This window comes from Drosophila subobscura, chromosome O (genome assembly GCF_008121235.1).
Source record: "Drosophila subobscura isolate 14011-0131.10 chromosome O, UCBerk_Dsub_1.0, whole genome shotgun sequence".
In the NCBI taxonomy this organism is placed as follows: Eukaryota; Metazoa; Arthropoda; class Insecta; order Diptera; family Drosophilidae; genus Drosophila; species Drosophila subobscura.
Window position 1 is genome coordinate 2,029,752 of NC_048533.1, and position 61,980 is coordinate 2,091,731.

Below are 61,980 nucleotides of genomic sequence, written 5' to 3' on the forward strand. Positions count from 1 at the left end.
ATGTATTCTTGATCAGCATCAATGGCCGAGTCGATTGAGCCATGTCTGTCTGTCCGTCCGTCCGTCTTTCTGTCTTTATGAGCGCCTGGATCTCAGAGACCATAAAAGCTAGAGCCACCAAATTTTGCATCCCGACTTCTATATCCTCCGCCCCCTCAAAAATGCGAAAACCTCCCAAACCTAAAATTTTGAAGATAAAAGAAAACTAAAAACGCCATTCCGTAGGGAATGACCATATCTATCAGATCGCCAATTGAGATCCGATTGGATCATTATTATAGCCACAATGAAGAAATTAATTAGCACTGGCTAAACCCACCCCGTCCCACAGCTTTTATTTGTTTTGTGCATATTCTCTCATTCACACTCTGCTTCGCGGAGTGTGCGGCCTCTGCCTCTGCCGCGAGTCTGCAGTGTGTGGGTCCAGCGAAGGGGGGCGAGCTAAAGGAGCGTGTTGGTTTTAGAAGTGTTGTAGATGTTGATGACAGATGAAGAAAAAATGTAAAATTTGACAAAACACCGCTAAGATGCAGATGTAGTACTGAGTGCCGGGTATAAAAGTTGTGACGCGTAAGAAGCGTCTCACACGTCCCTTCTCGTTTTTCAACCTTTTTTTTCAAAACTAACTTTTGAGAACAAATTTCGAAAAAAAATTTAAACAGAAACAAACAATAATTCTGTCCATCAGAAAAGTTGGTTTGTTTCAAAACGTAAATAGAAAGTTATATTTTGTCGACTAGTGTAATAATCTATAGATAATATTTTCTCCTCTTTCACCTTTCTGATGGCCTCAAGATCGTTAAAATGGACGATGGTCTCTTCTCTTCACTTCGGCGGCTTTTCTGTCTGCATTTTATAGTTTATTTTCGTTCTGTTTGGGGATCGGGACAAAGAACCAGCGGCAGGTTGATAATTTGAACAATGAATAAATTAGTTGTGGTAGTCGCTACTCTTGATAGCAACGCTAATAAATATCCAAGCTGAATTTTTCGCATCTTCAAAGAGTTCAAGGTAACGAACCAAAACGCGGGCAGCAAAATATATCCAGCAGCCAAAGGTGGGTCTAGCGTGCATATCCAATGAAGAAGATCCCTCGGCTAAACCTTAACCACACCTCAGGGTCTTCTGAGCCGGGCGATAGCTTTTGCATTCATCAGCGTGCCGGATATGATTTTTTTTTTCGACCTTTCCTGAGTTTTTAAAGAGAAAATGGCGCACAAAAATCATAATTTTTGCATTTCAGAGCTTAATATTTCCCAGGCGGTAAGCTAAAACCAGAAAGTGTTTGGGTATACTTTATAGGTGCATTCTTGAGCTTTGTAGAATGACGTTATTAAGTTATTTGAAAAAAGATAAGAGAGACCACTAATAAATACCCGGATTTTAAAAACCATTTCTAAGCCCCATATCCCCCAAAAAGTTATTCTGGATCGAAGCGACCAAATCGTGTCGAGTAGTGTCATATGAAATATATAATATACAAATTACATTTCTTTATAGTTCTCCAGTCTGTATTCAAGAAATTTTCGTTTTCTAATGTCATATAATCCAAATCGTTGGCAAACTTACCTAAGTTACGATATCGAAAAATAAAATTGCAAGGGTTATTTTTGCTATTGCACGGTTTTTTATAAAATACTATTTCTTGTATTTATATAACCGATGCTGACACACTATTAGCAATTGCATTCAGACGTTTCGTTAAAATGCAAAAATTTTGAAACAAAATATTTTTTATTTTACCTGGTACTCGAAGAGTAAATAGGGTATCTTTTATTTGGGCATTAAAGTTGAAGGAAGCAGAAGGAAACGTTTCCGACCCCATAAAGTATATTTATTCTTGATTAGCATCAATAGCCGAGTCGATATGGCCATGTGTGTCTGTCCTAAGGATCAGATTAGATCATTATTATAGCCAGAATGGGATTCATATTAATTTGCAGGGGCCAGCCCCTACTCCCTCGAGCAGCTTTCTTTATTTTTTGCACATTTTCTCATTCTACCCTCTGCTTTATGCAGTGTGCGGCTTTAGGGGAGGGGGCGAGCTAAAAGAGCGCTTAGGTACAGATGTACTACTCACACTTCCCTCCTCGTTTGGTCAGTAGTTGGGTAATCTCTATCTATACGACCATTTCCCAAATATATGGCAACGGTTTTAAATATAAAAGCCGGACATTACGTTTTAAAGAACAGAAATGAGTTTTGATTTGTTTTACAAAGTTGCAAACAATTTACAAGACAGGCAGGCAGATGACAGTTCAAATAAAATTAAAAAGGAAAAAAGAAAGAGCTTGTCACTGCATTGAGAATGCATTCGGGATTAACCAATGATGCATTGTACATTATTCTCAAATGTGCTCCAATTACTTTCAGTTTTCTTTTACTCAGTTTTTCCCTCCATCTCTTCATTGTCTCTGCCGGAATAACTGTACCCCATAATTCTTGAGCTGTGTATCAGCTGTTCTCACAGTCCATACCCGCTCTAGGTAGGCCAACTCTCGATATGAATCTGTGGATTTCGTTCAAGTTGTTAGATACACAAGCAACGAAACGATAAACTAAAACTTCGTGACCAATTGAGTTTTTAGTTTCTTCTGTCTCAAGAATTATCTTTCTTCATAGAGATAAGTAGTAAATAGTAAAAGAAAAAGTGTACATAAAAAACAACAAATAAAATTATTTTAAAAAAAAATTAAATGATACAATGAAATATGTTCATTAAAGTATTCCGGTATTTAAACTAACGTTCAATAAATTTAGAAAATAATATCGGAACATAAATACATGGAAACCTGTTTTTATTGACTTGATTTTCGACCTGGTGGACTTTTTGGCGGAACTCAACATAATCTTTACTAGTAATTGTTAATGACTGGCACAAGCAACACACATCAGTATTAACCGTTTTCATTATTTTTTTCCTTAAAAGTATTCAATTTCTTCGAGCTTGCATATACGGTTTCGCTTTTCGCGATTAGTTCACCAACCATCGTTGCTCACTTCTGAGAATTGTTTGCTACTGGATGTATAAAATTGTGAATACCACATTCGAAATTGTTTTATAGAAGAGTCTTCCTTAGCCAGTATCGGATTGCGGCGAAAAACTTTATGATTCCACATATTGATATCTCGTTCAAACTAAAATATCAATAATGTGTAAAAAAAAGATGATTGAATCTCTAATACTTGCCATTACACTCTCTGCACAAATTAAAACTTTTAATAGGGGGCCTAGCCAACGCGGCCCATAAAATCGATGAACCACTTTTTGAAGCAAAGGCTCAATCGGTGTTATCGTTTGCAAAACTTGGATTTGTCCAAAAGTCGATGAATTCATTTTTAGGTAAACGAATGATGGACCGATCTAAAATGATAGATGTTTTTAATTCTTCAATGCTTTTAAAACGATACTAACCTGTTTCACAAACACATTCATAAGAAAACAATGAACCTTTCTAATTATTTGTAAGGAGTGAGTGAGAGTTATTTCAGCAACGTGCTTCTCTTCTCCTGTACCCGGTAACCATCTGAAATACGAACAGGAAACCATGAATCTTATCAGTTTACACATACATATGTTATTTAAGACATTTTTACAATTTTCGAAAAGCAACAAGAAACGAGTAATGAAAAGTAAAGAGTAACGAAAACTAAGTAACACAGTCGGCGAATAGGCCTTATATTTCTATGCCCTTAGAAAATCTTTGAACGTTGACTGCAATGACATGCAGGTAATATGGACTTATAAACATATAATTAATGGTTCTTGCAAGGCATTATTCGTTCTACAATGTGTACGAGACAAAGGAATACAGTTTCTAGTGGGTTTAATAGAAAATGTAAAGCTTATGCGGCTCACAAGTCAGGGCCATCTAAGTCACCATTATTAAATTTTGCATATAAATTACACCAAACATTTTTATCTGACTTACTAAGGATGGAAGCTTTATTAAAAGTAATCTATAAGGCACCACAAACAAGAGCCGCATTCTAAATCCGACGAACAAGTGTAAGGGTTGAAACCCAAGGGGTTTCGGGTTTAATTGAACACCAATATCATCAACCAAGGTAATTCTCTGAAGAGAACAACCTCAGAGGGGGTAAGGAAGCAGCAAGACGTTGGATCGATGCATAGTCTTTTCTTTGCATTTTGAATCATTAAGGTGTAAGATATTGGCACAACACCATGACTGGAAGTTATTGAGATCGAATTGCAAGCGAGAGTGAAATGAAGTGTTCTTATACTGAACGCAGAGATTAACAGTATCCGCATACATTAGCACTCGAGATTTTGTTCATACAGAAGGCAGGTCATTAACAAAGATTGTAAAGAGTAGGGCACCTCATGGCTTCCCTGTGCTACTCCAGAAGTAACCGTAACAGGTACAAAGAAGTTTTTGAAGAGGACTCTTTGGGACCTAGAACGAAGGTAGCTAGAAATTCATATCAAAAGACTAGGCGGAAACCCTAGAAGGTCAAGCTTTTGTGCAAGTAGTGAGTGGTTTACAGAGTCGAATGCCTTACTGAATTCAGTGTAAATAACATCGGTCTGCAAGTTACATTGTAAGCCTTCAATGATAAAGGAGGTAAACTCCAAAAGATTAATGGTTTTTGATCGTCGCCTGATGAATGCGTGCTAAGTTGGAGATATGTGATTTGCAGAGAAGTTGCAAGTGCTGAGGTTACAATTTCTCCAACATTTTAGACTGCGTCAGACTTCCTATAGATAATCGTTTCACCTATAAAAACTCACAGCGCGCTTACATATAAGGAAGTGTCACATTTATGATCCACTTTTCATGAAACAGCGAAACTTTCAATCTTACATTGTGTTGCTCCTCCAATACCATGGTGAACATTTTTTCAAAAAGTTGTTTGAGTTTAACAACACAAATTCAAACTAAATATATCATGAGTTTAGTTAAACGTTGTTCTTCAAATATACTAAGTGTTTGTGAAATATCTATAGAGTGTTCGTGTTTTTTCCAAATGGCCGTAGTGGGGTGGAGCATTTTAATTAAAGTTCGGGGCATTAAATATTTTCACAAATTTTTCATAAAAGAAAATAAAATGGATTCATGCTGATTTAGAATCATACCTGTTACCATTTAAACAACTTCTGTTGGTATCTATATATTTTTTTGAGATCTGTCTTTTTTGCAGAAAATTATTAAATTTCCTCTCTGGGTACTTGGCAATCTTATTTCAGTTATCATTATTAGCAATTGTCATTACTAGCATTTGAATTGCTGACGTTTGTTTGGTTCGGTTGTGGCAGCCAGATGAGAACTTAACGCACCATGGCATGTGCCAATGTCTATACATGAAAACGGAAAGTTATTTTGGTGAACCGTTATACCCCCGATTTTTCAAAACTCGTAAAACCTTTTAAAAACGAGAAGGATCGTGTGAGACGCTTCGTACGCGTCACAAGTTATAAAAACTTTTATACTTTAATGGATGTATGTAGGTTAGGTTAGGTTGAGGCGGTTGTCGGAATTTTGCAATCTCGACACACTTAGGCCGGTTTCGGCCCGTTGTAATTCCGCTTGGATCTAATTCCTCTTCTCCTCCCGTTTGTCACGGTGTCAGCAGTGGATTAGATCCACTGCATCAGATTGGATTATATTATAGGTAGAATCCAGAATCCCTCCCAACCCCGCCCACCCCTCCCTCTTCGAACCGGAAAATAAAGCTTAGATGGTGCTAGTGTGCTGCTGCTGGTGTCGAAATCATGACCCGAAAATATCTGTAATAACATGATCACTCTACCTTGCATTCCATTTATGACATCCAAACAGGCCCAGAAGACTTTTACTGGGCGCTAAACTACCAGCAAGAAAACTTTCGCTGTGAATAGCGCTGAAGTGCGCCATATCAGCGCCGTTTTCTGGTATCTCCTGAATATGACAATTGATGTAAAATTCATTTCGGCCGTGGTAAGAGGTTTTTTTCTCTTGAATTTCCATAGTTACAGGAAGCTCCCAAGGATCCGTAGATTCAGCATGGTACCAAATAAATATAAAGTCATTCACTTCCTGCGAAATCCATTTCTTAACATTGGTACCGCGAGGAACTGTAAATCTCTAAATTATTCATTTACAAATTTAAATAAATATTAAAATACTTACTTGAAGTGCTGTATGGAATATTATTGCAGCTCCCATCTTCGCCCCGAAAACTCCATTGGTGAAATGGGCATTCAATGTTATCACCAACAACTCGTCCACCAACGCCTAAGTTAGCCCCTAAGTGGGGACAATATGCATCCAAAATAAACACTTTATGCTTTTGTGTGCGATAGACAACAAGTTTCTCTCCCAAGCATGCTACAAACTTTGCTTCCCCAGGTCGGACTTTCGATGATTCTAGAATGGCATACCATCCGTTTGGAAATGGTGGCGGCATTTCATTTGAACTGTTTTTTTTTGCTTTTCGTATGCGGTTTATTGCATCGCGCTTATTATTATTACGACAGAAATCTTCTCTTTTCGACACTTTGGAGTAACTTACATCGTCCAAATACTAAAACGGAAACAACATATAAGCGAATTTGGTTAACAATTTTCAGAAATTTAGTTTAAGGCTGAAATATCACTCAGCTTCGTATTATGTACTGCTACAAAATATATTGTACAATATCGTAATACGTACTTACATATACATATGTATTTGGTAAATTGTTATTCGCTCTTATTTCATTCATAATAACTACATGTCTTAGATTATGCGTATTTATTTTGGCTCAAAAGAATAGATTTTTTAATTTAAAAATTTTGAAAGCTTAGCTTAGTTGGTTAGCTTAGCTTAGCATGGTTGTTTTTAAATAAAACGAGAAGGAACGTTGTCAGACGTTCTGGAAAGCGCCACAATTTGTATACCCGGTTCTCAATCAGTACACGTATGTATGTATATGTATTTCTATTATACATATGTACATATGTACCCTTATGACTTTTTCGAATTTTAAATGTTACATTTTTTCTACATACATATGTACATCTTTCACACATTTTAGCAAGGACCTTAAATACTGATTATTATTCTTTTTTTTTCAAAAAGTCATCCATCCTAAGAAGCGCACAGAAAAATTAAATAGAAAATATATTTTGTTCCAAGGATAACTCTAAGAATCCACCAAAATGGATTGTCAAAGATAAGGATTATAGTTTGAGTTTTATTTTTCGGTCAAAAAATAAAACTCAGTGTGCGGCTCTGAGGAAGGGGCCGAGCTAAAAAAGCGTGTTGGCGTGTTGAGAATTGATGTAGATGACATATGTATAAATAATGTAAAAAATGTTAAATTAAAAAAAAAAACGAGAAGGGACGTGTGAGACGCTTCTTACGCGTCACAACTTTTATACCCGGCACTCAGTACTACATCTGTACATTAGCGGTTATTTGTCAAATTTTAAATTTTTTCTTCATCTGTCATCTACATCTACAACACTTCTCACACCAACACGCTCCTTTAGCTCGCCCCCCTTCCCTAGACCCACACACTGCAGACTCACGGCAGAGGCAGATCCAGCGGCAGAGGCAGAGCCAGCGGCAGAGGCAGAGCCAGCGGCAGAGGCAGAGCCAGCGGCAGACGGCCAGTGTTTTGCTATAAGCTGCAGGACGGGGTGGGTTTGGCCACTGAAAATTAATTTTTTCATCGTGGCTATAATAATGATCCAATCGGATCCCAATTTGGTGATCTGATAGATATGGTCATTCCCTACGGAATGGCGTTTTTGGTTTTCTGCTATCTTCAAAATTGTAGATTTGGGAGGTTTTCGCCCTTTTGCGGAGGCGGAAGGGGGCGTGGCTCATTTTTGAAATACACTTGTAACAGTGTGAGCACACAGAAGTATGGATGCAAAATTTGGTGGCTCTAGCTTTTATGGTCTCTGAGATCCAGGCGCTCAACAAGACGGACGGACAGACAGACATGGCTCAATCGACTCGGCTATTGATGCTGATCAAGAATATATATACTTTATGGGGTCGGAGACGTTTCCTTCTGTGCGTTACATACATTCACTTTGTGCACAAATACAATATACCCTATTTACTCTTCGAGTACCGGGTATAAAAACGCTTAGGTCCAGATGTCCTAATGAGTACCGGGTAAAAAAGTTGTAACACGTAAAAAGCGTCTCACATGTCCCTCCTCGTTGTTGTTGTTGTTCTTGTAAACAAGGGTTGGGTTACGGACAATTATAATTTCTTTAGATAATTTCTCTAAATTTGTACATATTTCTATGAGAAAAATCAAACCGCTGGCAAGGCACATGGAGTACTGCTGATCAAGCGTTGCATTGGGAATTATCTTTTGCCATCATTTGCTACAACTTATCCGCTTGATGCCTGGCCACATTTGTGTGTGCAAATAATAATAATAAACTTTCCACTGGTAGTCGTGTTACTAGGATTACAAGCCTCGAACAAATTAAATATTGCTTCCGAATAATATACAACAAAGCCAACGAAAATCCAGCAACAAAAATGATTATTTATAATTATACAAAATAGTTATGTTTGCGTAAAAAAAATAAAACTCAAAAGTAATGATTAAAGTTTGAGTTTTATTTTTTTGCTTCAAAAATAAAACTCAAAGTTAAATAATTAAAGTATTATGAGAAGTAGGAACAAATTGATACATCTCCTTTCGAAAGGAGTCAAAAAACAGATAAAACATGTTTTAAAAAAAAAATTTTTTGTTTTCTCGTAGAGGCATCCTGCCAGATACCACAAACATTTTATTTTATTCATTTTCATCGGTTTCTTAATTTTCTTCATCAAATTACTCCAACGAATAAGATGTAGCCCAAACTTCGATTTGAATTGTTAACATCCGTAGTAGCCCTAGAGGAGGCAGTTCACGTAGAACATTTTGACACCGTTTAATCGGCACCGGACATGGCCTAGGGGGTTGAGGGGCTGCCTGCCATATGCCCGGTCCTCAGTTCGGTTCCCAGTGTAGGCTGCGTACTCTTCAAAAAAAAAGTTTCAGTTCTGCCTCCTTCACTGCACTCCTTCACAACACTAACAATGCCAACAAATGACACAAAAATCACAAGAAATTACATCAAAATTTAAAGTAAAATGTAAATAATTCCTAACAAATTAATATTTTAAGGCAATTTCTACATTTTATTTGAAGGCTCAAGAAGTGATTAAACTGAAAGAAAAGTCTCTCGGCGAAGTTTCTTTCATCCCCCACCTGCACCATCACTCAAAAATTCAGTTTAATCACTTCTTGAGCCGTCAAATAAAATTTAGAAATTGCCTTAAAATATTAATTTGTTAGGAATTATTTACATTTTACTTTAAATTTTGATGTAATTTCTTGTGATTTTTATTTATTTTAATTTGTTGGCATTTTTTTTTGAAGGAGTGCAGTGAAGGAAGAACTGAAACTTTTTTTTGAAGAGTACGCAGCCTAACTGGGAACCGAAACTGGGAACAGCCTACTTTTGAGTTTTATTTTTTTTACGCAAACAACTATTTTGTATAATTATAAATAATCATTTTTATAAATAATTTTTATCTATAATTTGTATTATTAAATAATTATTATCAATCATTTTTATTATTAAATAATTTTAATCAATAATTATTATGCTAAAAACTTAAAAAAAATCATTATTGTATGATTTTTCAAATATGGCTTATAATTATTACGGTCCCTGCTTTTTAGAGTCAAAATTTCGTAAAAATATTGCACAAAAATTATATTTTATCCGTTTGTACGTTGATCTGCAATACCTGCATCATTAAGGCCCATGCGACACCAAGTCGAAGCCTATTGCGCACGCAGCCCTCTTCCCATCCAACTGAACGAGGGGCCCTGCCCCATGAGGCAGGAAAGGTATCATTTAGGTTAATTCGAGAAAATTATAGCTTAACGCCACTAAAAGCGCTAAACACGCAAAATTACAAACAAAACCGAGAAGGGACGTGTGAGACTCTTCTTACGCGACACAACTTTTATACTCGGTACTCAGTAATACAGCTGTAGCTTAGTGGTTTTTTTCCAAATTTTACATTTTTCCTTTTTTTCTACATATTCTAAAACAAGCTAAAAGCTAAATCGGGGTAGGCGTGGCCACTGAAAATTAATTTCTTCATTCTGCCTATATAATCCAATCTGATACCAATTCGGTGATCTGATAGAAGTGGGTTTTAGATTTTTCTTATCTTCAAAACTGTAAATACCTCAGACTTTCGCCCTTTGTGGGGGAGGAAGGGGGCTGTGCGAAATTTTGAAATACACTTGTAACAGTGTGAGCATACAGCCATCTGGATGAACAATTGGTGGCTCTAGCTTTTATAGTCTCTGAGATCCAGGCGCTCAACAAGACGGACGGACGGACAGACAGACATGGCTAGATAGACTCGGCTATTGATACTGATCAAGAATATAGGTACATATGTATATACTTTATGGGGTCGGAAACGTTTCCTTCTGTGCGTTACATATGTATGTACATCCACTTCTCCCCACAAATACAATGTACCCTATTTACTCTTTGAGTACCGGGTTTATTTGTTTCTAAATTAATTGAAATGTAACTAATTTACCATTTTGGCCCTTTGATATGAAAGCCTATTCACATAAACTAAAGTTCACTCTTGCTGGTTTCTTTTTTTGGAAATTTTTCCCATTTGTATACTATTATCTCCTATAAGAAAGATGATTATCGAGAACAGGTAATACAAAAAGTCTTTCTTACATATTAAACTTTATACAAACAGGTTAGAAAAATGGTTAAAATTCGGCCATCTTGTATAAATATACCCGGTACTCGAAGGGTACATTGTATTTGTGGGGAGAAGTGGATGCATGTAACGCACAGAAGGAAACGTTTCCGACCCCATAAAGTATATATGTATGTATATTCTTGATCAGCCATGTCTGTCTGTCCGTCCGTCAAAGACCATAACAGATAGAGCAACCAAGTTTTGCTTACACTGTTACAAGTGTATATATTTCAAAAATGAGCCCCATCCCCCTCCGCCGCCAAAAGTGCGAAAATCTTCCACAACCACCATTTTGAAGATAAGACAAAAGTAAAAATGACATTTCGTAGAAAATTACCATATCTGTCAGATCACCGAATCGGGAGCAGATTGGACTATTATTATAGACGGAATGAAGAAATTAATTTGCAGTGGCTAAACCCACCCCGCCCAGCAGCTTTTTCTATTTTTTGCACATTCTCTCTCACTCTGCTTCGTGTAGTGTGCGGCTCTTGGGGATGGGAAGAGTTAAAAAAGTGGTGTAAAATTTGAAAGAAATCACTAAGGTAGATGTACTCCTCAGTACCGGGTAAAAAAGTTGTGACGCGTAAAAAACGTCTCGCACGTCCCTCTCGTTTTAAATGTTTAAAACCTAGGAATTCTTTTCCCGATCGACATGTATGTACATGTAAATTTAAAAGAAAGTAAAAATCACATTTATCAGAAATTTGCATTAATACATGTATTGTAAACTTTCGAATAGGTTTCGCTTTGAATAGGTCGCCGCGAAAACCGCTTTCGCATTTTTTCCCAAACAAATCGCTTGGGTTTTTTCACACATCTCGAAAATTAATGGTTGCCCGAAAACGACCATAGCACCAGTTGTAGAGGTCGCCTAGAGGTGTTTCATAATGGCAAAATAGTTCTAAAAATCTGACAGCCTTTTCGACATTAGAGAAATGCCCATGTACATATGTACATATGTATGTACATTGTATCGTTCATCGGAACGGACAGGCGGACTGACGGACAGTTATGAAGTATCTCGACAACTTTCCCAGTCGTTTCTGTAATGTAACCCGGTAATTACTGGGTATTATAGTGTCTGCCTCGATACAAACTTTTCGACTTGTTTTGCTTTAACATGCACGAGTTTTTAATAATTTTATGTGAAAAATAAAATTACTTACCTTTATCCACACAAAGGGTACACAAAACAACCAATAAATCCATAGTGTTACTAATACAACCATGCACACATATAGTATAGTTTTTGGGTCCAAAAGTTTCACAAGATTTGTTATATGTGCTTTTATAAACATAGAATACACTGATAAGTGGTCCATTGCTTTCTAGAAATATAAGATACTAATCACATTATTTAAAAATAGCTATATAAATCAGTTAATTTTTATATGTTAAAATGGCTATTAAATCTTTTGTGATACGACTCAAGCTTAAGAAAACTATTGCAGCCTCCTATTTTATACCACTCAAATGTCTTTGATGGTATCTGTACTTCGAATAAATTTCAGTCTTTATTTGCAACTCTAATTCAAAAGATTTATAGAGGTACATACTATGTATGTACATATATCTCGAAAGAAGGCGCAGTACATGCATACAAAAACAAACAACTACAAGTCGTCTTCACAATACGAGTGCCTTTCCGGTGCTTCTGGGCTCATTCAAATTCAGCTGTGGGGATACTTGATAAATCAAAGTGCCTATAAAAGACAGCCTGACTTTTAATCTACAAAAAAATGTGCATATATGTATGTACACTATAATAATTACATATGTATATGCATGTGTAGTCTTTAATCTTATTAAAGATTTTGGATCCAAGTATCCTTCTACCCATTTTTTGTTGAAGCTTAAAGGGATGACACATTTAAACATTTAAAATATGGTAATTCATAAATTCGGATACATATATCTGCATCAATCTGGATGTATATTTAATCCGATAGAGAATAAACACACATCATTGTCGGAAAAAAATTTGTGTTTGGCCCTTATTCAAACTTTCCAATAACACAATATACCCATGTGCTCTACAAATATAAGGTAGACATACAAACTGTAACAAAATCCATTGAGGAATCTAACTACGACAAGTCGAATTTAATATACCCTTAGGTTAAAACGACCATTAAAACTTTATGTTCTTATCATGCGATTAAGCAGTTGACCCTGACCTGACCTGCCTTGACTTAGACCCTGACCATCAAAAATACACTTTACCAATCGAGAAATTCGTCCATCTTCGTAATGTAAATTAAAAATAGGGTGTCAAACGGCTGTTATGGCAACTCGTTTGAACGAGTACTGGGCAATGAATTCCCGAAAAATTTAGAGTTCGTCGTCTGTGTATGAAAAGACATTTTTTATGCATCTATGTAAGTTTTTAAATATTACGAAAAATGTTATCTCAGCTTGGACGGGGTAAGTGCAGATTCAAGGGGAGAAATGGAAAAATTATATTTTTTATAAATTACAAAGATCAATTGCACATCAAAGAACAATATAAAAACATTTTTATGAATTGTCTTCTTGTTTTGATTTTGAAAACAGAAAGAAATACATACATACATACATACATATGTATGTAGTATGTAAAAATCATTTTTTCAGAAATTTACTAGACCACTATATACTGCGCTGCAAAGATGTACATTTGTATTGAAACGTGTGACTAATTCCAATTATTATTAATGATTAATTACTAATTACTTAAAAATGGCTTCCCCATCTACTTTTAAAAAATAAGATAATACAGGACCTTCTAGAATAATAAGCAGGCAGGTAGCGCTGGTCAACACATTTTTTCCGCGTCGAACCAAGCACAAAAAACATTATTATTGAATTGTACAATCTTAATTTTCCTAGACGATAAGCTAAAACCACAAAGTGTTTGGGTACGTTTTATAGATGGATTCATTTGCTTTAAAGATTGACTAAGTTAATTACAACCTGATGTAAGATATTTGAGCTGTGTATAAAAATAAGCACTACCTCAAAAAAAAACCGGTAAGAAAAATACCAGATTTTAAAAATTCTTTAAAAAAGTTCTGACATAAAAAAAAAAACGAGAAGGGACGTGTGAGACGCTTCTTAAGCGTCACAACTTTGGTCTGGATCGTGGTCTGGATCGAAGCGGCAAAATCGTGTCGCGTAGTGTAATCGAAACAGGTTTTATGAATTTATTAAATAGTGTCTATGTTGTACCTGAAACTGAAGAAACAATATCTAGAAATTGAAAATATTATTGTGTTGCTTACTGAAAATGGCGATACGACATCAAACACTTCTGAAAAACTTGGCATTAGCCAATCGGTGGTGGTCAGATTGGAAAAGATACGAAATTTCCAAGGTCGCCCTAAGACGCTATTTAAAAGCTTCACATTGGTATTGATATCTACAACAGGTTTTATGAATTTATTAAATAGTGTCTATGTTGTACCTGAAACTAAAGAAACAATATCTAGAAATTGAAAATATTATTGTGTTGCTTACTGAAAATGGCGATACGACATCAAACACTTCTGAAAAAAACTTGGCAATCGGTGGTGGTCAGATTGGAAAAGATACGAAATTTCCAAGGTCGCCCTAAGACGCTATTTAAAAGCTTCACATTGGTATTGATATCTACAACAAAATCGGTTTAGCTGTTATGAGCGATGAAAGTCAGTGATTATGAGTATGTACTCACTCTTGCTCCCCACTGTAATTCTAGTATAAAAATCGAGAAACGCTTCCTAATCCGACAGTCTTACCGACCAGCAACAATTTCCAAAAAAAAAATCAAGTCGTTGCAGCCAGTGGTACAAACCCCCCCTGTTATATTAAACAAAAAAACCAGGTCTTTGAAAATATGTATTTAGATATACTGACATGTCTCACAACGTTCCTTCTCGTTTATTTTATACAAACGTATTTAACGGTGATATACGGAGGGCTGCTCAACTAATTTTGGCTTAACAGTTTATTCATGGATATCTTAGACGGCGCCTCATTAATGCACGTGTAACAAAAAAAAAAAGATAAACTTGAAGGGACGTGTGAGACGCTTCTTACGCGTCACAACTTTTATACCCGGCACTCAGTACTACATCTATACATTAGCGGTTATTTGTCAAATTTTACATTTTGCTGCGGGACCGGGTGGGTTTGGCCACTGAAAATTTCTCCATTGTGGCTATAATAATGATCCAATCGGATCCCAATTTGGTGATCTGATAGATATGGTCATTCCCTACGGAATGGCGTTTTTAGTTTTCTGTTATCTTCAAAATTGTAGATTTGGGAGGTTTTCGCCTTTTGCGGTGGCGGAAGGCGGGGCTCATTTTTGAAATACACTGGTTTCAGTGTGAGCATACAGCAGTCTGGTGCCAAAATTTGGTGGCTCTAGCTCTTATAGTCTCTGAGAACCAGCCGACAAACAAGACGGACAGACGGACAGACGGACGGACGGACAGACGGACAGACAGACATGGCTCAATCGACTCGGCTATTGATGCTGATCAAGAATATATATACTTTATGGGGTCGGAAACGTTTCCTTCTGTGCGTTACATACAACCGTTATCCGCACAAATACAATATACCCTATTTACTCTTCGAGTACCGGGTATAAAAAGATAAAAAATAACAGGACGAAGTATTTTTTCAATTTTTCTAGATTTTGTTAAGGTACCTAAAGAAATTTTAAATTGTCATTTTAAAGCATAATACTTCCCAGACGGGTCGATAAAGCTTAAAAGTGTTTAGGAGTTGCACTTATGAACTTTTCAGGACGGTAAAGATCTCTAAAGCTAGAGCCACTTTGTGAGCTTCTTAAATTGTGTAAAAAAAGAAGCGCTAACTTACAAAAAACATTTTCAATATACAATTTTTTATCTTGAGACAGAAAGCGCCATATACATATGACCATGACTAATATGACTAAAGTGGACAAAGTTCTCTCTGGGTACACTGTTTTGTATGTTGCTTATAAAAAGAAACCCGGTACAAATTCAAATTTTGTATGAAAGCAGGAGGAGTGGGTTATTTTAGTGGGGATAGGGAGCAGGAGGACAAAAATGCATGGAGAAATCACCGCATTATTGGATAAGTAATTCCTTATAAATTGAAAAAATGAGAACCGAGTATAAGATTAAAATTTTATAATATCCATATACATAATCTGTTTTCATTCGACAGCATTTATAAGTTTTAAACCGTCTTCATTTAATGCTAATTTCCCTTCTTTTTTCTTGTTTCAGTCGACAAAAGATATATATATTGTTCTTTCACTGCGGTGTACTGGGCTTACAAAAAAAATAAAATTTTGCCCACCAACAAAAAAAAAGTCTAAATTTTTAAGCGGAAAGCGAGCCAAAGTAATAGCTTTCGAGCAAAAAAGGTTTTCTTCTCCAGCTATAGCCAATAGTTACTAACTAGATCAGGAGCAGCTGAGGTCAGCTTAGCGTCGCCGCAGTAAAGCAAAGATAACATATGGTGCAAAGAGAGAATACGTTGAAAATGCACTAGAGGATATAATAGAAACAAAAAAGTATATTTACACTTGAGCAAAGTCACCTAGTTTTATATATTACTAGATTTGGCAAAATCAGAAGCAACAATTTTTTGCGTTTCAAGAGACCATTTTTTAGGATAGTCTTTAGGAAAGTCTTGCCAATGCATGAAAACTGAAGAAAATTTATTTTTGATCCTTTTTTATTGTTCCACTATACTAAAGTTTAATAGCTGTATTATTTTAAAGAGGTTAAAGCAGTTCACTAGTTCGATAACGATATAAAAATGTAACAATTGTAAATCGAACTGGTTGTTAGAGTTAAAAAAATAGCTCAAATAATATGAATATTGTTCGTAATTTTTTGTCCAACCGCCTTGTCGTCGGTTATGGGCGCAATACTTTGGGGAATAAAATAGTTAGTAGAGGTAGTCATGTGTAAGTATTGAATTATAATTGAATTCAAGTTTAATTGATGTTCTTATGTAATATTGTTTAGTGTATCATACCGAAATGCTCCACCAGAGCATTCAAAAGCGACGAAAATCGGAGCGGTAGTTGTTGGCGGAGCAATGTGGTGGTGGGTCATTTGGCACTTGTGGCATGAACCTGATCACATAACGGTATGTCGTCATTTGCATATATATATATATTTATGTACATATTACAAGATTTTTTATTTACAGGGAGAATTTGACTACCCTACGTCATCAAAGTGGACTAATTCGGAATTGGGTATTCCAAAAGATGATGCCTAATGAATTTGTTACGATCCAAAAACTCGTATTAAAAGTTACGCTTTAATAAGCTCTGTGAAATTTAGATAGCTTGGTGTTTACAATTTCAAGAATGTTCCATGACTCAACTTTACGGGTAGTTTATAATTCTTACCGGAAACCTGCAATGCAAAGAATAGAGCATCTTTGACTGAACTACCTCAAACGGTCGCAATGGCCTACTCTCGTGGGCAAGTGAGTCTTCTGTTGCCGCTACTGTAAGCAATTCGCAATTCAGCGATCTCTGGGAGCTGTCACTAGAGCTGGGCTCGGCACCCATACAATTAACGAGCGCAGCAGCAGCGCCTTGTCCTATACCCTTTAGATAGGGCCGTGCCGAGCCCTGCACTTGAGCTAGAGCAAAAAAACTTGCCACGAGACTGCAAAAGAATTAAATCGGTGGCATCTACAATGCCAGTGAGATATCACATCACTTGTTCACACAAAATTTGGTGACTAGCTCTTATAGTCTCGGAGACTCGTCTAACAGGAATATACAATGTAAATATGTATAGACTTTATAGGGTCGGAAATTGTTCCTTCTATGCCTCACGCACATTGCTTATGCCACAAACCTAATTAACTGTTAGAGGACCGGGTTAAAAAGGTATACAATTGTACATAGTATGTATGTATGTGTGTATGTTTTGAGCTCTGTTGAAGAGGACTTTCTGAACGATCAAAGGAAATCTAAGAGTAAGATGGACAACGCCATACGTTGTCCAGGCTCTCGACAAATTCTAGATTGCATGTATAGGCTTTTACAGTTCTGTCGAACCATATCCTTCACGTTATGAGTCTTTGCGCTTTTGGAAGAAGTTTGCCCCCAATAAAAGAAACCCCCTTATTATTTAGTATATCCTTAATATTAATGCTTTTTGCTTGTATTAAAGAATATATTCGATATACAACATGCATATGTATGTACATACATACGTATGTAAATATACGTAAAATATTTCTTATATGGCTTCACCTGCGAGAAAATGTCAGTGGGGTATTCAGCGCGCGTCATGCCAACGAGTCAATCAGAAAATCATTTTTGAAGATATTTCATGAACATATTTTCGTCTGGAAAATCGTCTGCTTGGCTTGTGCTTGGCTCACACATGCAGGCGCATTCTATTTTTTAGATTTCTACGCTCTCATAGGTGAGCCGACCAAGACAGGTGTTGATTTTTTTCTTGCAGTCTGCCAATTCAGTGTATGAGCGTTATCCATCTTATTATTTGTATTGTCTTTGGTATGATTCAGTGCAGCCTACTTGGCTGCATACTACCAAGAATACTTAGCGATACCAGGACCTAGGTTGACTAAAACTGCAACAAATTTAAAAACTATTATCGAGAAACAGTGACAATATTTCACTTTAAAATCACTATCATTGACTTCTTTCAATTGTTCCGAGCATAGTCAGACGCTTTATAAAAAGTATACCAAATTTCACGATTCTGCTCGTTACCTGGTTGACTAAATTAAACACAAGAATTCAAAATAGAATCATTTTATTCTTTCAAAAAACATCACTGTTATTCAAAAGCCGCATTCAAAGGAAGATAAAATTTACAATTTAACGTTTCCTGTGCATATGCTCGCGGTTCTTGCGCTTCCAGGCAGCACGTCTAGATCCGCCAATTGTCTGGGAATATCTATAACCCTTGCCAATACCACGTGAGCTCTTACCAGCAGAGGTAAGGCCCCGAAGCTCGCGATGCTTGTGCACATGTTTGCAAATCCAGTTGATTTTAGGATCGCGGCGAATCGCACTATGATGAGTGTCGATTAGAATCACCTCAAAGTACTTGTATGAAGCGTCTTGTGCAATCCAATAGGAATTTAAAACACGCAATCCTCCAAGTCTGCGACCGACACGCTCCTAGGAAAAAAAATGAAGCAAACAATTAGTAACTGATAATTATAGTTTTGTAATTATTTTCATTGTTTTTTAGTAGTTTCAGACATCTAAGGAAGTTATACGTCAACATTTTTTGTTTTGACTAAAATGTGTTCATCACGGGTAGAAAGAATCTTTTTATTTTTCAATTGTTCTTATACTTTTTACATACCTCCGCAATCGACTGCAATCCACGATAGGGTTTCAGTTGGTTAACGCCATGGCTTTTTGGCTTGCCGTACGTGCAACCTTTTGGCACTGGACGCTTGCGTCCTCCACGGCGGACACGAATCCTGTAAATCACGAATCCTTGCTTGGCCCGGTAACCCAAGCGACGAGCCTTATCGGGACGCGTGGGTCTAGGTGAACGATGAAGTTTCGTCAACTGGCGGTACTGCCACACCCGTATACGCAGCAAGTAACGCATAACATCACTTTGCTTCTTCCTATACAGCTCCTGCATATAACGATAGGCCCCCATTTCCAATGTTTGATAGACCTAGTAACAAATTGATTCGTTATTTATACATTTAATAACAGTCACATCATCGGTCCATCAATTCATTTGACTGTAAAGTCATTTTAGATCCAAAGATGTACATTTCGGTATCTATAATTTAAATTCCATAAGGGTTTAATATATGATCACTGGCATATGCATAGTAAACTAAATTAAGTTCAGGATACAAATATGAATATTTTCCAGTCAACATAAAATATGATGAATGGAGATCAGAGGATCTCCACAGAACGAGATATGCGAAATATATAGTAATATAAACTCTAGGATTGTTGGTCCATAAAAAACAAGCGGAATAAAAAACTTTCCACAAAAGATTTCAAACATTTCTATTGATTTTTTTTATATGAATATACTTTACACACCCTGCTTATGAGACGACCAAATTCTAAAAGAAGGAAGTCAGTGAAGTTGGCTTCTGAAAATCAACATCAAATCAGAGTTGCTTTCAAAACAGTCAATCGTTTATAAAAAATATATAAAACTTGTAGATGGAACGAAGAAAATGAAACAAAATAATCAGTGGAGGTATGGTGTTCTGGCTTGGTGGAAACCCAGAGTCTTCTTCCGAACTCGAAAACAACCATGCTGGGCATATGTATGCGTCGAGCACCTCAAAAAGTATTGTATGCTTATCAATTTGTAGGGGTTTTTATTGCATGGTTTTGTCTTGTGAGCTCACATAACCTCATGCCACCATCGCAGAGTGTGCAAAGGGATACTGTTCGAGCACAAGTTCCTTTTCGGGATAGTGGACTTCCCATCCGTACTATTTGGTACTATTTTGCTTACTGTAAGTCAGGGCAAACTACGCCTATCACGAACGTATTAGGGTTTTATGCCACAATCCGTTGCCATACTTTTTCCCCTGAAGTATTCCATATGAATATTTTATCTACTTAATATTTACCAAGAAAATGTTTCGCATCGGAGAACTGGGCTTTAGTGATTCTAGTGTTCTGTTATCGAGTGTTCCAAGTCCCCACTAATGACTCGAATTTTCGATAATTTAATATCGAATTGGTGGAACGATAACTTCTCGACATATTGAAGTTTAGAAATTAATTAGTTCTTTTGTTTTCAATACTCATCAAAATGACGGATTGGGTTAAAAAAGCAGAAGACCAGGAAGTAGCCAAGCTGGTATGGGATAAATATACTTGAACGTCTAAGATGTAAAAGTATCTATTTATAACTCGTCGATTTTAGGTTGACCAACTTCAAATTCAATCCGATGAGAATACCTTTGCAACCAGGAACAACAGTTGTATATATGATTTGCCGGCAACAAAGAATAATGAGGAATCCGAACCGGATGTTGCTGAGTAAGTTCCTAGAATATACAACCATATTTGTTTATTTTGACCCTTCAAGTAAAACACTAAGTACGAGTACATACATGTGTACATTTAATTACATGCAAAGATGCATTCGAAAATAATTATTAAAAGAGATGTGTGTGCATATGTATGTACATATGCATTTCTCTAAATATGTTTAAATCGTTTAAAGTCGATTTCTGACTAAAAAATGCATATGTATGTCAAGCATTAAATATGTATGTGGTTTCCTAAAAGACCTATGGACAGCAGAAGACTCGGAGTTTCCTTGGTACCTCTGCTACAGTATGTACTGCACGCAGCGTGATGGCTCGTAGTTAGCCATTTCTATAAGAAATGCCTACAGATGTTTAAATATGTTTAAAATTATTACTTTGTATCTTACAGCCCTGCTGAAACCAGCCTCTTAATCAAAATATTGGGAAAGGGACTGGTAAACACAAAATTATCTCTTGATATACAGCAAAAAAACCCGATGTCACCCCTACATTCAGTAAAAACTTTCGAAGCATTACATCTGTAAGTTAAACAACATTTCTGAGGACTCATTTGCTTCAAGATTTGTATGTATTTATAGAAAGGAAGAACTGTTAAAGGGAATCTACGCAATGGGATTTAACACGCCATCGAAAATACAAGAGACTGCTTTGCCCACGCTCCTTGCAGATCCACCACAAAACATGATAGCCCAAAGCCAGTCTGGAACAGGAAAAACAGCTGCCTTTGTCTTGGCAATGCTTAGCCGTGTAAACGTTAAATTAAATCACCCTCAGGTAATTATATCCGATGCTATAAGAACACATGAACACATATCCAATAAAATATAAAGACAATCATTTTAATATTAATAATTAATTTTAGGTTCTGTGCTTGTCCCCTACGTACGAGCTGGCGATTCAAACAGGGGAAGTAGCTGCTCGTATGGGGCAGTTCTGTCCCGAGATCAAACTTAGATTTGCAGTTCGCGGTGAAGAAGGTCTGTACAACAAAGGCAGCTTATATAATCTTACAATTCAAAACTTTTTAAATGTTCCTCTTTTGCAGTTGAACGTAATCAAAAAATTACCGAGCACATTCTAATTGGAACACCAGGAAAAATGTTGGATTGGGGATACAAGTTTCGTCTTTTTGATATGAAAAAGATTTCAGTTTTTGTATTAGATGAAGCTGATGTTATGATAGCCACTCAAGGTCACCATGATCAGTGTCTTCGAATACATAAGTATGTATACATTTAATTTTACCAAATCAAGCCACGCTTTAAAGCAGGTACACATTAATATGCTAGAAGTGAGTTTGTGTGCAAAGTCAGATCGCAAAACGAAACATTGCAATGCATTGGTTTGGTACCAAACACTGCAATACACGTGTATCTGAACGTTGTATTCCAAACACTGCAATACACGTGTATCTGAACGTTGTATTCCACTATTCTTGAGGCTAACTAATGAGAAGATTGGTGAGTCCTTATGGAAAAATTGTGTCTTGTGAATGTGCGAAATATATAAATATGCTAGGGGCAAGCCTCTGCGCAATAGCTTTGCTCGCTAGCCAACCCCTGGATCACTGACATGGCAAACCATTTGTGGCAACATTTGGTTTCTAAGTTAAATTACTGGTGATCCAGCTCTTAGTCGTAATTGTGTATTGTATTTGTGGTCGAAAGTGGATGTACATATGCAACGCACAAAAGATAACGTTTCCAACCCCGCAAAGTATTTACATATGTTCTTGATCAGTATAAAGAGCCTAGTCGATATATCCATGTTTTTCTGTTTGTCCGTCCGTCTCATTTGTATGTTAGTACTCAGAGACTTTAACCACCATTTTGCATCCAGTCTGCTGTAATATCGCAGTGAAACCAGTGTATTTCAAAATTTTGCCACTGAAATTCATTTTCAGTGGCTTCCCCCACTTAGTCCAGCTATTCCACCTATTTCATGTATATTCTTGATCTGCATCAATAGCCGAGACTATGAATGTTTGTCTGCCGTCAGTCTGACCGTCCGTCTTTTTGGACTCCTAGTTCTCAGAGACTATAAGAGATACAGGAACCATATGTATGTTGTGGTAGAATCATGTGATATCACACTGAATGTAGGAAAATGGTTGCATGCTCCGGTTTTCGCGAATTTTTGTGTATTTTGTGTTTACCCAAATTGTTTTGCGATTTTTATATTAATACCAATATTAATAATATATAAAGCCGCCATAGGAACGCTCGTCCATGAGCACGACTAGAATAATTGTACTTCTCTTTCAACAAACTAAAATATCTCTAAAATGTTTTGTATTTTTATTTCAGATTGCTTAACCAACAATGCCAAATGTTGTTTTTCTCTGCTACTTATGATAGGGAGGTTATGGACTTTGCTAAACTTATAGTTACTGAGCCAACAATAATAAGGTATGAAACTGTTATTACTTTACACTTTCATTTCGTCCATAGGGCTCAGGTCAACATTTTCAGGCTTGATCTGGTTCCGTTCCGTTTTTAAAATGCAAACATTTTGCCGAAATTTTGATAACCACAAAAATAAGAGGAAACTATAAGAGCTAGAGTCATGCTGACTCATTTTGAATATACTGACTGGGTACCGGGTATAAAAGATGTAACGCGTTCGAACTTGTCTCACAACGTTCCTTGTTGTTTAAGTAATTGCTTAAGTTTTAGTTTTTTTAAATATTATACCCATCACTATTGGGAAATTGTCAAAAATGGAATGGAATTAAAATGTAACGAAATTTATTCGGGTTTTTAATTCGAAAATTCAAGTCCATTCGAATTTGTTCTACTTTTTTAATGTGAAAGACTTAAAGTGTCTCAAAAATAGTTTTCATACTGAAAAGGTGCGACACTACTATTTTATTCAACACAGATATACTTGTGAAGACCATAAAAGCACCTTTAGTGCGTAATCTGGCTCGCAGGCTATACAACTTTTAAATTTGAAACTGCACAGATTGATTTAAGTTGCGCGCTTAAGTAATGCTTATATGTATATGTTTAAATATATATTTTTTCTACCTTTCTTCTGAAGCTCTACATTTGTTTTTTAGATTAAATCGAGAACAGGAATCTCTGGATAATATTAAACAGTATTATGTTAAATGTAAAAATGAAGAAGGAAAATATAATGCAATACAAAATATATATGGATGCATTAGTATCGGCCAAGCTATCATATTTTGTCATGTGAGTATAAATTCAATGCTTATATTCAGATTATTATTATTTAGATAAAGGCGAACATAACGATTGATTTGCTGTTTTTATCTGTCAACGGATTTGTATGAATTCAGTTCTCCTGCGATTTGATTTTGAAAAAGGGCCGATGAATCTCGTACACGACCATTGATAATAATATCACGGGATTCCACATTCTCGCCAAATAACACTTGATAGTTGGACCATTGAATTAATTGTTTGCCTGTTTTCCTGCGGGTCTCATGTTCTAAATATAATTATAATCTGTTTCCGAAATATAATTTTTGATGCACATAATTTGTGTAATGTCGACTCATACTTATTAGAGACGGATGTTCACAATGTTCTAAAATTTTGATTCCTTAGACCCGTCGTACTGCTGGTTGGCTTGCATCCAAGATGACATCAGATGGCCATTCTGTAGCTGTTCTTTCTGGTGACTTGACTGTTGAGCAACGACTTGCTGTTTTGGATCGGTTCCGATCAGGGCTACAGAAAGTCCTCATAACCACAAATGTTTTATCAAGGGGTAATTTTTTGCATGAATATTAAATATAATCATTTATAAATTTTTTATTTGTATTATCATTAATTCTAATTATACTGTGCTTCATAGGTATTGACATTGAACAAGTTACAATTGTCGTTAATTTTGACCTGCCGGTAGATATTCGAGGCAACGCAGACTGCGAGACATATTTGCATCGCATCGGACGTACCGGACGATTTGGTAAGCCTCATTAGTTCAAACACAAAGTGAATACTCTGAAATGTGTGTGTTCCAAACACAATGCGACAAATTATGTATTTAAAAAATAGCGAAGGAAACGTTTCCGACCCCATAAAGAATATATATATTTGATCAGCATTAATAGCCGAGTCGATATAGCCATTTCTGTCTGTCCGTCCGTCCCGAGAGATTAGAATCAATCAATTGGGATCATTACTATAGAATGAGAATGAATACAGTGCAGTACGCTTTTGTGTGTAGCTAAAAACGAAGATGCCCGTCGAAACCGGTTTCTTGTTTTACACTGGGCGAAACAATCTCATATTTCGTGTTGAAACTTTCAAGAGAAACACGGTTTTGGGGAAAACAATAAAAATAGCTTGTCAAAAATGAATACAATTATTAAATAAACTGTAGTAACATAATGTATTATGACAGATGTCAGAAAAATTTGGAAAAAAAACGTTTGTTGTTAAATTGAGCAAAAAAACCGAGTGTGGCACAATAGTTGCGTAGCGTGATCTTCTTTGTCGACGGCTGATCAGCAACTGATGCCATTTTCGTTCTGTATCTGGTGGAACTCAGTACAACATCTGCACCTTAGCGGTTATTTGTCTGCTTTTTTACTTCTTCATCTGTCATCTACAGCAACAACACTATTTTACCAACACGCTCCTTTAGGGCTCGCCACCCTCCTATAGAAACACAATGAAGAAATTCAGGGCAGGCTAAACGCGGCAGAGGCAGGGGCAGAGACACTATCAGGGGCACTCTGCCATAAACTGCGCGAAGCAGGGGGTGAATGAGAGAATGTCGTAAAAAACAATTATAAAATGGGGATGTATGTATATGACAGATGTAGAAAAATTTAATTTCTTCGTTGTTTAAAATAAAAATGATCCAATCGGATCTCAGAGTTGGTGATCTGATAGATATGGTCATTCCCTACGCAATGGCGTTTAGCGGTTTTTTGTTAAATTTTATTTTTTCATTTGTCATCTTTTCAACAACTTTATGCGGGGGCGGAAGGGGGCTCGCCACCCTCCCCAAGAAAACACACTGGGTTTCAGGGCAGTCGCGGCAGAGGCAGGGGCAGAGGCCATAAATTGCGCGGCTCAGAATGTGAATGAGAGAACTAAAAAACAAACAAGACGGACAGACAGACGGACGGACGGACAGACTTCGTTGTGGCTATAAAATGACAATCGGATCTATTGTTGCTGATCTGATAGATATATATATACGCAATGGGGTTTTGGGAGACGTTTCTTTTTCTTTTGTAGATTTGGAAGGTTTTTCCCTTTGCGGGGGCGGAAGGGGCAGGGCTCATTTTTTAAATACACGGGTTTTCGAGCATACCAGGGTGCCAAAAAAAGATCAAGAGAAAGATGACAAACAAGACGGAGTGAGACGGACAGACGGACGGACGGACAGACGGACAGACAGACATGGAACATCTGGACCGTATATTGATGCTGATCAAGAATATATAAATTTATGGGGTCGTAAACTTTTAAGATGTGCGTTACATACAACCGTTATTTGCACAAATAACAATATACGTATTTGCGTTCTTCGAGTACCGGAAGTACCAAAACGGAACATTTCACTATATTGGTATTGGTACGAATCACTGTAGTACTCGTGTACGTGAGGGCAGCGCAGCAGCCGCGCAGCAGCAGCGCATTTTTCCGCACCCCAGGGATAGGGCCGTGCCGAGCCCTGACATATATATATTGATTCTTCGGAACCCGAAGCTTGATTGCTAAGTGCTTTTATCTAATTACCATTAATTTTGCGATATGTTACAGGCAAGTCTGGAATCGCCATAAACCTTGTCAGCGGAGATAAATGTATGGCAGTGTGTAAAGCTATTGAAAAACATTTTAAGAAAGACATTCATATTTTAAATACTGATAGCGCTGATGACATTGAAAAGATTGGAAATTAACGTTTTTCATTCCATAGTTTAAAGTTTATAACATTACTATTGAATGTGCACTGTTTAATTTACAATAAAAACGGAATCAAAAAATTAATTACTTAACTGGTTATTTGTGTTAGGAAGTGAAATTTATCACTAAATAATTGCTGGATACGACTGATAAGAAAAACAGTGTCCATTAGACTCAAGTACACCAAAACTACGTTTGTAATAAACTATTTTTTAGTTTGCATCGTATGTCTGAAAGAAAAGTCCCGGTTTAAAAGCGAAAAATTATTTAAATGATTTTAAATAATGACCTATTATATCTATGGTAAGCTCATAGAAGTATAAACTTCAAGGCGTTGCGAATTTCCTTGCGAGGCACACGGCGACGACAATATAATAATCGCTGTATCGCTCCAATAAGTGGAGTAGCGCTCAAAGTTAGTTCCGCTTAAGCCTGAAATGCCTACCCAGGAAAAAAAATTGTCACTTCATTCCGGTTATAATAGCACAGTCTACCACTAAATTCGCTACATCGTCGTACCGGCTTTGTACGCATCCACTATGATGCTAAGACACACTGGGAGAGAATAAGTTAGCTCAGGGATCCGAATGTGGAATTCTTTGTGTCAAGTCTCTGCCATGGATGCTGGCTAATGGTAGTCGGGCAGAGAGAAGAAAACTCTCTTGAAATCACCCCAATCCAAGGTGAAACTTTCATATGCCGATGGGTGCATGGCCGACGGGGTGCTCGACCGTTAGTATGCGGGCTCTGGACACCGGCCGACCTCCACTTTAAATTAGGCTTTCCCGGGGCAAGCGGGCTATGCCTCGGATGACCAACCTCTTCCCGCCTACACGTGGGACCAACTATACCAAATTCACATACATGAAACAATAAAAAAGCGCCTGCCAGTCTTCTTGCAGATAGCACTCCGATAAGCCAATCGGGCCAGTCCACGTCGAGGAACCCCAGGGGCAAACCAGTCAGTGAGGTGGATGCTACTAAGCAGACCTTTCTCTTGAAGACGATGGAGCGGATCTAAGGCCGCACCTCTGGGCGAAAATCCCGCCAAATCGAATATCTGATTCTCAGCAAGCCTATCGGAAGGGATAGAATCGTCCCTTCAGCACAAGGAATTCACCCTGACAGCCTTCCTAGACATAGAAGGCGCTTTGAACAACATTATTCAGGCCGCCATCACGGGAGCACTGATGGACTTGGGGATTGACTCCCGGACGGTGAGCCTTATCGATCAGATGCTTCAATGCAGGACCGTTGAGACCTCACTAAGGCAGTCAACATTCACCAGGTCAGTCAGCAGAGGTACGCCGAGGGTCGGTCACCTCTCCCCCTTCTATGGAATGTAGCAGTAAAATAACTGCTGCAGGAGATAGAGGGCGGTGGCTTCAAAAATGTGGCGTACGCTGAGGATGTTGCCATTTCATTCTCTGGTGAATTTTCTCAGACGCTATGTGAGTGTATGACAAACACTCTCACTTAACTGTCTCAATGGGCAGACAAATATGGGCGAGGAATTAATCCGTCAAAAATGGGGCTGGTACGGGGAAGTACAAGTAAGAAGAACTCTGTGGGAGGACGCTAGCCTTATGAAACAACGCCAAAAATTTGGGGTTTGGGGTAGCGGTTTATTTTTCGAATTTTATCAATTTATCACTACCTCACTTCTGGGGACTGCACACTGCAAATGAATTTCTTCATTCTGGCTATAATAATGATCAAATCTAATCTCACTTCGGTGATCTGATAGATATGGTCATTCCCTACGGAATTGCTTTTTTAGATTCCTCTTATCTTCAAAATTGTGGATACAGCTGATTTTTGATTTTTGTAGGCGCGGAAGAGGGCGGAGCGGAAGAGGCGGTGTAACAGTGTGAGAAGTGTCTGGATGAAAAATTTGGTAGCTCTAGCTTTTTTAGGGGGTCGGAAACGTTTCCTTCTGTGCGTTGCATATGTACATCCACTTTGTGCACAAATACAATATACCCTATTTATTCTTCGAGTACCAGGTATAAAAAGCTGTCTAAATAAGCTCAGCCGAATACAGCGCATGGCAAACGCGCAAGTACGCTTCAAACGAACGAAATTTTCGAGCAGAAAGCAGACAGGCAGCAATCGATAAGGCCATGTCGATCGAAAAAACGATCTTAAGGCCTGTATAGGCTCAACAGAGCACAGCGCTCTGCCGTTACCATAGCCATCACGGCAAACATGTCACGGGACACTGGCAGATTGGCACACACCACTAGACTGTCAATCCGAATCAGAAGTGACCGAGACGCGGATGAGGAGGAGTCGGTCCACTGTTTCTTCTGTCACTGCCCGCCCGGCTCTGGGAAACCACCGACTTGGGGCACAGGATGGGACTGCCCTTTATACTTAATTGCTCACCACAGTCTAGGCAGCAGGAAGGGGTTAGCCCAGGTTCCCTCCCCAGGTACCTCCTTAACCTAATCTAACCTAATGTAAAACATGCAGATACACCAATTTTAGCTTTGGTTGGACCAAACGAAATATAATATAAAGATAAATAATTCTATACAAAGTTGGCTCTCGAATTTTTCTGCCTGGCCTGGCTCCAGGCTGTTTAGAAATTTTGTTCGAAATCCAGAGAGCCTAAGTTCTAGAGCTCTCTCTCGTATACGTTCACCGGCATTCGACAAATTGTTGTGTGCAAGTTATACCCAAGTATATGGAGAGCATATGAGTTGTGTAAGCAATCTTGAGCTCCTCTTTGGCTTCCCACGGATCCGGCCACCCATAATACACTAAAATAAACGTTTAATTTGCACACTTATTCTAGATCTGCTTGCATGGAAAGGTTTTTTTTACATCGCTCTCACTTTATAAGTGCTATGACCTGCCCTACCCAGACAAGGTAAATTGTTCGCATTTTAACCAGTTGTAAAGCCTTGCGGTACAATAATTTGATTTTGTTTACAGATTCGAGGAGGACGATGAAAGGCGAAAGCAGCCACAGATAAGGAGGAACTTTTACACACAATTGAATTCTTTCTATCTAAAAATGCTAGTGAACACATGTCAAACGAGGAGGAACGTTGCGAGTTGCGTCTAAACCCGTATCCCCACTTTCAGACCCGGTATCGGATTTTTATCGAAGTTTTAAATTTGTTTATGTTTTCATGTTTTTTTTCATACATATGTATACATTTCGCTTCTTAATCTACCGCCAGGCGTCGCATAGAGTGCGCGTGCGAAATATGAGCTAGCAGCTGCAGCACTAGAAGTGGGTTTGTGAACTTCTTTATTGTGGCTATAAGATCCGATCTGATCCAGATTAGTCAATCTGGCAGATAATATAATTCTCTGCGATACTACTGAAGCTCCAGATTTTCTTTGTGGGTGTACGGGAGAGACCACAGAAGTCAGGATGTAAAGTTCCACCTCTTATGGTCTATGAGATCTAGGCGCTCATCAGAACGGATGGACTGAAAGACATATTGAAAACGTTTCCTTTTGTGCGTCTCCTATCTCCTCTAGCTATTAAAAGCTTAAATATAAAAAAAACGAGAAGGGACGTGTGAGACGCTTCTTACGCGTCACAACTTTTATACCCAGCAGTCAATACTACATCTGCACTTTAGCGGTTATTTGTCAAATTGTACATTTTTTCTTCATCTGTCATCTACATCAACAACATTGCTCACGCCAACACGCTCCTTTAGCTCGCCACCCTCCCCTAGAGACACACACTGCAGAGTCATAGCAGAGTCGCGGCAGAGCCACGGCAGAGGCAGAGACGTGTCAGGGGCAGAGGCCATAAACTGCGCGAAGCAGAGTGTGAATGAGAGAATATGTAAAAAACAAATATAAGCTGCGGGACGGGGTGGGTTTGGCCATTGCAAATTAATTTCTTCATTGTGGCTATAATAATGATCCAATTGGATCCCAATTTGCTGATGGGATGGATATGGTCATTCCCTACGGAACGGCGTTTTTAGTAGATTTGGGAGGTTTTTGCCCTTTTGCGGGGGCAAAATACACTTGTAACAGTGTGAGCATACAGAAGTATGGATGCAAAATTTGGGGGCTCTAGCTTTTATAGTCTCTGAGATCCAGGCGCTCAACAAGACGGACGGACGGACGGACTGACGGACAGAAGGACAGACGGACAGACAGACATGGCTCTATCGACTCGGCTATTGATGCTGATCAAGAATATATATACTTTATGGGGTCGGAAACGTTTTCTTCTGTGCGTTACATACAACCGTTATTCCCCACAAATACAATATACCCTATTTACTCTTCGAGTACCGGGTATAAAAATATTGTTTCGTTCAACATATTGCAACAGAAAGTGCCCAAATCATTAAAACCTGTGATAGGTCGTTATTCAGAGAAAATTATTCCATAAAAACAGATGTAGTTAGAGCGGATGTACGTACATATACATATGTATAATTAACTGGTATTTTATACCTTGTATTTACGGAACAGCATTTAGCATTCTGTCAATAGTTTATTTCTTACCTACTACATTAATTTGTTGTATTCTATTTTGAATTAAATTAACAGAATGAAACTACCTCTTATTCAATTGATTGCATTTTTTATTTACATTCTACTTTAAACTGTTTAAGTCCTTTTCACATGTCCTATATGCAACACCAATTCCAAATCCAGTACCCAGCCATGCCGGCCACGCTCGACGTCTGAAAAACAGCAGTGAGACAGCAGATCCAATAATAAGTCCGCCACCTGAAAATATGGATTTTGTGAATGGAACAAAATTATCAAATAAAGCAGTGTCCTACTCAGGAATAACAGGAAAACAAGATTAGTTCAATCGTGGTTTTGCCTCTAAATTATGAAATTACGTTACAATACGCTCTTCAACGGTATTAGAATATATTGAAAGTTTGTTAACAAGAAAATCAGGTTGGTATTTTCTCAAATATGCACTTTTAATAAATATTGAATACCATCGAAGAGGGTATTACGACAAGTTATCCATATATCCAAATGCATACATTTGTGCCGCTGCATATAAAGAATTACATAAGTAGCTACTCACATCCTTTAACTATGGTATCTGATACACAGCGATCTAATCGTCTTCCGATCTTATCTTCATGGAATACTTTCGCATCAACGGACATCCTGAAAGGATTTTTTATAAATCTTCCCAAAGAAAATTAATATTTAAATGTAAGTGAATTCCGTGAAAAGTGGCAATCGGGTGAGAATTTAGTCAGGTTAGCGTCGTCAAGTAAGCGATATTTTTGAAACATGAAATATAGAGACTAAAAACAATTTCTTATTTCGGAATAGGCGACTACGTTAGGCTCTGCAGACTGAGTCCATCCCGGAGGAATGTTGGGCATTTTGGAAAGATGTGAAAAGCCTGTTCACAATAGCACCATCCACAATCCATGAAGAAACAGCTGATGCTTGTGATTTCGTGCGGGTTAAAATTTGTTTACTCTTTATATTTAAAATGAGTACTAATATTTTAGCAGTGGCTGTGAGTGTTGTTTACCGGCAAAATATTTTCTTGAATTAGGTTATCATGTTGGTGGACATGAATGATGATAATGAGTCCAAAATTGAACAGGAGGAGATATTAGAGTGAATAGCTGTTTTGAAAACATCGAAGCGTGGAAGGTTGTGGTCGTTTATGAGTGACTATACTAAATACACAGTTTGAAGTACAAAAATCCATATTTTTATGTTGTGTGGTTTTAAAAACGGTTGGGAACATTTTGAGAGTTTGGTGTACCCGAAAACAATGAGATGGTTCCTTGTCTTGGTTCAACGTTTGGAAGTGTTGCGGAAAAAGAACACGAAATGCCTAGTTGCTATTGCTTTGTTTACTTTGGGCTCTCCCAAATTTCTAAGATAATACAAAATTAACGAGAGTGGACGTGTGAGACGCTTCTTACGCGTCACAACTTTAATACCCGGCACTCAGTACTACCTTAGCGGTGTTTTCTAAAATTTTAAATTTTTTCTACATCTGTCATCTACATCAACATCACTTCTCACGCCAAAATGCTCTTTTAGCTAGCCCCCTTCCCATGTGCCATACACTGAACGAAGCAGAGTGTGGAATGAGAGAATGTGCAAAAAATAAAGAAAAACTGCTGCACGGGTTGGGGGTAGCCACAGCCAATGAATTTCTTCAATCTGGCTATAATAATGATCCTATCTGATTCGGTGATCTGATAGATATTTTATTCCCTACGGAATGGCGTTTTTGGCTTTCTTTTATCTTCAAAATTGTGGATACCGTAGACTTTCGTGTGTCTCTAGCTTTTATAGTCTCTGAGATCCAGGCGCTACGGTCGGGCAGACGGACGAACGGACAGACATGGCTAAATCGTCTCGGCTATTGATGCTGATCAAGAATATATAAACTTTATGGGGTCGGAAACGTCTCCTTCTGTGTGTTACATACATCCACTTTTGAGCACAAATGGAATATACCCTACCCGTAGGGATTGACCATATCCATCTGATCACCGAATTAAGCTCAGATTGGATCATTATTATATCCAGAATGTAGAAATTAACTTGCAGTGACTACCCCCACCACGTCCAGCAGCTTTTTTTTATTTTTTGCACATTCTCTCATTCCACACTCTTATTCGTGCAGTGTGCGCCTCTAGGAGAGGGGGGCGAGCTAAAAGAGCGTGTTGGCTTGAGAAGTGATAGAGATGTAGATGACAAATCTGAACCTGAAAATCTAAAAAAAACCGCTAAGGTACAGATGTACTACTGAACCGGGTATAAAAGTTGTGACACGTTAGAAGCTTCTCACACGCCCCTCCTCGTTTCTTTGTGAATGCCAATTCTTTATGGTCATTTTTGAACATTTTAGAATAAATACCGCACGGTAAAAAGCATATTAGGTGTTTCGTCAGTCCATAGTAGCTTATGTTTTATGTTTGGAATTGCTCTGAAGTCTTATGTAAGTAGGTGAGGGCAGAGCGGGAGAGCAATAACAGCTATCTCTCTCTCTCTCTCTTGATGTAATCGCCACGCTTTGCCAGCATAGGATAGCTAAGCTTAAGCCCAGTACTCAGATGAGGTACATTTTCTTGAGACAGAAAGTGCGTTATACTTCGAACAAAGTGCGCAAAGTGCATGCTCTCTGGGTACACTGTTTTGTGTTTGTTTACAAAATATAATCCCTTAAAAATCCATTTTGTGTGAAAGCAGGAGGAGTGTGATATTTTGGTGTGGATATGGAGCTTGGAACACATCAATGCATGGAGAAAGCACCGCGTTATTGAATAAGTCCGTTCCGTTTAATCTCCTTATAAATTGATGGAATGAGTACTGAGTATAAGAATAACTATTTATAATATCCAAATGATAAGTTTTCGTTTGACTGTATTAATAAGACTAAAACCGTCTCCATTTAATGCTCTTTTCTAGCCTTCTTGCTTTTGTTTCCTCCCTTGCTTCTCGTTTCTGTTGACACAATATAGATATGTATATTGTTTCTTTCGCTGCGTTTCCTGATATATTTTCGGCTAGGCAGCGAATTATTTTGTCGCAAGAAAATTCTGCATGCATCACCAGCAGCTGTCGATTCCTTTCTCGTAGCAAAACCTTTAGGTACGCACGAGTTACTAAATAAGTTTACTTGTTTTTGCTTGTTTAACAAAGGAGTGTAATTAAATTAAAGATCTATTCGAACCATTAATCTATCCAACCATAATCTGACACCGTCTTTAACCGACTGGCTTGTCGTTCTCTCATCATCAGAGAAGAAAGATATGGAGAGAAGGCGGGACGAATCGCCAGAGCATTTTATTTTAAGGAAGTCCAAGAGAAACGTTGAAAATATTCTTATAGAATCGCAAAGCTGCTATATTAAAGTTGTTGAAATTTCAAAGCTTTGTTTTGGTCATCAGCTCTATTTTCATGGATGGCGAATGTCATATCTGTTAAATACTCTCAGATGCTCTGTGGTAAAATGCTATTATCTTGTCAATCAATTTTTGTTAGTTTAGTGTTCCTTTACCGTAATTCCAACTGCAATGTATATATCGATTACATATCTGTGTTATGAATTTATGTCAATTTGACTTGAACAACTTTGTTTTTATTCTGTATTGACGATGGGGCGAAGGAAATCTAAGAGAAAGCCGCCACCAAAAAGGAAAAATATTGAACCACTAGACCAACAATTTAACTGTCCGTTCTGCAACCATGAAAAGTCCTGTGAAGTGAAAATGTAACTATCTTCAAAATACGCACGACTGTGCTTACGAACCATTAAGAGTATAATCCTTGCTTATTACATTATTGATGGGTTATACATATGGGGTTTCCTGAAGATCCTTATCAGTATTAAGATACATATTTTTATATTTTTGGCCGAAGAAAAGGGAACTATGATCGTAGCAATGCCAAAATTCTAGTTTCACCATGATGAATCTTAGCTCTAACAACGTCCTAAAACGTACAAACTATGCTTGTGGTGAAACAACGAGATGAAAATAGAGGACGCATTGGGACCATTTACATACACATGTATGTATGTATGCATGTATCTTTGCACATGCATATGCACAAAAGAGTTAAATGTTCGGGAATAGATAAACTGAATCAAAAAAAATTAACCTTTGAAATTAAATTAGAAACGAACCATGTCCGACCGCCAAACTGTTTGTGCATGTTAAAATTTGAGTTTCTGATACTTTTTCTTAGATCTTTTAACAATGTGTTATTTTTATTTTAAATTTCAATGTTTTGCATTGACTCTCTCAAACTCTACATTAACGGCATAAACTATTACTCCCTCCATAAGATTTTTACTCTGTATGGCTTGAAAAACCTGTGTAAATGTAATTACATTATTCATTTTAAATCTTTCAGGGATAAAGGAAGAAATACAGCGAAAATAACTTGTCGAGTGTGTTTGGAAGACTTTCAAACTGGAATTAACTTTTTATCGGAGCCAATTGATGTGTATAATGATTGGGTAGATGCATGCGAAACGGCCAACTAATTTCGATGGCTCAAATAAAATTGAACAAAATGTATTTAAATAAGTATAATAATTATAGAATATTTTATTGAGATGTAAATAAATTACTCACAATTAAAGAATCTTTAACGGCTACTAACCATTAAGAGATGTCGAAAGCGGATTTGATATAAAGAAGCTTCAGATGTAGATCTGAGATTTTATTCGACACCATAAGCATGGCAGTGTCTGCTAAGTTCAACGCTGTTTTGAACTACTAAACTATTCTTTCAGTTTCAAAACGTTCAACAAAATTGTTCATTTACCTGCACTCCAAGAGTTTGGGGATAGTTTTGTGTTTTGTTATGAAATTGGATGTGTGAAACGCCCAGAAGACACGTTTCCGTCTACATAAAGTATATACATAAACCTATCTGCGAGACTATAGCAGGTTGAGCCAGCTCATCAAATCCGACAAATTCGCATAATAATAACAATAACGAGTAGGAACGTGTGAGACGCCTCTTACGCGTTACAACTTTTAAACTCGGTGCTCAGTCAGTATATCTGTACCTTATTGTTTTTATACACGGTACTCGAAGACTAAATAGGGTACATTGTATTTGTGGCGAAAAGTGGATGTATGTAACGCACAGAAGGAAACGTTTCCGACCTCATATAGTATACATATGTATATATTCTTGATGAGCATCAATAACCGATTCGAAATAGCATGGTCTGTCTGTCCGTCCGTCCGTCCGTCCGTCCTTATGAGCGCCTAGTACTCGGAGACCATAAGAGATAGGGCAACAAAGTTTTATATGCATACTTCTCTATGCTCACACTGTTACAAGTGTATTTCAAACTTCGATAATCTGATCAAATTTCGATAATCTGATCAAATTTCGATCAACGGGTATACAAATGTATTCTACAAGTTGCAGTGCTCCTTCTGAGGTAAATGTAGATAGTCGGCCTACGTAAAAATAAAACATTTTTTTTTTTTTTAATTTTTAATTGCAAACATGATATATTTTTAGCTCTATTTACCTTTTTTCTGGCATTTCCCCACATTTTTCTTGTGAAAAAAAGTTGAATTTGTACAGGCCCTCAAAATAGGAATTTTTGCGAGATGACTTCATCGTTGGACTCAAATCTTTCTCCGCCGAGATATTTCTTTGACTCGCGACGTAGTCACTTGGGACTAAATCTAGAGAATATGGTAGTTATGGGATCATTTCGTATCGTAATGGATGGATTTTTGCCAAGGGATCGGGACATGTCTGCACCGTTGCATTGTCCCGCTGAAAAACTTTGTTTCATGTCCAAATGTGGTTGTTTCCTTTTCAAATTCCCATTAAATTTATCCAATAAGTTAGCATAAAATTCGCCATTGATTATTTTACGATTCTGAAGGTAGCCAATGTGGGTAATACCGCGTGCATTAAAAAAAGCTTTATTGGCTGAAAAATCCACCATGGCCGACCTTGACTGAGAATTATCCTGAGAAACCCTGTGTTTTGACTGCCTTTATCTCTGGTGTGTTTTGGATTACCTACGGTTTCGAAACGGTGCAGAAAAGTATCCTTATCTGAGTTGAACCACAAACCACAAACATCCTTCGAAGTTGTCACACGATTTCGTTCGTGGCCGCTTGTGAGCAAACGCGGCAGCCTCCATTCCAAAAGATTTTTCATACCCAACTGATCATTCAAAACTAACACCACTTAGCGATGTGGTTGCCTGTAGCTTCAAGAATGACTTGTAATTTCGACCTCTGATCGGACAGAACCATACAGTGAATTTTTAAAATTTTCTCGGGGATAGGACCAAAACTGGGAATCCAGGATGAGGCACATCGTTTGTACGAGTACAATGAAAAACAGTACGCACCTTTTTAGCAATTGTCGTTTTTTTTTCGCAAAAAAATATTTTAGTAGCACACGTAATTCACTTTTGCCAATTTTGTCGTAAAAATCAAAAAGTGACCTTGCTGAAACTCCCGACAAAATTAAAAGAGTTGGCAAAACCTTCTCAGCAATCAGCGTATAGAAAATACTAATCGAATAAAATATTTCATATATATGGGCTAGATATGTGTTATAATGGTAAGGCCGATTACTTTTTAACTTACTTTCATAAAAAGTTGGTTTTGTTCATTGAAGAAAAACCGTGTAGTTTTATTTGTGTAAAATTAAAATATAATTATATTCATTTGTGCGTCGGTTGGTTATGTGTTGGTGTTGAAATTAACTGTTCTTCCTCTCTTGCTCTCAAAACGTTCTGTGCAGTAGCGCGCTCTCTCTGTTTAGCTGTCGCTGCAACTGTACTTCGCTCCTCTCTCCGTTAATTTTTTTCCGATCCCGCTCTATGCGTTGCTTTAAGAATTTTTTGGGCATACTGGTCTGATTGCCATTTTTTTTTAAAAAAGAATTTTTATTTATTAATATTTAATATAAATACGGAATACGATGTTGTCTGTTCCTCTAAAACCTGCAATAAGCAGATCTCCCATGTCTAGCTAAGCAGCCCTTGCTGGCTCTGCGATAACGTAGTGCACGCAAAATGTATTGGGTTCTCTGGATTCGTGGCTGACACAATATCGAAACGTAACGGTCTGCATTACAGTTGCGAGGCATGTCGGTCTGTCGAGAATGACTTGGTCACGTTTATGAGGCAGACGCGAAAGGGCTTTAAGGAGCTATATAAAATGCAAAAGGCAAGTTTTTATACCCAGTAATCGAAGAGTAAATAGGGTGTATTGTATTTGATCGGAAAAAATGTAACACACAGAAGGAAGCGTTTCCGACCTCACAAAGTATATATATTCTTGATCAGCATCAATGGCCGCGTCGATTTACCCACGTCTGTCTGTCCGTCCTTCTGCCCCTTCGTCTTGTTGAGCGCCTGGTTCTCAGAGACTATAAAAGCTAGAGCCACCCAATTTTGCATCCAGATGGCTGTGCGCTCTCACTGCTACAAGTGTATTTCAAAATTTCGCCCCGCTAAAAGGGCGTGTTGGCGTGAGAAGGGATGTATGTAGATGACATATGTAGAAAAAATTTAAAATTTGAAAAAAACCACTAAGGTCCAGATTTCCAACTGAGTACCGGGTATAAAAGTTGTGACCCGTAAGAAGCGTCTCACATAACCCTTCTCGTTTAAAATGTGCTTGACACAATTTTTGACTCGTGTGTCCCACTCTCGTGTCCGATTAGATCTGGGAGCCTCCTTGGTGCACCAAAGAGTTATCCAGTCTGAAGAACCTAAAATCAAGACTTTTTAAAAAATCTCAAGAAGTTGGTTCTCCTTCTTCTCTGTCTAGTTACTTAATAGCTCGGTCAAATTTAACTGTTTTTAATGCTCAATGCTTTAGGAACTACCTACTTCGATGCAGGATACGTTTTTCACAGGAACCAAAACAGTTTTACAGCTTTTTAAAAAGTAAGCGTGGAACGTCCTCACATCGATCCTCACTATCATTTTTTAAATACGTCGGCAAACAATGATCAGGCAATTGCCGATCATTTTGCAAAATTATTTCAACTAACTTATCCCCAGGAACGCTATCCTGGTCATGTGTATCCATTGACTAAGGGCTGTCAAATGAAAGCTCCCTGCTTAATGATCTTCGACTCGTTAAGCGGGTATATTCTCAGGGCTCAGACGGAATTCTCGGCTATGTACTTAGGTACTGTGTCGAGTCTCTGAGTGAACCCTTGCTTAAACTATTCACTCTATCCATCCATTCTTCTTGCTGACGGATGTTATTTAATAGGTTTCAGTAAGACATTCGATTCTGTAAACCATTCTCTTCTTGCACAAAAGCTCGACCTTCTAGGGTTTCCGCCCAATCTGTTGAGATGGTTTTCTAGCTACCTGTGTTCTAGGTCTCAAAGAGTCCTCTTCAAAAACTCCTTATCTTTACCTGTTATGGTTACTTCTGGAGTACCACAGGGTAGCCATTTAGGCCCCTTACTTTTCACACTCTTTATTAATGACCTGCCTTCTGTCTTAACCAATTCTCGAATACTTATGTATGCGGATGATGTTAAGCTCTGTGTCCAGTATGAGGACATTTCATTTCACTCTCGCTTGCAATCTGATTTCAATAGCTTTCAGTCATGGTGTTGTGCAAAAATGTTACACCTTAATGCCTCGAAGTGCAAAGTAATGACTTTTCATCGCTCCAGCCCCTTACTGGCTCATTACATCCTCTGCGGTAGTTCTCTTGAGAGAACTACATTGGTTGATGAGCTTGTTGTTAAACTAGACCCCAAGTTAAAGTTTCTGAACACATTTCTCTCATGGTAAACAAAGCCATGGGCGTGCTTGTGTAAATAAATAGGTGGTCAAAGGAATTTGATAACCCCTATATATCGAAGACTCTCTATAGCTCGATCAAGGGCGATGTAGACAGCCCTGACTTGTTGAGCCACATAACTTTACGATTTCCATTAGACCCACTAGAAACTTTATACCTCTGTTCCTTCCATTTGAAGATCGAATTACATGAACCCTTTAGGGTCTTATGCTCGGATTATAATTCCCTCTATCATGTTATATCCTCCACTAACTCCCTTCCTCTTCTTAAATCACTTATACTGGCCTAACTCTCCCGTACTTAGTTTAATTTTAGTTTTGTTTTGTTTCTGATTTTGGTAATTTTGCTTAGCTCTTTTAGTTGTGTTTTGCTTTAATTTTCCTCAAATATTAGCCTAACATCTATCTTTCCTGCATGTTCACAAACTGTTCGGTTAAACGCGCAAAACGAGAAAAAACGAGAAGGGACGTGTGAGACGCTTCTTACGCGTCACAACTTTTATACCCGGCACTCAGTACTACATCTGCACTTTAGCGGTTATTTGTCAAATTTTACATTTTTTTTTTCTTTATCTGTCATCTACATCAACAACACTGCTCACGCCAACACGCTCCTTTAGCTCGCCACCCTCCCCTAGAGCAACACACTGTAGAGTCAAGGCAGAGTCGTGGCAGAGGCAGAGACGTGTCAGGGGCAGAGGCCATAAACAGCGCGAAGCAGAGTGTGAATGCTGCGGGACGGGGTGGGTTTAGCCACTGCAAATTAATTTCTTCGTTGTGGTTATAATAATGATCCAAATGGTGATCTGATAGATATGGTCATTCCCTACGGAATGGCGTTTTTAGTTTTCTGCTATCTTCAAAATTGTAGATTTGGGAGGTTTTCGCCCTGTTGCGGAGGCGGAAGGGGGCGTGGCTCATTTTTGAAATACACTTGAAACAGTGTGAGCATACAGAAGTCTGGATGCAAAATTTGGTGGCTCTTGCTCTTATAGTCTCTGAGTACTAGGCGCTCATCAGGACGGACAGACGGACAGACAGACATAGACTCGGCTGATCAAGAATATATATACTTTATGGGGTCGGAAACGTTTCCTTCTGTGCGTTACATACAACCGTTATTCGCACAAATACAATATACCCTATTTACTCTTCGAGTACCGGGTATAAAAAGCACTAACCACCACTACAGATTTCCTACTGAGTATCGGGTATAAAAGTTGTGGCGATTAAGAAGCGTCTCACACGTCCCTCCTCGTTTTAACTGTATAGGTTGTCAATGGTGCTGAATATAAATGACTAACAGCTAACGACTGAAGCAGGAACTGCCGTGTAGTGTATCTGCATACCTATGTATGTATGTATGTACATGTAAGTGTGTACATATCCACACATACATATGTACAATATACATGATTATTTGTTTTTTCATTGAAAAATCGCGAAAAAATCATCCAATCAAAGTAGCCGCACAGAAGAATTAAACAGAGAAAGGATAAACTATGCAAATCCACCAAAACTTTTAAAGTTTTTAGCATAATTATTATTGATAATATAATATACATATATAATATTTATTTTAATAAATATAAACAATAATTTTTTTTGAGTAAAAAAATAAAACTCAAATATAATGATAACATTTTGATTACATTGTGATTATTATGATACGTTACATTATGATATATTCGAGTTTTACATTTTATCTTTTATCTAAATACATCTGTTATCTATGTACATCTACATCACTTCTCACACCAACACGCTCTATAAGCTCGACCTCCCCCCGCAGAGCCACGCACTGCATGAGTCAGAGTGCGCGAGCGAGAAAGAATGACAAAAAAAGCAAGTATACATAAGAAAAGCTGCTGGACGGGGTGGGGTAGCCACTGCAAATATACAGTAAGCACACATATTATTCGTACACCACCATCACCCTAGTTTGAACACCTATAACTTGGCGTACGGTCAACGTAAACCGAAAAAGTTAATTTTGTATCAAAAATCAATATACCTACTATATGTTTATGAAAAAAGTTTCTAAATTTCTTCTATGGTATCCTTATAAAAATTAACTTAAGCAAAAAAGTCATTTTTTTCGCACATAAATTATTCGTACAGCCGTCCGATTCTTTAAGTAAAATTTTTGTTTGCTATATTTAGTCTTTATGATAACTAAAAGCCCTAGAAACAATCTTTCCCCCAAGCTATTGATGCCCCATGAATTAATAGTAACCCCCTCCACAAGCAGTACCGGTTGCAATAGCTCCCTCGATGAAATGTTGGGCTTCCGTATTCTTTTTTACCAATTTTGCCACGCAGGCTTCATGAAACTCAAGTTTACTAACCGTAGTGAAAGTTTCAGCTAGTTGCAGTTTTAAATGAGCCAGATTTGATCCAAAAAAGATTACATTTTGTGTAATTTTTTGGGATGGGTCAAGTTTAACTTCGAATTATGACCAAACGGAATGACACATGTATGCCAATTGTCACTCAAAATAATGTTTAATACACCCTTTTTCATATTTCCATTACATAAGGCCATTCGTACAGCTCCAGTTAAAAAACAACACAGGTGAAACAATAGGCACCCTCCAATGACCCATACGATTTTTTTCAAGATATGTTAAATTAATTTTTCGGAAGACTTTTGGAGAAACCCATGGCCAGATTCATAAACTTTTTTCATAAACATAATGATCTGAGCCGATTTGAGCCTAATTCGGCGCTCTGATAAATATGGCCACTCTCTACGGAATTGAGTTTTCACTTTTCTTTCATCTTCAAAATTAAGGACATAGTAGATTTTTGCCCTTTGTGGGCGGAAGGGGGTGTTCAAAATTAAAAAAAAACACTTGTAACAGTGTGAGCATAGAGAAGTCTGTATTTACCTATACTTTATAGGATCGGCACATTTCTCCGACAACAAATACAATATACCCTGTTTACCTTTTGAGTACCGTGTATAAATACAATGACTACTTTTGAAGTCCAAATAATAAATTTTAGGAGAAAAGTTATGACACAGCAAAAGGTAATATTTTCAAAAAGAAAGGCAGAAAGAATTCAGACAGCTAAATATAAAAGAATAATACAAATTAATAAAAATACATCGCTCACTCTTTTTTATAAGCCTAAAATGGCATTAAGTAATACTACAATTTAGCACCACCTTAAGAACACCTGAATACTTTCAAGCGGGTGTTCGTGTGTATGTATAAACATGCCAAGTCGTATGCCCATGAATATATGTATTTGCATACATACATATGTACTCTTAACTTCCTAGATTTGAGTTGCCTCACGTTGATCTGATTTACGTACGTTCATACATACATGTATGCACATTCAAATAAGAATGATATATAACTTTGCGCTTTAACTTTAGACATTCAAATGTGAAAACTAAAGAAAGTGCTTCGAATAACAAGAACGTTAAAAATGCGCCAGAAACTTTGTCGCTGAGAGTCCATATAAATACCTGGCATCAACAGATATCTGGTTTAGTCGAGAATATTGAGCCAATCAGTAATTTTTTAGGGCAACAAAATTTCGGAGGAAACAATCATGTTTTTTTCGGTGTGCTATTTTATAATCGGAATTGGCTTTATATCGATAGTGATTTCTTACGTATTAATAATTGTTAAGTGCAAGCAAAAAGCCACTGTCCGAATCGGGCTATCCAATCCTGAAAAGGAAATTCGAAAGTTTGTTCAGGCTCCTGGTCCGCAACCATGGCCAATTATCGGGAACCTCGATCTATTAGGTCGATTTAAAAGCAACCCATTCGAGGGTCTTGGAGCATTAACACAACAATACGGTGATATATATTCATTGACTCTTGGTCACTCAAGATGCTTGGTAGTAAATAGCTTAGATTTAATTCGAGAAGTTCTTAATAAAAATGGTAAATTTATTGGTGGACGTCCGGATTTTATACGATATCACAAACTCTTTGGAGGCGACCGAAACAATTGTAAGTATACATAAGTAAAAGTCGCTATAATTCTTTAGAGATTTTGATAGATACATTAGCTTAGCACCTATTAGCTTAAGACATTTGAAAGAAAGTCTAAAATAGGTCGACTATTTGTATGTACATAGTATACATATGTACAGTACATATGTTTAAAGTCGTGAAATTTAAATATTTTGGTGCAGCTATGAAAAAACTTGGTGAAGAAAGTTTCGCATCGCCTTGTCTTACCCGAACCTGCCATACCATATTGAGCGCTATTGATCCAATGTTCAGTCCAATACTCGTAGAACACCTTTGAGATCTCATTAGCCACAGTCTACTAGAAAATGTCATATTTTGTATTCAGTTTTTAGTTGTATCTGCAAATGTGCGAAAACGAGCCCGGTCTTATGAGCAGTTGTCCTAAATTAACACCTTGCCTAAAAGCGAGCCCGATGAGCGTTAATGGAGGCCTTAAACGGCCTCGGGGTCAGAACCGACTTATCCCAGTGCAACTCATGTGCATTTTTAAATGACCGATGATGGGGGAATTGCGAGATGCAATGAATTTGAGGAGCAGATATTAATGTTAGCATTAAATTAAAATAGCTTAATTACCTGTATACAATATTTACCAATGGCGTCAGTTGAAGAGTAAGAGGTGGACAATTTTCGACAATAAATAACTAACGTAACCTTATTTATGAGTTTTGATCTTTAAAATGGCTGATTTCACAATTTGTTGCGATTTTGAGGGGAAACAGGGAGCTTTTTTCTCTGAGGGCCTTAGATAATAGATAATAATGTAAAACGAGGAGGAACGTTGTGAGACGCGTCTTAAGCCGCGTCACAACTCTTATACCCGGTACTCAGTACTACATCTGCAACTTAGCGGTTATTTGTCAAATTTAACATTTTCTCTTCATCTGTCATCTACATCAACAACACTACTCACGCCAACACGCTCCTTTAGCTCGCCACCCTCCCCTAGAAACACACACTGCAGAGTCAGGGCAGAGGCAGCGGCAGAGTCGTGGCAGAAGATGAGTCAGAGACGTGTCAGGGGAAGAGGCCTCTGCCACTGCGCGAAGCAGAGTGTGAATGAGAGAATGTGTAAAAGCAACAAAAGCTGCTGGACAGGGTGGGTTTAGCCACTGCAACTTAATTTCTTCATTGTGGCCATAATAATGATCCAATCGGATCCCAATTTGGTGATCAGATAGATATGGTCATTCCCTACGGAATGGCGTTTTTAGTTTTCTTTTATCTTTAAAATTGTAGATTTGGGAGGTTTTCGCCCTTTTGCGGGGGCGGAAGAGGGCGTGGCTCATTTTTGAAATACACTTGTAACAGTGTGAGCATACAGAAGTCTGGATGCAAAATTTGGTGGCTCTAGCTTTTATGGTCTCTGAGATCCAGGCGCTCAACAAGACGGACGGACAGACGGACAGACGGACAGACAGACATGGCTCAATCGACTCGGCTATTGATGCTGATCAAGAATATATATACTTTATGGGGTCGGAGACGTTTCCTTCTGTGCGTTACATACAACCGTTATGTGCACAAATACAATATACCCTATTTACTCTTCGAGTACCGGGTATAAAAACGTTTAATTAATATTAGATATTCATGTTATTAAAATTCGATGTATTTACATACTGCGTACATACATAGATCTATATATGTGTATATATTGTAAAATTTATTTTGTATCCTAATTTTACATTTTATAGCACTTGCGCTATGCGACTGGTCACACTTGCAACAAAAACGGAGAAACTTAGCTCGACGTCATTGTTCTCCGCGGGAATCGTCACCATATTTTAATAAAATGTCTCAAATCGGCTGTAATGAGATCAACCACTTAATGCGTGAGCTAAATAAAGCCCAACCAGGAAAACCCTATGATATTAAAAAATTAGTTCTTGGAGCTAGCGCCAATATGTTTTGCGAATATATGTGCTCGATAAGGTTTGATTATAGTGACAAGGAATTTCGTCGAATAGTGAGATACTTTGACGAAATTTTTTGGGAAATTAACCAAGGATATTCGTTAGATTTCCTACCATGGATGCTTCCGTTTTATAAGAAACATACCCAAAAAATAATGAAATGGTCTACAACAATACGTAAATTTATTTTGGATAGGGTTATTCATCAACGAGAGCAAATGCTCGATTTAGACGAACCAGAAAACGACTTTACAGATGCCTTGCTGAGAAGTCTTAAAGAAGATCAGGATGTATCGCGTAACACGATTATATTTATGCTCGAAGATTTTATCGGTGGCCATTCGGCTGTCGGAAATCTGGTTATGTTAGCACTTGCCTACATAGCCAAAAATCCTACGATTGGTCGTAGAATTCAACATGAAGCTGATATCGTCTCAAATAAAGGTCGGCGCTTAATAAACCTTCATGACATGGATGCAATGCCCTATACAATGGCTACCATTTTTGAGGTCCTCCGATATTCCTCATCTCCCATTGTTCCCCATGTCGCAATGGAAGATACAGCTATTGCTGGATTTGGCGTCACTAAAGGAACAATCGTTTTTATTAATAACTATATGCTAAACATGAGTGAAAAGTATTGGAACTCTCCCGATCATTTTGAACCAAAAAGATTTCTGGATGAAAATTATAAAAGGAACACCTGGAAAACTGTAAAATGTAATGACCATAGACGCAGTTCTGAGGCGTCTGACTCAGGTATAGAGTTCGAAAAAGAACTGGATGTGCACCCAATAACTATTGATAAGTTTTCAAGTACAAAAAACTATAAAAAATACAACAAAATATCTACAGAGAAGTGTGGATACCAATTGAAAAAAAATATTCCTCACTTCCTCCCTTTTAGTATAGGCAAGCGCACGTGCATAGGACAAAATTTGGTGCGGGGATTTGGGTTCGTTTTATTAGCAAATATAGTGCAGTCTTACAACGTTACCAGTGCTGATATATCCGAAATTAATATTAATCAGGCCAGTGTGGCCTTGCCGGCCAAATGTTTTCCCCTAGTATTGTGGCCAAGAACATAACAGCAATGAAAAGACTCGTACTGAACAGACATACATACTTACATACATACATATATACATATCTAAATGTACCCGCTCACATCTTACTGTAATACCGCTGGATTAGATCGTATGAATAACTCAAAAATAAGTCTAAAACTTTAGTCTAATTAATCATCAGGCATAGTCCGCATAAATAATTGTTGTAGAAGACTGAAAAATGTACTTAACTATTTATTAAATTATTAAACTTGCTAATAAAATTATCCATGTTTTTTTTTATAATTATTCTAGCTTTTTTTGTAACTCTCATTCCGATTACTTGTTACACTACTCGACACGATTTTTCCGCTTCGAACCAAACTAACTTTTTTGAAAGATACGGGGCTTAGAAATGGTTCGATGTTAATTTTTTTATACCCGGTACTCGAAGAGTAAATGGGGTTTATTGTATTTGTGGGGAAAATTGGATGTTTGTAACGCACAGAAGGAAACGTTTCCGACCCCATAAAGTATATACATATATTCTGGATCGGCATCAATAGCCGAGCCGATTTAGCCATGTCTGTCTGCCGTCCTTACGAGCGCCTAGTGCTCAGAGATGGGTCAACCAAGTTTTGCATCCAGACTTCTGTATGCTCACACAGTTACAAGTGTATTCCGATACCAAACAGGGCGAAAATCTCCTACAGCCACAATTTTGAACACAAAATAAAACTAAAAATTCCATTCCTTAGGGAATGAACATATCTATCAGATCACCAAATTGGGATTCGATTGGAGCATTATTATAGCCACAATGAAGAAATTAATTTGCAGTGGCTAAACCCACCCCGTCCCGCAGTTTATATTTGTTTTTACACATTCTCTCATTCACACTCTGCTTCGCACAGTTTGTGGCCTCTGCCTCTGACACGTTTCTGCTTCTGCCGCGTCTCTGCCCTGACTCTGCAGTGTGTTGCTCTAGGGGAGGCTGGCGAGCTAAAGGAGCGTGTTGGCGTGAGTAGTGTTGTTGATGTAGATGACAGGTGAAGAAAAAATGTTTAATTTGACACATAACCGCTAAGGTGCAGATGTAATACTGAGTGCCGGGTATAAAAGTTGTGACGCGTAAGAAGAGTCTCACACGTCCCTTCTCGTTTTTAATATAACTCACCGCATTTATCTTAAGGTACGGTGCAATCCCTCTGCACTAACACTATGCTAATTCTTACGTGGTAAAACATTGATTTGAAACTTCACTATCTGCCCATATGGCCAAATATTGTCGCTGATGTACGCCTTGAAGACAGCAAGAGATACAAAACTCGACCTCGGCTTTCAAAGTTAGCACTGCCACAGTTTCGTGGCAAATATTCGTAATTGCACATGTGTAGTGTGGTGTTGATCATCAATCCTTATTGCACACAGTGGTGGATAAAGTGCAGCGTTACCATCACTCCCAAAGAATAATTTTCCACCCCCCCAATCAGAATAACCTTTCCACTTCGCACGCACTCCATGCGACTGTTTCGGATAGAGTAATTCTGGCTTTGTCGGTCGTAAGCGTCCGAACCAAAACCGGAGAGTGTGTTGTGGCCCGAGCACTACTTGGCCGTGAGTCACAAACGAACTTCATATGTAACTGATTACCTGCGCAGCGCTTACAGATCCGTCGGGAGCAATCGTGTATCAACTTTCTTGGTAAGGGCAAATCAAATTCACAAGCCAAGAGGGTACACACTGTGGTCAAGACGTGAATCAATGGTAGTGTTAGTTCTTGGTTGATTTCTGGATTTTGAAGTCAGTCTCGGTTATCACCCAGCTCACGCAATTAACGTGAGTGACTGGCAATTCCAAAAGAACCTATCTCTGGCAGACATATATATATACAAGCCACAAAGAATATATATCTTTATAGGAGAAGTCATTTTTATACCCGGTACTTGAAGAGTAAATAGGGTATATTGTATTTGTGGGGAATAACGGTTGTATGTAACGCACATAAAGTATACATATGTATATATTCTTGATGAGCATCAATAGCCGAGTCGATACAGCATGGTCTGTCTGTCCGTCCGTCCCTCCTTATGAGCGCCTAGTACTCGTAGACCATAAGAGATAGGGCAACCAAGTTTTGCATCCAGACTTCTGTATGCTCACACTGTTACAAGTGTATTTAAAAAATTAGCCCCGCCCCTTCCGCCCCCGCAAAAAGTTGTGACGCGTAAGAAGCGTCTCTCACGTCCCTTCTCGTTCGAACTCTTTTCAGTTGGTCAAATTAGACAAGGTCCTGACTATCCAACTCTGCTGGGCTGGATTTGTCTGGAAGATACAATCCGAAGGTGACTGTCACCCAGGAAGCGAGGAACTGTATGAGTTGTCGAGAAGAGTCAGTAGTGTCTGTCGACAACACTCTACAAAAGTCATTAGAAGAATTTACGTCTTCTAAAAAGTCTCTATCTCCTGATCCTAAGTTATGTCAGAAGCATTATAGAAAGACTACGCAAGTCTTGCTTTCAGATCAGTCTGAAGTAAAGCTTCATTTCAAATCAGATCCCAGTATTTAAGGCAACTCCTACGAGGTTGCTAAACGGCGTATTTTGGCGCTTGAAAAAAGATCGTCTCGGGATCCTGAGTTGCACAAGATATACGCGGACTTCATTGAGGAGCATCTCTCCTTGGGTAACATGTCTCCCACAGACAATACACAGACTGCAAAGTCAACGCCGCTCATGACTAAACGGCTTCGAAGGCTTGAGATATGTGCCGATCACCTTCTCGCAGACTTCTGTCACCGGCTCAAATATGACGATGGTGCTAATAGTCTACTGGTCCGATACTGGAGTCGCTATCAACATTCGTTGCAAACCGAGTGGTCAGGTAGCATGTGAAAACGAAACAGGGCCCAGCAGAAATTCTTCAAACTGCTATGAGTGTACTTTCGTGTTCCCCTTCATCCGAAAATGAAAGACAGAAGTCTCACGTTTGCGAATAAACTTCAGGAACATTTTTATACCCGGTACTCGAAGAGTAAATAGGGTATATTGTATTTGTTGGAATAACGGTTGTATGTAACGCACAGAAGGAAACGTTTCCGACCCAATAAAGTATATATATTCTTGATCAGCATCAATAGACGAGTCGATAGAGCCATGTCTGTCTGTCCGTTCGTCCTGATGAGCGCCTAGTACTCAGAGACCATAAATGCTAGAGCCACCAAATTTTGCATCCAGACTTCTGTATGCTCACACTGTTACAAGTGTATTTCAAAAATGAGCCACGCCCCCTTCCGCCCCCGCAAAAGGGCGAAAACCTCCCAAATCTACAATTTTGAAGATAAAAAAAACTAAAAACGCCATTCCTTATTATTATAGCCACAATGAAGAAATTAATTTGCAGTGGCCAAACCCACCCCGTCCCGCAGCTTATATTTGTTTTTTACACATTCTCTCATTCACACTCTGCTTCGCGCAGTTTATGGCCTCAGCCCCTGACACGTCTCTGCCTCTGCCGCGACTCTGCCTTGACTCTACAGTGTGTTGCTCTAGGGGAGGGTGGCGAGCTAAAGGCGTGTTGGCGTGAGTAGTGTTGTTGATGTAGATGACAGATGAAGAAAAAATGTAAAATTTTGACAAATAACCGCTAAGTTGCAGATGTAGTACTGAGTGCCGGGTATAAAAGTTGTGACGCGTAAGAAGCGTCTCACACGTCCCTTCTCGTTATATCTAGATCCGTAATTTTACCCACTGTGCGCTGGTGTATTGCTTAAACTTTTCAAGACTTCCTTGGGAAAAAGGTTACTATGAATTGCATGTCCCAGAGATTTTCAATGATTTTTTCTCAACCTGAAGTAACTGCGCACAGTGCTAATGCCACAAATTCTAACTTACAAAAAGTTGAAACTAAACTTTTTATAGTTGTTTAATATTTGGGTTTATAGATCAATTCAGTATGATGTGATTGCGTTTATGTGGGGGAAATATTACTTTTTGTCATATAATATCAGCGGTTGTGTTTCACATATAAAGAAGTCAGGAGTACCCGTTTAAAATCAAACATCTTTCCGTGGCTAATTTTGATAGTTTTTTTTGCACTTAGGCCTATCTTTGCGGACATTGACATTAAGAAACCGTCACAATGACGCTTACTAAAGTATTTAAATATGCTTAATTTTTAGTATACTGGATTATTATAAAAATAAATTTAGAATAAAGTTCCTTAAACGGCATCAGCGGGGCTCTGAAACTCAGACAAAGCATGTATGGGGTTTTGAACTTTTTTCTGAGAGCCCTTTCGAACTTTTGCGCGAACCTCCTCGGGTTTCTCGGGTCTAACCAGTGGTTTTTTTTCTGGTGCTTTCATTTTCCATACGACAATAGGAGACTAAACGAGACAATAGGAATCAAAATAAATACAGATGAAGTTCGTACTATTTCAGAAATACTTACAGATACAGTTCCTTGCCTCGTATATTTAGTTGAAGCTACATATGAGTACTTAACAGTAAGAACGACTGCATTCATAAGATTTTTAGCAGCTTGAATAAGCGATGTTGCGCTATCCAACTTGAAATTGAGAATAAAATCAAAATATAATTACTTAATTTACAATTAAAATATTTACTTACCCCAGAAACAATGAGCTCGCCGCTTATGTTTTGAACGTCTGCTTTGACTTTAGAAGTAATTTGGATTTGATGACAATAAAGAGCAATTCGTTGCAAATAGGCTAACAAGTCCTTCTTGGTGCTACTTTCTGGACACTGTTCCGCTATCTCTCGAGTTAGCTTGTCTAGTTTCGTACCTGCTTCAGAAATTTTCTTGGCGGCATTGATAACGTCCATAGTAGTCTTCAAGGGCCCTCGACCTCTGAAAAAATAGTAAAATGACCATATTCAGGCAGGCGGCTCCGGCTTTTACTTTTACAAAAATTGTCGATTTACTTTTTAAATCGAAAAGTAGCGCGCCTTACGTATTTACAAAACGCAAATTGTTTCCGTTTTCAAAAGGGCAACCACGGTATCTCGATTTTATGTACACACTAATTACTGTTTATTTAAAATACGAGGAGAAGCGTTTGTGAGAGGCTTCGTACGCGTCACAACTTAAGGTATTTTCTGGCTATAATAATGATCACTTCGGATTTTATTGGGTGATAATATGAAGTGGGCATTCTCTAAGAAAATGCGTTTTTAGTTTTATCTTTTCTTCAAAGTTGTGGATGTCAGCGATTTTCACGTTTCTTGGGGGCGGGACTACATTTTGAAACAAACTTGAGTCTTCGTACAAAATATGGTGACTCTAGCTCTTGTAGTATCTGAGAACAAGACGGACGGACAGACAGACATGTCTATATCGACTCGGCTATTGACGCTGATAAAGAACATACATACTTTATGGGGTCGGAAACGATTCTCTCTGTTCGTTACATACTTTATGGGGTCGGAAACGTTTCTCTCTGTTCGTTACATACATCCACTTTCGAGCACAAATACAATATACCCTATTTACTCTTCGAGTAAGAGTATACAAATTGTAGATTTACATATCCTATTTAATTGTATTTTTTTAGGTTCTCGATCAGCTCAATTTCTGAGAGTCGGTAGAAGAGAAAGAATCGAGTATATCGGCAGTATAAGGCAAATATAATCTTTGAATGCTTTGGTAAACATGTGTGGGACACAAATTCGCAATTTTTACGGCATATCGGAACAATATCATAAATACTGTTCTAAATATAATTGGCAATTTTTTCAAACCTTGTGAAGTCCGTCATTTCCATCATAATCATGCACATATGCTTGGCTAGGAAAATTATGTCGTTTCCAGTATCATCCCATTTTGCGACCTCAGAATCGAAAGTCATTTTCTCTCTACGAAATAGTTCAACTTGTTGGGCAATTTTTTGTTTGTCCTCCTCGGTCATTTTTCGCATTGCTTCCTGATAAAAATATTATGTTCCATATTCATATATCTGTTGGACTTGTATCAATTAATATTTGAACTCACTCTAGCAGTACAAATACCACTTATATCTGGGTATTCGTCGACAGTCTGGTCACCAGTATGGGCACTTGCTGAAAGATAAATTAAGCTTTAAGATCTCTATGATATCAAATCTAATTTGAAAACTCTTACATCGGCTTCGTGTTTCTAAGGTTAGGTCTTCTACAGGCTCAAATTCTGTATCTGTGTCCAGGTCCTCGGAACTCTGCAATTGAATAAATAGTATTACGTTTTAAAGTCACCGTTTATAATTTTTTTTTACACAAGAATATACGCTTTAGGGTCGGAAACGTTTCTTTTTCTTATTTACATATTTACTCTTCGAGTCCCGGGTATAAAAGAGTGTACAAATGTTAACATTTTATTCAAAACCAACTATGTTTAAATTTCACATGGACAAAAATTAAACTATGAAATTCCATATAACAATCACCAGTGCGACCGTCAAATACTTTCTGCATGTAAATTCTCGTCAAATTCTACTTTAGTCTAATGTGTTTTCGTACAAATTTGAAGCGGTCTATCTGATGAATGCATGCCACAAATTTCTTTTAAAAAGTAAAAGTCGTCAGAGTTTGTGAGATATGCTTGTACAGTGTACATTGTGCACATGCATATTACATACATATGTACATACATTTACACACATGGATATGTTTTCTTTTCTGGAACGTATAGTCTCCATGATTTTTTCTAAGCAGATCCAAATAAAACATAAACGACTGGGAAGGGAATAAGAACTTGGCAGCTTTTACTTACTCTATTCATTAAAACGGCGCGGCGAATTTCACGCACTCCATCGTAAACCAGCCGGGAGGCATCAATAAACTCATTCTCGTCTAAGTCTTTGTTAGTATTAGTACAAAGAGCTCCAACAGCAGCTTCCACTCGTTGTTCAAATTTAATCATAACTGTAAGAAAAAATGTTCATTATTTATTTTTTATAAGATTAGGATCTAGGGTAAATAGGTTATATTGTATTTATGCTCGAAAGTGGATGTACATATGTAACGCACAGAAGGAAACGTTTCCGACTAAACTAAAAACGCCATTCCGCAGGGAAGGACCATATCTACCAGATCACCGAATGGGATCATTATTGTAGCCAGAATGAAGAAATTAGTTTTCAGTGTTTACTCCCACCCCGTCCAAAAGCTTTGCTTAGCTTGCTTGTTGTTGTCCATTCTATCTCGCTAGCACACTCTGCCTCATGCAGTGTGCGTCACTGGCGGAGGGTGGCTATCTAAAAGTGCGTGTTGGCAGGAGAAGTGGTGTAGATTTAGATAAAATACGTAGAAAACATGTACAATTCGAGAATAAAAACCACTAAAGTACGGATTTTTTGACTGAGTATCGAATATAAAAATTGTGACGCGTACGATGCGTCTCACAAACGTTCATACACGTTTAAATTTCATACCTTGCTCTCGAAGAACTTTAACCGCTTCCAGCACCCGTTTGGTATAAATACATGGTTCGTAGTTGTCCATTTCAGCTTCAACAACATTGCAAACTCGAGCGGAACGCCCTTGAATGGATCCAGCAGTCGCGCGCAAATCCCGAGCATCGCCCACTTGTAGGGCCATTACACATTTATTTACATCTTCAAGAATATGATTTTCAGATACTGCCAGAAAGTCGTCAATGGTAGTAATGTCGTCGACGGCTTCAGTTAAAATACGAACTTGAACCTCCCATGCTTGGCGATAAGCGGTCATATTTTCTTGAGCCACTTTTGAGTTTGGGCGCACAGTCAAAATCGACGCGGCATTTATTACTTGTGGGCATAAACTTTCTATCTGGGCAGCAGCATACCGAACCATTTTAACTCCATCTTCGTTACTAGACATGCTACACACCAGATTGGCTACCTCTACAAGTTTCTCAGCATGTTTGGTGAAAATATCTGCCTTCTCACGCACTTTCTTCTCATTTCCGCTTTTAGCAGCTTCAATCAAATCTAGAAGGGGCGTAGTCGTTTCCAGGAATGAGTCGGAAACATGATCAACAACAGCTTTCCTCAACTGCCGCCGTAAGTCGCGAGTTTTGCGACACATTTGGTCAATTGCACGAACCAGGCCGGGGCTATTGTCTTTTTGACTTATCTAAAAAAACATTTATAAAATAATTGTAGATATTCATTATGAATATTGACATAATTCTTACATTGGACATGTATTCGGAGAGTAAATCCTGTAAGGCTTGTCGTACAGCATTGCATTCAGCGACAATTCTTTCTCTTCGCTCATCTCTGGTACAGTCGGCATCCGCCATCAGTGCAGCTGCACTTATTATGCTCTCTAGGCGTTCTTCGAGTAACTGACGAGAACGCTTCTCGCTGTAAGTCATGGGATCCATAACAATTCCTTCCTGCACATTAATACAAATTAGTTAAGATTGGTAGCAAATCATTCACCCATAATAAAAGTATGCCACCCAAAATAAATATGTGCATGTACATATACATACATATATGTAAAGTTTTCAAAGCCTGATGGTGCTCATGGTGAGTAAAAACCTTCATATTAACTTAGTTTTCTTAATCTTAATAACTGTTAATCTATAAAAGTTTAAATGTTAAGGAATTACATTGATAATAGATCATTGTTCAACATCCCTTTTAAAACGAGAAGGAACGTTGTGGTGCTCAAATTTTGAAACAAACTTGATTCAACGTGATAACACGAGTCTTCACACAATATTTGGTGACACCTATAGCCTCTGAGAACTTGGCGTCAAACAAGACGGACAGACATGGCTGTTTAAACTCGACTATTGATGCTGATCAAGAATATGTAAAGATGAAGATGTTCAATTTGAAAAAACCACTAAGGTACAGGTGTACCTACTGAGTACCGGGTATAAAAGTTGTGACGCGTAAAAAGCGTCTCACACGTCCCTTCTCGTTTTGACATGTTCTTATAGTAATAGCGAATTTAGTTTCCCAAAAGATACATATGTATATGTATAGGTAGTTATTATGGTACTCTCTGGTTCGCAATATATTTTTTTGTAATTAGTTTTTGTACACAATTTGACTAGTATACCTGAATCGATTTGTCATAAATTTTAGTACCATATTATGTTAACGAATGTAATTTAATGAATTGAGCTTACATCAAAATCGTCCAAAGCAGCAGCCAGCTCCCCGGCGCCACTGTATATATCTGTCGGTTGAGATGACTTGCCTTGAGCTACGTCGCTAATGGTGTTTACAGCATCGCAAACTTGTTTAAGAATGAAATCCCTATTTACTTTTGCCAGATCCAGTTCCGGATGACGAACATAGACTTTGGATGCAGTTAGAAGCATAGTGGAATGTTTTTTAAGCATCGCACGAGCTGCTGCTAAATCATCCCGCAATTGGGGATCTTTAAGTTCATGCTGACGCTTTGCTGCTTGTTTTATTAGTTCTCCAGCATTTCGACCGAATTGCTAAAGATTAAGTGCAAGAAACAGATAAATAAGAATAAAACAAGGAACAGTTCTGACATACCCTCATGTTCTCCATAAGCTCGTCCTGACTGGATGCATTTTTTAGTTTGTTCAAATCATCTTCCACAATGTGAAGTGATTTCAATAGCAGATGAACATCTACCATATCCGCTAATATCAATAATCGAGTTACAGCTGAAAGCAAATTTCTAGCTGCCCGAACCATGTTTCCTCTTTTGAGCGAACTGCACGGATCTTCCGAAAATTCTCTGGCTGCAATGCTCATTGCATCTCCGGTTTTACGCACTTCATCGACAGCGGTGAGCATTTCTTGTGTAATGTCTGGGTTTTCATAGGAAATCTGTTCTCCCTTCTGAATAAAGTTCTCTGTAGCCTTTTCTACAGCTGCAACTAATGCACTGGCACGTTTGGACTTGCCTTAAAAAAATAGAATTCAACTCATTAAACCTAAAATTAAAATAATATTTTATAAATGTATCTCATGCATCTGCAAAAATGCCGTTTCTTTATTGCTTTGCACCCTTTAGGGATCGGTAATCGTGTCGCTACATTCATACAATTCTTTACCAGAATATATTAGGCCTGTAAAAAAGTAAAATGTCGAAAACCATCTGTGTTCTTCTTGTTTTTCTGTACAGTTCATTACAATCATATCTAGCATGTGGGAGAGGTAACAAATGCAGGTGCACAGCCGACAAATTCGACCCGAAGATATCCTAACCTGAGAACTAGAAGAAGAAGTCTTCGGATCACGCAGAAAATTCCTATTGGGTATAAAATTATACGAGCTGATTTTACTCATTGCGTTTTTACGAATAACACTACCCGACCCAATATTCCCTCAAGGAACCGAACCAACTATTACCGCACAAAAATCATAATTTTTGCATTTGAAAGCCCTTTGTTTCCTAGACGGTAAACTAAAACAACTCAGTGGTTGGGTCCAATTTTTAGCTGCATCAAATAGTTTTCCAGAATGGCCATTTTCTTTACAACCAAATCGAAGATACTTAAGTCATCTACAAATTCGAACCGCTAACTCTGAATAAATATCAGTTTTTAAAAATTCTTCAAAAAAAAAAGGTAAAAACATTTTGATGCCCCAAATCTATCAGAAAAAGTCAGTTTAGTTTCTTGATGAAAAACAAGTTCAATTTTGTCGAGTAGTACCAGACACCCGAAACGAAAACGATTATGAATTAACTCACACACACTCACACTAGAGTGTCCTCCTCCTGATGAACCAATGCAAAAATACAAGAAAAAAACGGCTCTCACTAAAAAGTATGAGTTTTTTTTTATGACTTAAATACATAATACTAGAAAGTTGTAGAAAAAGTAAAAAACCATTGATTTATCGCGTTTCTTAATACGTTTTGAGCAAAGGAAACAGGTGGCGATGGAGTCAAAATCTAATCTGCAGTTTTTGTTATAACATTACTTAAAAAGGAAGCCCAGGTTTGGAAATCTGCAATGCCTTTCGCCGCTATGGATTTTCATGGATTTTCAAATGTATTAAACTAACTATGTATTAGAAATCCATTAGATCAATAAATATTTAAAAGTCACATAAATGAGGTAAAGCGATGCCAATCCTGGCATTTTGTGAAGGAAGCGCGTCCATTCGCCTCATGACCAAATTAGCACTGTAACACTACAGTCCAAGATTTTCAACAGATCGAGCGTGGTTTGCACTCTGTGGACTTTAAATTAATGCGACAAATTTGAAGTGCATAAACCGTGGTGAAAGTTTATACGAGACAAATGTAGATACATATGTATGAACATACATTTCGATGACCATTCTGTGAATGACCAAAGGAGTTAATTTTCATGTCATTATCATTAAAATTTGATGTAAGGCTTTTTACACATATATATGTTCAAATTTAAAAGCTTTGACAAGGCAATTTTATTTTGTTTAATATATTGTAAAACACCAAGAGCCCTACTAGCACACACATCACACTTAATGAACTAAAAATGAAATTGCTCAAAATAAATCTTTTTGTAAAGTTGTATCTTCAACGGTAGAGAAAGATAATACCATCTACGATGTGTATACCATCGTCAAACATGTAAGTACATATGTACATATGTAAATACGTCATATATACATAAATCTGTACCAACTCCAGTGTATCTGTTGTGTGTACATACGAATGTGATATATTGATTAAAATATCAACAGCGGACAGAAATGCCTTTTATTAAATTTCTATTATTAAGACCGCAGTTTTTTTAAATGAGAGCTAATTCTTACCTTTTTTCTTTTTGCTGGGACCCTTGGTGTTTACAAGAGTTGTAACTTGAAGCACCAGTGGCTCCAGTGTCTTTTCTACTGACATAGTACGAATCTCTAAGTTTTTTGGATCCCATTTTAAAGCTATCTGCCCAAAGTCAGTTAATGTCCCCATTATTCCCTGGAACAAATTTTTACACTTCTAAGTAGATTCTTTTTAAAATGATGTCTACGCCTATATCGAAAAACGATTTTATCGATAATTTCAAAGTATTGGAGTTAGCAAAAGTAAATTATCTACGATTTGGAACAAAGAAAATAGGAACACGGACGCGTTTTCATACGCTGTATTTTTCGTAATTATCGCTTTTAGTACACCTTAATACCAGAGTTGGTACCGCTAAAAATTTCATGAGCGCTTTGAACAACTTAGAATATAATAAGTATCTCATATATATATATATATATATATATATATATATATATATAAATATATATAAATATAAATATAAATATAAATATATATATATATATATATATATATATATATATATATATATATATATATATATATATATATATATATATATATATATTTATATTAATTTTATTCGAATTTCAACAGCCGATTTGTGGGCATCGTTAATAGAGTTGATGAATTTTTAATTTTAAAAGAATTTTCGGCACAGGAGGGGATCTCAAAATAAAATTAATAATTAAACATTAAGATATAGAAACACAAAAAATATGAATCCTGATTTAGGGTTCTAACTATGTACCTAATGTTTTTGTGGCCGTTGAATGCAAACACGAAGAATCAGATGTTTTAACCAACTCCAAGAAGCAACATTTACAAAAAAAACGAAATGAGTTTAAATAAATTCAGCTTTTCCAGTTATTCAAGATGTGTCCTGGAACATAAAAATGTTTAGAAATGGACGAATAGAGTTACTTATGTACATACATATGTGTTGATGTTATAGGAAAATAATTTTAACGTAAAATTGTACAAAACACCGTGTTACGCTGTGGTTGAACCCTTCCTAAACGGCTCGATCGTCACTGGCTTTTTAAACAATCGTCTATTACGACATTGTGAACTTAGCCAATATGTGTATGTATGTGAAGAATTCCAGCAAGACGCAAGGGGGCCCAGTTTAACAGTCGAACTAACATGCGAAATGGTAGAGCAGAGAAGACAGACGATCGAAGATGATAACGAATATGCTTGTGGACATGTCGCAACTTCATGAGAAACTTGATGCCCGACTGACTAATCTAAACCATCCATATATCTTTTGCTCTACCACTCTTGCAACGGCGAAAACACGGCAGTTAGATTGGAGCTACAGGGGAACACCTGAGACTGGTGTCTTCCTATATGGCTCATGAGGAGAGTGATCCTCCTGACCTAGTTCGCAAGAGAGTCAGCTAAAGCGACGTCGGTCGTTGACCTCCTAATAGGCTGCGACGCCAAGGCCCATCACATTTAGTGGGGGAGCTTTTCAGCTTCATCTTAACTTTTTACATTATAAAACCGACCTCTCATTAGTGTTTCATAGGTTTGAAGATATAGTAAAGATTTGGAAAGTCCTTAGTCTTTAAAATGGGTATATCGTGAAAGTACTAATTTTCGAGAACCTCGAACCTACAAACCCCAGGAAAAGCAACTGTAAAAAGCATAGCACAACCTTGAAGAACTAGTCTTCCCCACAGCATCATCATGCCCAGACACTCCAAAAGACCTAAGCCGTCTAGTGGACAAAAGTATGGGGAGAAAAGAAGACCCCTGGTGGTCAATACAAATAGATATCCTACAGAAAAGCTGAAGTACTCGTGTGAGGAACCACTCTGTGTAACCATCAAGCTGACTTACTTCCCTAGTATTGATTACTTATTCCGGTCCAACCCAAAAAATCCGAAGACAAGGCCGTTAACTGGCTGTAGTGTATCTTTAGGAAGATACTATTAATGGGGAAAATTCAACACTTTTGGCTTAAGCCGAAAACTGTCTTCACCTGCAATACGGAGAAAGCCTCACTCAACAGCATAAGTTTGTAGACTGTCTTTTAGAAAGGTCTATAGTCCTTTCTACCTATGAACTTTAAGAAAACTATTCGGGCTACAACTGACGAAAAACATTCATCCTCAGTTGCTGTCAGACGCCTACCGGTAACATCTCAACACCACAAAGAATACTCACTAGTGGCTTTTCTCCGTATCCTTCAACAACGTCGTTCCAGGAGCCATTACGGAAGCTCAGACTGACTCACAGATCATTTGGATCACGTGGAGGACGCAGACATCATCAATGGGATCGTCGACTCAGTCAAAGTATGTCAACAGAGGCACCCCGCAAAGAGGTGTCCTGTCTTCGCGCTATGGAACATGGCAGTTCTCAAGATTCTAAGCAACCTGAAAGGGGGATGGTGCAAAGAAGTGTCACATGCACACGACATTGCAATCATCTTCTCTGGGAAATTCCGCCAAGCTTGCTCTACTGTCAGAATGGACAAAACGCAGACTAGGGAAAATCCTTTCAAAACGGAACTCGTATTTTTCACGAAAAAGTAAGTACATAATTACAACGAATGCATGCTTCACCAAAAGTGTCAATCGATACGCAACCTATGCGGCGAGAGATTAGCAGAGAAGTTTTAGGCCTTCAGCCAAAAACTGTTCACTCAGCTTGGTGGCAGGGTTTTTCGGGGCTGTCCAGGGTAGAAGCCCTGGCCTGGGAACCTTGCGACTGAGTTAGGATACAGGGGGAGCACGAGCGATAACTGTCGTAACTGTACACACCGGTGGAAGTGCGACTATACTCTCCCAGTGATAGCGGCTGGTAACAGGTCCTGGTACGGTGAAGTCTCTGCCACATCCCTCGGCCATGCATCCATCGGCATATGACAGTTTCACCTTTGATTGTGCGAATTTCAGGAGAGTTTTCTTCTATCCGCCCGACTACCATTAGCCAGAATCCGTGGGTCTGCCACGGTTTGGCGGCAGGGTCCTCTGCCGATCGCTGCCGCTTGCTTGGGGCCTTGGCTGCGCCCTTCCTAGCTTTCGACAAAAGCATCCAGCAAGCCAAGCGCACAAAAACGCAACCGCTGACCAGATCGTTCATGGAGGTGGCGAGGGGCAAAACCCTCACTGGCGTCCTGGACAGGGGCGACAAGGATGGCAGGGTCCTTCGGGACAAATGGCACCTAGTTGCCGCAGAGCTCCAGGATAGATTCCTGCTGGAGGTCGAGAAAAACAGCGGACCAAACTGTACGGACGCCGGGTGGCACCAAGGCACGGTGAAAGCCATCGCCTTCCAGGATGACCGCTCGACGGCCCTCTGCATGACGGCTCTGGCGTCGCTCAAAGAGGGGCCTAC

The 61,980-nt window shown here is 38.0% G+C and overlaps 8 protein-coding genes across 9 annotated transcripts; 4 read left to right on the top strand and 4 right to left on the bottom strand.

Moving 5' to 3' along the window:
• Nucleotides 1–2,777: 2,777 nt before the first annotated feature.
• On the bottom strand, nucleotides 2,778–12,094 carry LOC117896930 (cholesterol 7-desaturase). 2 transcript variants are annotated; one of them, XM_034805470.1, is made up of 6 exons: nucleotides 11,919–12,094; nucleotides 6,132–6,525; nucleotides 5,773–6,076; nucleotides 3,416–3,527; nucleotides 3,197–3,364; nucleotides 2,778–3,138 (listed from the first exon to the last, which is right to left on the bottom strand). In XM_034805470.1, the coding sequence occupies exons 1-6, from the start codon at nucleotides 12,072–12,074 to the stop codon at nucleotides 2,980–2,982; spliced, it is 1,293 nt and encodes a 430-aa protein (XP_034661361.1). In that variant the 5' UTR covers nucleotides 12,075–12,094; the 3' UTR covers nucleotides 2,778–2,979. The 2 variants fall into 2 exon arrangements, with proteins under 2 accessions (XP_034661361.1, XP_034661360.1); XM_034805469.1 differs by having other exon boundaries at nucleotides 3,191–3,364; nucleotides 11,919–12,093.
• A 4,431-nt stretch (nucleotides 12,095–16,525) lies between these two features.
• LOC117896931 (NADH dehydrogenase [ubiquinone] 1 beta subcomplex subunit 2, mitochondrial-like) lies at nucleotides 16,526–17,068 on the top strand. The gene is made up of 3 exons (XM_034805471.1): nucleotides 16,526–16,684; nucleotides 16,746–16,869; nucleotides 16,933–17,068. Exons 1-3 carry the CDS (start codon nucleotides 16,590–16,592, stop codon nucleotides 17,002–17,004), a joined length of 291 nt encoding a protein of 96 aa, XP_034661362.1. The 5' UTR covers nucleotides 16,526–16,589; the 3' UTR covers nucleotides 17,005–17,068.
• Nucleotides 17,069–18,549: 1,481 nt separating this feature from the next.
• LOC117897807 (60S ribosomal protein L15) lies at nucleotides 18,550–19,893 on the bottom strand. The gene is made up of 3 exons (XM_034806856.1): nucleotides 19,802–19,893; nucleotides 19,089–19,415; nucleotides 18,550–18,898 (listed from the first exon to the last, which is right to left on the bottom strand). Exons 2-3 carry the CDS (start codon nucleotides 19,395–19,397, stop codon nucleotides 18,593–18,595), a joined length of 615 nt encoding a protein of 204 aa, XP_034662747.1. The 5' UTR covers nucleotides 19,398–19,415; nucleotides 19,802–19,893; the 3' UTR covers nucleotides 18,550–18,592.
• A 543-nt stretch (nucleotides 19,894–20,436) lies between these two features.
• LOC117897876 (DEAD-box helicase Dbp80) lies at nucleotides 20,437–26,754 on the top strand. The gene is made up of 11 exons (XM_034806952.1): nucleotides 20,437–20,579; nucleotides 20,646–20,761; nucleotides 21,164–21,295; nucleotides 21,354–21,549; nucleotides 21,638–21,752; nucleotides 21,821–21,998; nucleotides 23,082–23,183; nucleotides 23,837–23,972; nucleotides 24,351–24,513; nucleotides 24,601–24,714; nucleotides 26,526–26,754. Exons 1-11 carry the CDS (start codon nucleotides 20,532–20,534, stop codon nucleotides 26,663–26,665), a joined length of 1,440 nt encoding a protein of 479 aa, XP_034662843.1. The 5' UTR covers nucleotides 20,437–20,531; the 3' UTR covers nucleotides 26,666–26,754.
• A 4,440-nt stretch (nucleotides 26,755–31,194) lies between these two features.
• On the bottom strand, nucleotides 31,195–31,864 carry LOC117896509 (MICOS complex subunit Mic10). Its single transcript, XM_034804863.1, has 2 exons — nucleotides 31,705–31,864; nucleotides 31,195–31,388 (listed from the first exon to the last, which is right to left on the bottom strand). Exons 1-2 carry the CDS (start codon nucleotides 31,787–31,789, stop codon nucleotides 31,252–31,254), a joined length of 222 nt encoding a protein of 73 aa, XP_034660754.1. The 5' UTR covers nucleotides 31,790–31,864; the 3' UTR covers nucleotides 31,195–31,251.
• Nucleotides 31,865–34,719: 2,855 nt separating this feature from the next.
• Nucleotides 34,720–35,686, top strand: LOC117897413 (transcription elongation factor 1 homolog). The gene is made up of 2 exons (XM_034806240.1): nucleotides 34,720–34,875; nucleotides 35,520–35,686. Exons 1-2 carry the CDS (start codon nucleotides 34,760–34,762, stop codon nucleotides 35,650–35,652), a joined length of 249 nt encoding a protein of 82 aa, XP_034662131.1. The 5' UTR covers nucleotides 34,720–34,759; the 3' UTR covers nucleotides 35,653–35,686.
• Nucleotides 35,687–43,241: 7,555 nt separating this feature from the next.
• On the top strand, nucleotides 43,242–46,984 carry LOC117897412 (cytochrome P450 307a1). Its single transcript, XM_034806239.1, has 2 exons — nucleotides 43,242–43,909; nucleotides 45,631–46,984. The coding sequence occupies exons 1-2, from the start codon at nucleotides 43,501–43,503 to the stop codon at nucleotides 46,935–46,937; spliced, it is 1,716 nt and encodes a 571-aa protein (XP_034662130.1). The 5' UTR covers nucleotides 43,242–43,500; the 3' UTR covers nucleotides 46,938–46,984.
• A 3,859-nt stretch (nucleotides 46,985–50,843) lies between these two features.
• Nucleotides 50,844–58,834, bottom strand: LOC117897154 (catenin alpha). The gene is made up of 12 exons (XM_034805826.1): nucleotides 58,623–58,834; nucleotides 56,400–56,776; nucleotides 56,021–56,338; nucleotides 55,070–55,273; nucleotides 54,324–55,008; nucleotides 53,663–53,814; nucleotides 53,036–53,108; nucleotides 52,907–52,974; nucleotides 52,657–52,838; nucleotides 51,526–51,766; nucleotides 51,347–51,463; nucleotides 50,844–51,281 (listed from the first exon to the last, which is right to left on the bottom strand). The coding sequence occupies exons 1-12, from the start codon at nucleotides 58,774–58,776 to the stop codon at nucleotides 51,117–51,119; spliced, it is 2,736 nt and encodes a 911-aa protein (XP_034661717.1). The 5' UTR covers nucleotides 58,777–58,834; the 3' UTR covers nucleotides 50,844–51,116.
• Between the last annotated feature and the right edge of the window lie 3,146 nt (nucleotides 58,835–61,980).

What these genes read in the sequence shown, in the direction of transcription:
- LOC117896930 (XM_034805469.1), bottom strand. Translation starts at nt 12,074, where the DNA reads ATGGACCACTTATCAGTGTATTCTATGTTTATAAAAGCACATATAACA. An exon ending in TATTCCATACAGCACTTCAA is followed by an intron (nt 6,077 to 6,131) that starts GTAAGTATTTTA and finishes AGAGATTTACAG; the next exon opens with TTCCTCGCGGTACCAATGTT. An exon ending in TGTCATAAATGGAATGCAAG is followed by an intron (nt 3,528 to 5,772) that starts GTAGAGTGATCA and finishes TTCGTATTTCAG; the next exon opens with ATGGTTACCGGGTACAGGAG.
- LOC117896931 (XM_034805471.1), top strand. Translation starts at nt 16,590, where the DNA reads ATGAATATTGTTCGTAATTTTTTGTCCAACCGCCTTGTCGTCGGTTAT. An exon ending in GTTAGTAGAGGTAGTCATGT is followed by an intron (nt 16,685 to 16,745) that starts GTAAGTATTGAA and finishes AATATTGTTTAG; the next exon opens with TGTATCATACCGAAATGCTC. An exon ending in ATGAACCTGATCACATAACG is followed by an intron (nt 16,870 to 16,932) that starts GTATGTCGTCAT and finishes TTTTATTTACAG; the next exon opens with GGAGAATTTGACTACCCTAC.
- LOC117897807 (XM_034806856.1), bottom strand. Translation starts at nt 19,397, where the DNA reads ATGGGGGCCTATCGTTATATGCAGGAGCTGTATAGGAAGAAGCAAAGT. An exon ending in GATTGCAGTCGATTGCGGAG is followed by an intron (nt 18,899 to 19,088) that starts GTATGTAAAAAG and finishes TTTTTTTCCTAG; the next exon opens with GAGCGTGTCGGTCGCAGACT.
- LOC117897876 (XM_034806952.1), top strand. Translation starts at nt 20,532, where the DNA reads ATGACGGATTGGGTTAAAAAAGCAGAAGACCAGGAAGTAGCCAAGCTG. An exon ending in TCCGAACCGGATGTTGCTGA is followed by an intron (nt 20,762 to 21,163) that starts GTAAGTTCCTAG and finishes TGTATCTTACAG; the next exon opens with CCCTGCTGAAACCAGCCTCT. An exon ending in ACTTTCGAAGCATTACATCT is followed by an intron (nt 21,296 to 21,353) that starts GTAAGTTAAACA and finishes ATGTATTTATAG; the next exon opens with AAAGGAAGAACTGTTAAAGG.
- LOC117896509 (XM_034804863.1), bottom strand. Translation starts at nt 31,789, where the DNA reads ATGTCCGTTGATGCGAAAGTATTCCATGAAGATAAGATCGGAAGACGA. An exon ending in AGATACCATAGTTAAAGGAT is followed by an intron (nt 31,389 to 31,704) that starts GTGAGTAGCTAC and finishes CCATATTTTCAG; the next exon opens with GTGGCGGACTTATTATTGGA.
- LOC117897413 (XM_034806240.1), top strand. Translation starts at nt 34,760, where the DNA reads ATGGGGCGAAGGAAATCTAAGAGAAAGCCGCCACCAAAAAGGAAAAAT. An exon ending in AAGTCCTGTGAAGTGAAAAT is followed by an intron (nt 34,876 to 35,519) that starts GTAACTATCTTC and finishes TAAATCTTTCAG; the next exon opens with GGATAAAGGAAGAAATACAG.
- LOC117897412 (XM_034806239.1), top strand. Translation starts at nt 43,501, where the DNA reads ATGTTTTTTTCGGTGTGCTATTTTATAATCGGAATTGGCTTTATATCG. An exon ending in TGGAGGCGACCGAAACAATT is followed by an intron (nt 43,910 to 45,630) that starts GTAAGTATACAT and finishes TACATTTTATAG; the next exon opens with CACTTGCGCTATGCGACTGG.
- LOC117897154 (XM_034805826.1), bottom strand. Translation starts at nt 58,776, where the DNA reads ATGGGGACATTAACTGACTTTGGGCAGATAGCTTTAAAATGGGATCCA. An exon ending in TCCCAGCAAAAAGAAAAAAG is followed by an intron (nt 56,777 to 58,622) that starts GTAAGAATTAGC and finishes TATTTTTTTAAG; the next exon opens with GCAAGTCCAAACGTGCCAGT. An exon ending in TAAAGTTCTTCGAGAGCAAG is followed by an intron (nt 53,815 to 54,323) that starts GTATGAAATTTA and finishes TTTTTCTTACAG; the next exon opens with TTATGATTAAATTTGAACAA.